The 72,089-nt window shown below is 42.7% G+C and overlaps 1 pseudogene across 1 annotated transcript; it reads right to left on the reverse strand.

The window, feature by feature from the left end:
• Nucleotides 1-13,290: 13,290 nt before the first annotated feature.
• On the reverse strand, nt 13,291-32,960 carry LOC147463269 (uncharacterized; annotated as a pseudogene). The gene is made up of 5 exons (XR_015185022.1): nt 32,457-32,960; nt 15,960-15,990; nt 15,316-15,812; nt 13,479-15,048; nt 13,291-13,385 (listed from the first exon to the last, which is right to left on the reverse strand). The product of XR_015185022.1 is annotated as an uncharacterized LOC147463269 (transcript).
• Nucleotides 32,961-72,089: the final 39,129 nt, after the last annotated feature.

The raw sequence follows: 72,089 nt of genomic DNA on the forward strand, positions 1-72,089 counted from the left end.
AAAATAAATTTCAGCTTTGCAAAACACCGTGTGTGTAGTTTTATAGAACACAAAAAAGATTGTCACACATTAAATCTCCTGATAGCCAAATATTCCCTTGTGTTTAAGAAGAAAAATATATTTCATTAAGAAGAATTTATGTTGGAAGTCCTTTTAAGTCTTTGTGTGGTTAATTGCATGTCCCGAGAAAAAATAATTGTTTAGAACTGATCTTTTTGTGGTTCTACCATTGAGAGACTATGACACGCTATACCTTTGAGGATATCCCAATTTTCTTTTGGGGATTTAGAAGAAGATGTTGATGATATTTTTGATGATCTTAGAATAATTTCCCATCTCTTTTGGCAAAAAGAGATGGGAAAAAAGATGACATTGAGAAAGGGGAATTGCTATTGTTATATTATAGAGGTAATCCTGAGCAATAGTTTTGGACTATGTCTTCTCAAATTGAAGAAGGCTATACTCAAATTTATAAAGCTTTGAAGACTAGATTCTCCAAAGTGTCAACAACAAAGCAACATGGGCTTCATGGAGGAGGCTTTAACAAAATGTTGAAGATTACTATGCTTATGAGGAAGAGTTTTCTTGTTAATGGACAAGATGTGGATTTATTTCTACCTTTCCAGGTTATGTCAAGATTGTTCAATTTATCTTGGGATTGTCTCCTTTTCTAAAGACAAGAGTAGCTTGTAGTGGATCCTCTACCTTTAAAGAAGCAATCTCTATCTCGCAAGTAAATTTTTGCAAATACTTATATATCCTAAATGGAGTCACACATGATGTCAATAAGACATATCAACAAGAAGATGTTTCAATCAAAGAGTCTTATCCTTTGCAATGCTACAACAAATAGGGTGCCTTTTAGAAGAGCAACCCCTAAAACGTGTAGAAGGCCACCACCCAATTTGACCCTTAGTGATAGGAGCATGTGTTCCAACCTTTGATATATGCTAATTAAGTCCAAGTAACAACGTTCTACAAGACAACACTAACAAAATAGGTGATCAACACATAGGTAACTAAGTCCAAGTAGTGGCGTTCTATAAGACAAGCTAACAAAATGGGCGATCGCAGCTTGGCTTATATTGAGTATTTTGCCACTGAGGTTGATATAGCATGCCCTCCACCAGTAAATAGCGCATACCACCCCTCAGGTTATGAATCCAACTTTGCTTTTACTGAATACTTTAACACTAAGTTGATACAACATGCCCTCCACCAGTAGTCAACGCATAGTGTAATACTTTGTCATCGAGGCTGTTGCTGTTGGGTGATGACTCCTGTATGCAGATGATCATTTTCTACAATGAGAGAAATTAGTGAGTGGTTTCATGCATAGCTATAAACAATGTATCCAAAGTGCTTGGCGAGTGAAAAAATGAAGGTTCAACATGTAATTTGAGCCCAAGGGAATGTTTCCACAACTTTTGGAAAATTTTTCCAACTTGTTTGGGGTTTTTAGGGACAAAAAGGGCATTTACGGGCTAAAAGTAGTAAAAAATAACGTAAAAATTTAAAAAATGGATCAAAATGCCACATCAATAGTGGTGGGCGTGGTTGCTCAAGCTAGGAAGAGTGCTTATAGTGAAAAATATCAGCATTTGAGGCCTCTTGGAGAAGGAATACAGAGGGTTCTTCTATTGTGTGCAAAAGGTGTGTGGGCTTGTGTATGGAAGTGCCCAAGCTTCTTCCATGAAATGGCCTCGACCAAGAATTGAAGGAGGAAGATAGGGTTTTCTACGAGGCAAACAAGCATTGTATCTATGTAATTGGGGTGGAGGCTACATGAAATCATCACACACACAAGGGTTTTGAGTTGTTCTTGGCTTTGTGTATGAGTGGAGCTTCCATGGATGAACTGAAGTTTTTTTTCTTTGCTTTAATATTTTGAATAAGAAGTTTTTGTTATCGATTAAGCCGCAAACTCTCATATTTAGAGGCCGCATTGCAAACTTTTCGACAACGTATACGCATCCGCTCCATAACCATCAAAGCTCCTCCCACGATAGGAAGTCCCCCCCCCTCCCGCTCAACCTTTGGGAAAAGAGAATGAGTACCACCAAAAAGAAATCTGAGACAACCTGGAGTAAAACTGCTTCATTTGTAACGGAATAGCCAAACCTGAACTCGAGACTCGAAGAAAATCACACCATTAGTAAACTCGGGCTGCGAAGAATAGGAAGACCTAAAAGGTCGTTACTTGAGGATCATGTTTGCCAACGAATCCGTCGGGGTCCAACAAAAACCTAGCTACTCACAAACTCCTTGAGATCAAACCAAATGTTCGCCACCTGTCTGCATCTGCCAAGATCAAACCTATAGGTGCAATCCACTACAATATGCCAAACTGCATATAAACTCTGAAGAGCACATATACTCCTATTGTAACTTGCTTCCTTAAAATCTTTACCAAAATTGTCCTTTATATCTGTGTTGAGAAGAATATACCCACAACTAAATTGTGCAATCAATCTCCAATACAAAACATGACACCAATACTTAAAGGAAGAGTAAAGCAACCGGCTCAAAGAACAAACTCGTAAAGAATGCTGGGGCTGATCTGTGACATGCCAGAAATGTGGGTAAAAGTCTGCAAGAAAAGAACCTGCTATACTAGCAAATTGTGGCTAGATCTGCACTCGAAGGACGGGGCCCCCCAAGGTTGGAGCTCTCCAAAGGGATGTATGGAAGAAGCATTCAAATGTTGTTGACTGCGAGAGTAGGAACTAGATGTCCCCACTAGCTGTTGACACTACATGCAAACCTATCATCCAAAGGATCTCAACAAATCTGGTGTCGAGCAGTAAGAAAACTTCCCATAAAAGGTTGCAAACCTGTCCAACAACTGGTACTAACAAGCTCACAGAAGGGCAAAGGAATGACCCCACACTACCATCGGGGGAGAGAACATGGAGATAGGAGAAGTCCACACTCCAAAAAAACCTTCTCATATTGTTTTCATTGTCGGCTAAGGGTCTGGCATCACATGCTCCACCTCTAGACCTAATCCAAGGAAGTCGGATGATCAAACAAGAAGTGGTTCTGGAGATAAAAGTATCCCAATTTTCCTGTCAAAGCCAACTCCAACACATGGACTGAAAATATGCACCAATTGGATAAACAGGAGACTATTAAAGCCGAAACTGGAACTTCCATCCTTAGATGGACAAGGGAAAATCAAAGAGCATCCTCGGCTTCAAGAAGGAAAGAGATCCCCCTTTGTCATCCATAATCCAAAATCTGGTACAAAAATGCAACCGAATCATCAACTTTCTACCCATCGGATGCATAGCTCTGTCAAAAATTCCAAGAAAGACATGCATTTGCAAAAGGCACAACAAAGTTTCCAATCCATCTCCTCGAAGTAAATACAGCCATACAAAATTGCTCCATAAGTGATAAAGAAGATCCTACCGCTGTACAAACACTTCTTCTCTAAAGAAGAAGCTCGAAATGAATAGCTCCCCCTCTGGATCCAACAACCGCATGCTTGCTCTCCTTGAGGGAAGGAACGGTAACATGACTCCATTTGGGAAAACCAAAGCAGACCAGCATTGTTACTCATCCTGCAACCTCCATCGGGTTCCCCTCGGTGAAGAGAGGTCGGGGTAAACAAGGGTAAAAATGGGGGAGCGTAGACGGGGATCCAAGGCCTCCATATATCCAAATTTGCCCCAAACTTGGGAGAAAACCAGGAAAAAAGCAGCAAGCTTCTTCTTTCTCAATCATGCCCAAAGCTGCACTGGATCAACCAAATACAAGCATCCAAGGTGGTCGTATCACCATAGGGCTCTGATACCATGTCAAAGGTGGCAGTGGAAGATGCAATGAAGACAAGAATTGGCTCGTTGTTGACACCTCGACTCCGATCTAGAAGACCTACAATGCCAAACACATGAAGAAGGAACCTGTGGAGAGGATAGATCACTGAGGTAGAAAGAGAGGACATTTGAGAATGAGAGAGAGAGAGAGAGAGAGAGAGAGAGAGAGAGAGAGAGAGAGAGAGAGAGAGAGAGAGAGAGAGAGAGAGAGAGAGAGAGAGAGAGAGAGAGAGAGAGATGTGGGAAAGGATCTCAATGTTGAAAACAAGCTGCTCATACAAGTGACCAAGGGTGGTCCGACATAGAACTGGCATGCCAACTAGATAGACCCAAGGTACACACAACTGCGACTACTACTGACACTGCCAGCTGCTCCTGCACATGAGAGCACTGACATAGTCTCCACTTGGGAATACAACCCTAAGGTGCTCCTCCTCCTAACACCGACCCAGATTTGGAGAGAGAGATCGACATCCCTCAAGGCTAGCCACTACACAGCCGCCCTCTAGATGGTTGAATATCTCTACTCTCATAAGCCTGCATTGTCGTGGAGATGCTCTGCCTAAGCCTGGGATCAGACAAATGAGGGTGCCCTAAGAAGTAAATGCAAGGAAGGATCTGCTGCCCACGCCTGCATGCTGCCCATGTTATATGCCAAAAATGATAGGCTTCTGCCTGCCAAAAACACTAGATTGGACCTACTGAAAATGCTAGATGACCTGGTCTCCTCAAGGCTGGCTGTGCATGGCAAAGGGCCACAAGGGAGCCTTACTGGGGTGCTAAGCAATGCCTCAAGGTGCTTCTCCAGAGGCCTATATATAGGCCTCTCTTGGCTGCTTCTGCAGACCCAACATCTGTCACCCCACGACAGAGGAAAAAAAACCCTCATAGGGAGAACTGCCAGAAAACAGGCCTGGGAAGGCAGGAAGCAACTCGAAAAAGAAACCTAGGGCTGCAGGAAGATATATAAATTGAAAACTGAGCCAAAACCCTGAGCTAAATATGACTGGAGGATCCTGACATGAGAAAATCTACCTCACACTGGCTGGGCACAGCCACATAACAAACCTCACTCCCTACCACCTGTCCCTGGGACCGACTATACGAATCCAAAGAGATGTCTGAAATCTAATAGTTGATGCCCCACAATAATCAGGATGATGTGCGGGAGATTATGCAGGCATTGGATACATTTGGTCTGGCAGCAAGCCTTAAGATTAATATCTAGAAATCCAAACTCATGCCTCTTAGTGCATGTGGCTGGCATCATCTTTTGTGGCCTGGCAAAATTCTTGATCCGCATGTGGTTATCAGACACTTGGGATATCCTATTGGCTGGCAGGTACTAATACTCAGCAAGTGGATTGGGTCATGCAACGCCGAGAGAGAGAGAGAGAGAGAGAGAGAGAGAGAGAGAGAGAGAGAGAGAGAGAGAGAGAGAGAGAGAGAGAGAGAGAGAGAGAGAGTATGTAAGTGATTGAGTGAGTGGGTGGGTAAAGTTTGGGAGTGTGTGCGCGCGCGTGTGTGTGTGTGTGTTTAAAATTTTAAATTTGGTGTTTTGTTTTATTTTTGTCCTTTTTTTGGGAGTATTTTTCTTTATTTTCTTACAATGCAAAGGTTCTTCTTTGTTATTGTGTATCTTATTATGTTGTGTTTTTTTTCATTCTCAGCCTTTTATGCTTTTCTAATGGACCTCCCATAATCTTACTTGGACAAAAGAATTGAATTTTTTGGCATTGGTCTGTAACTTATGCTTATGCAATGGAGGGAAGTGAAGATATTTGCCCCTTGCAACATACCTAAACTCTTTCTTCAAAGAACCTTTCTTGAAAAGTTCTTCTGGACTCACCATATAGGGAGGTTGATTTCCGAGAAGACGATCAATAGTGGATTTTTTGGTTAGAAAATAATGCAAATCCCTATCAGACAGAGAAAGTTAACTTAGGTCATTAGAAGGTTTTTAACCACTTATTCTTTACTTGAATTTGATTTAATTGAGTCATTAGAAGAAAAGTGCTTTTTGTATTTGATTCAATGGAGTCTGTTTTCTATACAGTTTTGCTTAGGTCTAGTCCTTCATGCTTCATTTGGAGTTCATGAACTTCAGTTTGCTCTCAAAGCCTTCTTGAACTCTTCTCGGTCGTGTCTGAATATTTCTACAAACATGAGAGGCACGTTATGAACGATTTTATCTTCATTCAAAAGAGGTTATTTCCCCGAAATTGGGAATCTCTTTGCCAAAAGTTCCTCTCTTGTATCTTGTTGTGACAAAGTGGTGACATGGCATGACCTAAAGGACAGACTCCGGGCAGATAGAGGTCAAAGCCCCGCGAAAGATACAAAAGAATTTGTGACAACTTGTAGAACCAATCCGAGAGGCCAAATGTAAAACGACACTCAATTGCATAAGTTGTACCAACTTATGGGGTATTGTGCGATGGGGCCCAAAAGGGACAAAGACCATAAAAACTGGTGTAAAGGACTGATGATGTGGCAATCGGACGGACCTCTATGATTTGTGCTGGCAAGCTTTTGGTACCCGGATTCTTTTAGACTTGAACTTTTCATGTACACTGCTTCCGGGAAGGCCTAGGGCCTATAAATAAATTGTCTCAGCCTCAGTCTCAGGCAGATTATCTTGGGAGCACTGTTGAGATAAGGACCCTCAGACATTGTACTTGTGAAGCATTAATAACAAGGTTGTCTACAGTAGACGAGGGCACTGCCTTAAAGTAAAAATTGAAATTGTTGGTTCAAAATATTATAGAACTATGCTCAGCGATTCATAGTAGCAAATGATATAAGTTGTGCTCTAAAAAAATAGTAAATTCTAGTTTATGAAAGAGAATAGGTGATCAGGAATATTGGCATGTATATATTCTAAGTAAGAATAGGTCTCAAAAAATACTAAATTCTGGTAAGTGAAAGTGAACAGGTCAGGAATATTGGCAGCATATTCTAAGCAAGAATAGGTCTTGCTTGAATTGGTAGCTTAATATTTATTAAAAAGGACCTCTGAGATAGCATACAACACTGGGCAAGTGTTATTGATATCATTAAATGCTTGTCAATGCATGCCAATTACCGTTATATTTTGTCAATTTTGAGAAGTGATGCAATTCTATGATCTTCGATTATAGCATGATGGATATATTGCTTTTGAGATATCATCACAATGTGATAATTCAAAACATGCATGGTATAGAACAAAGGTTTGATGGGTATTCTTGAACAGTTAATGTGATTTACACTAGTAACTTATTGAAAAGTGCACCGCAAGAGAGAAAGTATTCAAAGATCTGTACCAATATTTGTGAATGCTAAGGAGATATTAGAGAAGGACAGCTACAGGCTTGAGTATATTACAAGCACGGGATCGGTTGGTGTATCTAGGAGAGGTCAATATGAAGGTTGTACTTCATAGAATATGTGGCGTAAGATACATGTACCTCCAATATTGTGGGAAATTAGGCGTGCACAGATTCCGACATAGTCAAATTGTAACATCGAACCATGAGGGGTGACCTATCTCAGGTGGCTATATTGAAGAACTCCTCAGAAGCATATCCCATTTGCTCTCTGTATATCGCCAAAGATTCCGGGAAGATAAAGCTCCACAGAGCTGAAGTCCATTCCATTACCATTCATCCTGCATTTTATTACAATCACTGGATATGGAGCAACCTTGACTTTAAAATTGATGTCGTGACTACCATAAGATCTGGATTCGTCTCTCCCCAGTGACTTCCATAACTTAGATTGAACTGATTTTTTGTGAATAATGGTGGTTGCTTAAGGGATTCCTCAAAATCATATGATGATGATGCCAAGGCCATGGAACACTGGTCATTGTTGAGGAGTGGGTCAGGAGAAACGTGACAAAGCTGGGATGGTGAATGCACAAAGAAGCAAATAGGGCGCTTACAAGTTTTTCCATTTTTGCAAAGCTGGGTGCAGTAGCGATCCGGGTGTAGACAACACTCAAAAAACCCATGTGAGAGTCACCTTTCCTACATGTTCCCCTTCAAAAGTCAGGACATGTTGTTGCTAAGTAGTTAAAACAGTGAGGGCCTTTATGACTGACTTTCTCGCCAGGATGAGTAAACAGGTACGCAGCCCAATCATGGCTTTTTTCGTGCATGCACCTGCGCACTTTGAGGCATGGGGTCCTTTTTGTACACTCATTGAATGTTTTGAAGATCATAAATATTTGGTTTAGCAAGCCTTTACAACAATTAACTCTCTTCGATGTGTCTCTCTTATGAATAAGAAATGTATGGGGTGCTTGTGTCGCACAAAGATATCTACTTCTTCAATCCTTCCCTTGCCAACCAGCTATCATGCTTGTCTTTGGTGAGGTCTGTGCATGGACTACTGGGTCCATCAACACTAGTCTCAATGGATGTCATGATGTCTCCCCAATGGGTGATGCAAACCTCCCATGAGCTCAACCATGAGTCCATTAATGGATGGTTCTTGCCCCTGTTACATCCATCTTGCCACCACTGTTGTATTGGATGAGCTTCAAATGTTGTAGCTTCTTTAGATGGTATGTCTATCTACTTATGTATCTCTTGGAAGGAAGCGACTCTACTTCGTGGTGTAGTGAATCATGCTTTGTTTCTAGTGGAATGGGCAAGATTGCCTCTATCCATCCATCATCACTTGTGACCATTAAAAACATGTCATACTATTTTTTAGTTGATTGAGCTTTGTCCAAAATGAAGCCAAAAAGAATTCTCTCTTGTATCAAATCTTGGACATCACTTCGTTCAGGCACTCTTAGAATAAGCATTTTGATTCCATGTCTTCCTCCTCCATGATTCAATACTTATTGTTGTACTGGATCATGCTCTATTTCTAGGGGAATGGGCAATATTTCTCCTATCCATCCATCACATAGCACTTGTGACCATTAAAAGCATGTCATTTCATTCCACTTGCTTGAGGTTTGGTCAATTTTTCATTTCTTCTCTAAGTGTCAAGGCTCAAGAATATTTCCAACAATTTTTACTCTCTTTGACATCATGGCTGCCAAGCTCCTCTACAAGTTCAAATGTACTGGCTTTCATATATAGCAAACAAAAATCAAAGGTTATTTAATGCAAAAATCTTATGGATAATTAAAAATCCTCTTGTACTAGATGTTACATGTACATCTATTGTTGTTACATGAGCTTTATGTGCTAAAAAACAATGAAAGGAAGAACAAGATTTTGATATCATTTTAACTTCTCTTGAGGATGATTAAATACATTATTTGGATGACGTAGATTCTGTCAGAGACTTTATTTGGAGCTAAAGCCAAGCCAAAAATAAGTTTAAAGGTGGAGCTATGTTGTTTACACATGTAGTGAGAATATTGCATTTCTTGTCAAAGAGTATTGAAACTCAACTAGTGTATGTTGAAGCACTTATTCCTGATGGAGATCTTGTTGCAATCTTACGCAAAAGTTTGCTTCAAAAATTCAATCAAATTGTTATTGTACTCGAGGAAAACCAACTTGTGCATGGAAGGAATAGTCAATTCTTTTGCAAGGAGAAGAGCACAAATTATTGCGTGAAGGTCTACAACTCATGCTACAAATGTGACATTGGCAAATGTTTGTTCTATTTGAGGACAAATTAATCATCAATGGAAAGATAATTTGTCTAAGGACTCATGTGTACATTGTGGAAAGATCAACCAAACAAAATTTTCAAGAATGCTTAACTAAATTTTGCAAATGGTGGTGATACTAAAGAAATTGTAGTTTATATGGTTGCAGATCCAATTGATGATTGTTACAAGTTAGAGAAGCTAGTTGTTCTTCTTCAAGTTCAAGTCATTTTATTTGTGTCAATAAATGTAATGGGTTTAATACTACCATGACATTTTTTGTCAATGGTAAGCACACCCAGTTCCTTGTATGTCTTGTAGATTAAATTATGTTGTCCATCCCTCCTGATTTTTTTGGACACGAATCCCTCTTGTGGATTGAGTTTACAAGAATACACACACCCTGTTACAATATGGGGGGTCTTAGTCTATGTAGTTAGATGAATCGTATTTACTTTATTTTTATCATGATTAGTTATCAATTAGACTTAAATAGTAGATAGAATTGAAGGGAATTGCTAGCAATAAAGATACATGGTCTAGGCCTCCCAAACCATGCACGATATGCACCACTTGTTTAAGTGGTTGGAAGTTGGGAGGTAAAGGTCAATCAATGCATGAGCCTTCAATTCTTTATAAAGACATTGTCGTGTTTATTTATAATAGAGTGTTGTTATTGTTTCTCATATTTCTGTCTCTCTTGTTTAGGTTGTGGTCTCCTCCTCCATCTCCACTTCCGTCTCTACTCTCTATTCACCCATACGAAAGTGGAGCCATACCCATTTTACTCAACATTGTCTCTTGTTCTTCCACTTATGTGATAGAATAACCGATTTATAGAGCTTTATGGAATAGGGAATGGTCCTTCAAAGACCATTCCTTGTAATATGTGCAACCACATGGCAACCCCTCAACACCATCTCACATGGGCTTTTTTAGGAGGGGATCAATGGCCAATTTTAGATTGAGGCAACGAAGATGTCACGGGCCATCGATCTTGCAATGCCGCGCGAATTTACCAATCAGCCTGAATTTACTAAACTAACCAGAATTTATCGGGAACGTCTCCCAATGCTCTCAAGAAACACGCGCAAGCGCAGTGGTTAAGGCGATAAGCTCTCAACGGCGACACCGTGGGTTCGAGTTGGGGGGGAAGGAGAGGTGCAGACCACCCGAATTTACAAGCACCACCCGAGTTTGCAAACTTTGGTGCACCCGAATTTACCCGTTTTCTCGAATTTACGAGAAGTAGATTGGGCTGCTCAGATTGCACCTAATCCCTATGATAAACGTGAGCCATTGATCCCCTCCTAAAATGCTCATGTGAGATAGTGAGGAGGCATGGCGACCAACGGAGGCCGGGATCTATGGTGGGAGCACATATTACGGAGGAATTCAGGGACCATTCTCGACCGTCAAGAGTCGGGAGGGAGAGGGACCAATAATGAAGCGAACTTAGTGGTGATAGACATGTACAGGCAGTTCAGATTCCATTGTTGCGTGATTGAGTGGAAGAGACAATAGACATTACTAAGTGGAGGCGACAATAGAGCACAAGCCATTCTGCTGGCTGGCTGAGGTGGCACATCGTCGATGCATTCCGTGTGCTGATTGATGCACACCTTATTGGAGGGAAGGTGTTGATATTCCATGCACTAAGATGGCAATCATCCAACGCTGCATGGGAAAATTCTGCTCAGGAAAGTGTTGTAGATAGACGGCCAAGATCAGCAACCCCCTGACCCCCGACCTTGACAGGCATGGTGAGATTCTCCATGTCAATCCGTATGTGTAACCTCCCTTTAGCCCGTGTTCTCCCACTCTTAAGTGGGCCTACAGTGAGAGAATGGCATTTTTCAGTCATTTTGTTTCAAAAGAATCATGCTGAAAACAAAATGAAATTCACAAGCCTCCATGCATTTATATATGGCTTTTGCGTTTATTCCAACATCATTGTCACTGCCTCCCGAATATAACCATCATTATTCTAGCCATATACAACAATAAACACTCTCATAACCATAAAAATCATCATTATTCCAATCCTGCATTCCCATCTAGACAACACTCTCATAACCATAAAAACGTTTCACATGAAAAAAACAGAATGTTTGCACAATTACAGGAACTCCCTAGACTTTGGCTTGCATATTAGATACAAATAACCTCTCTTCCCAAACTCATGTCCAACACTAGAAGCCCAAATCGACACACTTAGGCCGAAACCAGTGGATTTGACCCCATAGACAACCCACATTTGTGCATTCACCCAATGCATTTCGATCAGGAATTGAATGAGTAGGGCACAAGTATGTAGTCTATTCCTCATCTACAAACTTCCAAAATTATGGTGTGCTTTTATATAGTTTGCAAACATTAAGCATGCAAGTTTGCCAAACCCCCTGTCCAGGACAGGACTCTCCAAAGAGCATTATAACATCGATACACTCGACATCTCCAGCTTTCTGAGATGATGATTACATGCTTCCTGGCAGGTGACACGAGAGACGTGCATATGCAAAAGACCGCCCGGTGTCCCCAGCATAGACTTGATGTCCTTTTCCATAATCTTGAGTGTTGAATGAGGAAGCTATGTAGGCATGCATTGCAAGACGGGAAAAAGTGTGTGTGCGCCAAAAACCCCTTCAAATTATGTGATGTGTGATTACCAGCTTCCTAGCACGCTTACTGTGGGGCAACTTGTCTAGAAAGAGCAGTAAAGGCAAAAAGGAGAAGAGCCATGTGTGTGCACATAACTCCTCCATTGTGAAAAGCCCACTCATTGTGACAGTGCCAGTTTCCTAGGGAGAGAACCAAGTGCAAGCACCTCCAGTGATAACAGGAGAGGACGTGTCTGCATTAGACCCTGGTTGTTATGACTCTTCCCAACAAGTTGTGCTTACCATGATTGTGTGGTCTTCTTGCTTGGAAAAGCAAGACAAACATCCCGATGAATGAGGCAAGATGCACACACACTGTAGAGCCATTCACCCAAGGACAATAGAGATCTCATTAACGGGGTATAGACGCCTCCATCAGACGTGTACGCCATTGCCGGAGAGCAACAGAGACGCTTGTAGCTGCCCCCTTAGCTCTGCAACTAGCACATCAGCTCATCAGTTGGATTGTGTGTAGCTGCGAATATGGCCGCTGAATATTTATGCCTCGAAAGCTCCAGAGATATGCCATCTACATCAAGTGCTTTTGATTGATACTTCTGTCCATTGGCCTGCAATAGAGATTCATGGCATGGTGAACTCCAACATGAAAATTCCCAACCATATTAGAAATAAATTTCTTGTATTCTTCAATTATGTTTCACAACAAGCACTCCCTTAAACTCATTTCACTCTTCATCTATTTGGATATGGGATTTGTTTATATATCTATATGTGTGTGCCCATTGTATTCGCTTGTTGAAACTTGCAGATGAAGCAACTTTTCCATTTGTTGACTCTGCATTTTTTAACAGGTTCTCCAATTCTTCATCTGCCGATTCATTGCTTAGGCACGAGGCAATACTTTCCATCCACAGCAGCAGTGCGGCCACCTGGCATTGGAGACTGTGCGATTCCTTGTGAACTTTTTCCGCATGTGGGTTTGCTTTGGCATCAGACTTAGCTTTCTCTAGAAGGCACTGCAGGCTTTCAACCTAATGCTGCAACATTGCAGAGATCAATGAAAGAGATAATTAACTACCAAGGGTTTCGAGAACAATGCACTACTAGAAAAGTGTATACTTGTGTGCCAAAGAGTTGATTGATAGTCCTTTCCATCTCTTCACTCCTTTAACAAAATCTGCTCTTGCAGCCCCTCCACAGTTGATTGCAAGCACATAAGTTCTGCTTGTCGTGTTCTATTTTCCACAGCTTGCAATTGATTTTCTTTTTCTAGCATCTTTTGCTCCAGCTGTTCCATTTGATCTTGCAGATGAGCAATAATTGAATTCTGGTCCACTCGGTTATCTGTAGAGGGAAACAAAAGACATCATCAAGGCCCTTTGCCTTATAAACAAGAATATCAAAGAAAACACAATGATCATCTCCCTTCAGCATTACCTTGAAAACGCTGGCCCTGCCCCTTTTTAGGCCCAAGTCCATATTCAGATGCCTGATGAGCAAGTGAATAAGTCCCAAAACATTCAGTATCTCATTGATCAAAAGACACATTCGCATTTGAATCACGAATCATAAACAGAAAGCAAAGAATGCTTAGACTTGTCGAGATATGATTATGAATTTTCAAGCTGCATCAAGTCGAAACTATACAGGAAATCTACCTTATGACTTTAGCACTCTTGAACAGACATGAAGCAAATGCAATAAGACAGTGCACAAAAATTTGGTACTAATTTAAGATTTGAAAGATCACGAAGCTTTCTGAAATTCCTATGTTTGCTCAATCGATCATGAATAGGTACATTTCTTTTATCTCATATGCAAACAGTGCATTCTCCAAAAGTGGCTAAAACCAGATCCCACGAGCTTGAGGGCCGCACAAATACCGGCAAACCATAACAAGATATAACAAGCTTGCACACAAAGTGACTATGCCCAATCACACATAGAAGGCCCATACATGCCTACACACCCAAACAACCCTTGTACCGTGCTAATATGTTACCGTGCATAGAAACTGCATCCAGTGACGCTAAAATACACAAAGGGCTTTCAGCATATTCTGGACTGGTGCAATGTTGATAGACAGGAGAGCATACGCCATGGTGGATTTGAGTTGATGCATTACTTGAATCCGAGGAGCTTCTCTACAGGAAGGTGGGAAATTTGCTGGACTTTGGCGGTCATTGTAAGATCAATCTGATGAGTTATTGCCCACTTAGTATCTTGAATGCTACTTTTGTTTCAAAAAATGGAATCTTGAGAGTAATTTCCTTTTGGTCAAGGTGTGCATAACAGCAGTTAGGCCCCCTGTTGTTGCAAGAGTGTAGTCTAGCTAGATAGAAGCCCCTGTTTTTTAGAGTAGTGCCGATGCAGACTGCAGTTGATCGTCGGCTTCAGTTCGTAAACTGTAAGGCGGAGAGCACCATGAGAAGCTCACGATCAAAGAAATGTATTCCCAGAAGGGTTCAAGCGTCAGTAGGTTTCAAATGAGTTTAAGGTTCTTCAGCTAGTTTGAGTCCAGAACTGGCAAAATTTGAGCTCTAAATAATGTATTCAACTTTGCTTGCCTTAGAGGGGAAGAAAGACATGGAAAGTAGAGTAAAGAGCCTCGAGCAGGATAAGTCTTGTACTAGTAACTACTATGGAGTATGCATCTTCTGTGGAGTTTCCATTGTTCATCTGCATTCGAGGTTTCCTCAATTAAAATTTTTCGTTTTTTGGTGCTCTGAGCGAATGTTATAGTGAGGTTTTCTTCGTCTGCATGCTTTGTGAGATGGACCTTCCATTGTTGATTTGCGTGTGAGATGATTAGGATGACGAGGTAAGGATGCTCACTATCTAGAACGGCTTCCTGCCTCCATCGCTGCTGGTATCTTCTTTTTGAGCTATGGATTCTTCTAGTTTGACGTGTTGATGCTGCACCTGTCAAATTAGATACACATGGTTCTGGCATGGCAAAGCTCTGTTCCGACAACAGCTGCTTTGCACACTGAAATTCCAAGGGACTCTGCACACAGTGAACAAAGCGCATCTCTTGAGATTGTTCTAATCGCCCATCATCCAGTACTACCTTATCTAAGTTATTTTGGAGCTGCTTTTCAATGCAATTATCACCATTTTGCACAAATGGCTTCAACGACCACAGAGAAGGGGGTAAGCAGGATGTTGAAAGTAAGGGTGTAGCATCTAGTATAGAGGTGGCATCAACACATTCATCACTTGATGAAGCACTATCCGTAACATTACCATGGTCTACGTAACTTTTGAGACTCACCCTGCAAAGTGGAGGAGGTCGTCACATGAGCTATAGCTGGACTGCAAGTTGTCCTGGATAATTTACATAACCGGATGATGTCTGATAGACTACCAATATAGGTAGAACCAAGATCGAAAGAATGCTTTAATTGGGAGTTAACATGTTTATCAAAAACCATAGCATTGTATCCAGAAGCAGGAAGTCCTCCATAAAAGGGGGTATGCGAATTGGATGATGGTGGCAAATCATCATATGCAGGAGTTCCCATCCGCAGTGACGTATGTAGGGGCTCTAAATAAGCTGTGTAGAGCAAAGGGTGATGTCTTACTGTTTGCATTTCATCAGAGAGGGTATCCACTTGAGATACCTGCTCTGATGAGGGCTGATGATGGTCTTTAACAGCTGTCCTTTGCTTCAAGATGAGGGGATACCGATGTTGCTCTGGGGATCTCCCCCAACAGTTTCTCTAGCTCTTCATCGTATTCTTCTTCCATGAAAGAAAACCAGTGCTGCGACTACCAGGAAAAGGAAACCAAATAATGAGAAAATCATAAAGAAGGGGAGAAATAAAGAAACAAACCCACCACATTAATCTAATCAATGGTGCAAGCTCGTTAAACATAGTGAACACAGCCCTACAAAGCAAAGTATCAGCCCTCCACCTTGAGATCTGCTGCTCTGCTCCCGCAGATGCTGCAAAAACAGAGATACTCAAAAAAACAAAACAAAACAAAATACGCCCGAACAGAAAAAACAGATGAAGCTGAGTTGCACTTGCAATCAAATTGTTGCTACTACTCAATCTAGCAGAAATAATGAACAATCAATAGACAGTTGCTGCTTCTCATGCTGATATTAAAACCCAGGCCAAAAGATGATAAACAAAATCGAGTTGCTGATCGACAGAAGCAAAAAAAGTTTGCAAAGGTGTGGTGGCAGTTTACCTGGTTGGACAGCTTCCTTGAAGTGATCGGAGACTTGCAAATATGCCAAAAATGGAAAAAAAATGACGGGGCGAGGAAAACCTTGAGAAGTGGATCAATAGAGGAAACCAGAGCTTCTCCGTGAAGCTTTAAAGAGAAAGACATGAGTGGCAGAGTATGTATTAACAGGGCTCCCAGGAGCTAAATCGAGTAAATCTACAGCAGATGTAGACTTCTGTGTACATACACAGCTAACCCTACAGATGCAAATAGCTGAAAGAGGCAACTATACACACAGTGCTTTCAAAGTGGCGCAAATGTATCTGAGATAGTGGAGCATCAGAAACAGAGCAAGCGAGTATGTTCATGGAATTTCAATGGCGATAGTGAGCCATCTGAAAACAGAGCATTCGAGCGCAATGGAGTGTAAAAGAATGAGAAGAGGAGTACTTACACCATGATGGGGGGCTGAGAGAGAGAGAAGAGGGAGAGAGGAGAAGCGTCAAGCAGCTGCGTAGACGTGGATCTTTTTCCCTATTTTTCCGAGAAATATTTCTGATCGCAGAGCTGCCCTTGCTAATTTACCCAATCCACCGAACAAAAATAGAAATCCCATGCATGCCCTCCACCCAAAAAACACACCCTTATCAGGCCACTCCCCATTGGCCTAATCCCCTATGGCCATGCTAGCAAATTTCCTCCCTATAGACCCTGCCTTACGGCAATGCCAATAAAAAGATACCAAAAGGGATGCCAGTCTTTGGGGCCAATCTCTCTAGGCGCGGAACTTCGTCGCGTCGTGCGTGCCGTGTCGTCTCTCTCTCAGTTTTGTTTGGTTCTTTCACTTTTCTCGCGTGTGTTGTGGTAGATTCTTGAATTGGGGTGTCCAAGTCTGTTACAATGGTATCCGAGCTCAGTCGCTTCTTCTTCTACGAAGGATCCGATCCCTTTACTCACAACACTCAAGGATTCAGTTGATGAATCCTGCCAGGAGGACACTGTGACGCTCGGCCAACCTGGCCTGGGCGAGAACAATGAAGACTCCAATGGACATCGTCCATCTTAGAAGATTTAGAACAGTATGGGCCATCTCCTCCTACTGAGTATGAAAGGATGGAAATGCAACAGCAGCAGTAGGTTGACGCTTATGCCCAACAGATGCTTCGGTACTCCAAAGATCCACGAAATGCGAAATTTTTGGCCAAGACCCGCTTGACGAGATGTATTCTAGATGGCGTTCAGTCATCAGATCACCTCTAAAGTCAGCAAATGAAGAAGTCAACTACACCTAGCTCTCCTGTCCAGAAGGTGTGTTTAGAGGATGAGTTGAAAGAAGCAGTAGAACGACGAGTTAGCAGACTCATGAAGACCAAGAAGTGGCCCGGAAAGCAGAGTCGAGCCCATCCAGGCTACTTGGGTCGGAAATCTACTTTTGAAGGCTAAGAAACGAGTTAGATTTGAGGATGATTCCAGTTCGTCCTCATCTTCTTTTGACGGCTCTGACATTTTTTCGACCTTCGAGTCTAGTGACGAGGGAAGAAAGAGCCAGAAGAGGAGAAAGATCTAGAGACACAGCAGAGGCAAGAAGAAGGCAAAGAAGAGTCGATCCCATAGAAGATCCAGAAAGCAGATTGGTGCTACTAGTTCCTGTCACGTGACACATCCCAACCCTATGTGTCCGTGGACAAGCTACACCACAGCAGCGTTCAGTCAGTCCGATCAAGTTAGATTAGCAGTGATCTAGCACTTTTGTGAGTCTATTCGTAGACCGTGCATGCCCAGTCACTTAGCATAGATGCATATCCTCCGGTTGCACACAGCATGATCATCGGAATTCCCATAAGAATCCATTCACATCAGTTAGGGGAATTTTCCAGTGCATTTAGCCTATTTTCCTATTTATTGGGATTTTCACTTATTATTTTTAAGTGACTTTCCTACAAAAGTAGGTAGGGCAATTTTGCTAAGTTAATATATAAGCAAACCAAAGTTCACACTTTCTAGCAGAAGAGGCAACAGGAGCTTCCCGCTCAACAGGCAACTTCTCAGCACTACCCCCCTCAGGACCCCCCATCGCCATACCTCCCTCATCCCTGGCGTTTTCATCATCAGTAGCCATCGCCATCATTCCCAAGTGCTTGGCGATTTCCCCCAGTTACCAGCAGTCCCTCAAGAGGTACTAACGCCAGCAACAGTCAGCATCAGCCAGCGTTTTCGGAGAGCAAATTCAGATCAGCCTTTGTAGCGTTTTCATCAACAAATAAATGCATTTCAGCCCTAGCGTTTCCTGTTTCTAGCCATCGGCAGCAGAAGCAAGGTACATCAGCGTTTTTGCTAAGCAACAGACCCAGCCAGCGTTAGTGCTTTTTCAGCCCTAATCTGCATCAGCAGCCAGCGTTTTGACCTGCAATGTCAGCGGTAAGAAAACGCAGTTTTCAGCCTAAGCACAATAGCAGATCATCCCCCAAGGAGGTTGCAGATGGTTCCCCATTTTCAGCCATTAAAACACAGCCCTAAAACAGTCCAAGAAATTCAGCATCAAGAAGATCCCAGATTTCAGCCCAAGTCGCCGTCGTCATCACCGTCGTCGTCATCGGCATAGTCCCATTGCATCAGTCCATTGCATTTGCATTGTACGCATTTGTGCAATCAAGTAGATCACTCTCGCCGACGAGAGTGGGGCCTTCGGAGGAGGGTTTTACAAACCTCTCGGTGTTGTATCTCTTCTCTATCTTTCTCTCAGTCTCATTCATTTGCACGCACAACATCCACTCACTTTGTTCGTGACCACAGCACTCTACAAGACGGAAAGCTCTCTCTTTCCCTAAAGAACTAAAAGGAACCTTGAGCAATTAAGACCACTAATCTTGAGAAAATACAACATTCATTCCGCTGCACCTAGCATTGGTATCATAGCTTTGGAAGTGTTGTGCATTACTCAAGGAAAGAACCACAAGAATTTTTTTTTACTTGTTGTGATCGCACAAACCCAAGTTTACTTGGGCGTGGCGATTCCTAATCGTGTTTTGTTGAAGAGTGACAGGAATCCCAAGAAAGAAGGGCTTGTCCAGCCTCCCCTTGTCTCTTTTCACTCATTGAGAGGGGACCGTGCACTTAGCGGCCGGCCAATCGACGTGAGGTGGGAAAAAGCAACCTTGGTGTGAGCGCAAAGCCACCAAGGGGTGCGCCCGCAGAAAGGAGTAGAACTCGGGTGAAGAGGAGATACTTCTTCAATGCGGTTTACAAGCGAAAGAAAACCTCAAGAACCCCAAGAACCCAAGACCCTCAAGAACCTCAAGAACCCAAGATTCTCACGAATCAAGGACCTCAAGAACCTCAAGACTCTCAAGAATCCAAGTTCCTCGTGAGCTTAAGACCCCAAGATCATAGTGCATGGTCGTCACCCGAAGCGGAATGGATACTTCGCATACAGGTGATGAGCATGAGAGAGGTGACGAAGACTCGTCCCCACCCGGAGATGATTTTTCCGACCCTCCCCCTTCGCAATCTACGCCACGAGTTGTCCTCACTCCTATGGAGATGATGGTCAAATCGATGTTGGACATGATGGCACAACAACAAGAAACGAATCGAGTTGCATTGGCACAACTCGCAAGCAAAGCAGAAGCACAAGAAGCCAAGGACTGCGAGCGCGATGAAAATCGCCTTGCTCAAGAGCGTGAGCGCATTGCTCTTGCCGCAAAACAAGAAGAAAATCAGCTTGCTTTCGAACGCGAGCGCGATGAACGAGAGGCTCAAAGGGAGATTCGTCATCAAGAATTTATTTCCCACATCCTAGCCTCGAAGACCGAACCATCCAAAGATCGTGGAAGTTCGTCAAGTGGCGCAAGCCACGACGCGGATTCCAACCATCCAGTTACAGAAAAGTTGACTTTCAGTAAGTACGACGGTAAGATGGATGCTACAGTGATTCATTCTTGGCTGCATCAATTTAATGCTTATTTTGCAACAACTAAGAAGACAAGCAACATCAAAGTTTTGACGGCAGCTATGTACCTTGCCGGTGATGCCATTAATTGGTACCACGCATGGCAAGAGGCACAGCTAGCCGCGCACCTAGAGGCAGCCGACGATTTCACGCCCCTCTCTTTTAGTTGGGCTGATTTCCAAGACAAGCTCAAGGCGCGGTTTATGCCACCTCAGTACCTCGGACGGTTGAAAGACGATTGGCACGCTCTCAAGCAAAATGGTATGCCGGTTATGTCTTTTTCTAATCGTGTTTTGCAGCTAGGTACTCAATTACGCATGTCGGATGATGAGCGCAAAGAGGCTTTTCTCTTTGGATTGGACGAGTATATCAAGTACGATGTCGAGGTATTCGATCCAATCGATCTCAACAAGGCGGTAGCGATTGCTCTCGCGCAGGAGATGAAGCACAACAAGGGAAAGCCTAAGGAGAACAAGACTTCCACAAGTACCTCGCAGACTCCTCAGAACGCTAAGAACGGTAAGAATGGTAAGAATGATAACTCTTCTAACCAATCTACCAACAGTATCTCATCAAAGAATTCTTCCAATGAATCTAAGGGTAAGGCTAACACAACTGCTAAACCTAAGCTTACTCCAGATGAAAAAGTAGCACAAGGAATTGTAGGAGGTTACATCACTTCGGAAGAACAAAGTACTTATTCTAAAGAAGGTCGTTGTTTTCATTGTCACATTAAGGGTCACATAAAACGAACATGTCCTAAGCTTGAATCGAATGAATCTAAAGAACCCACAGCACCCTCTACATCTGTCAATGCAATGAATGATAACACGATTGTGCCCAAAGTTTCTGAGGACCCTTCCATTGATGATTCTCTCATTAAATGTTATGGTCGTACGTCAGGGCACCGTTTTGTCATATTGTTTGACCCAAGTAGAATGCATGATGTGATCAGTTCCTCTCTTGTTGAGAGAGAGCCCGCCTCGAAGTTAGTCCAAGATCTCCTATCGAGGTCTCTGGCTTTCGTCCTGGTATGGACGCTCTCATCACCGAGGAATGCCTGGATGTGTTATTTGCAATTAAACAGACTGCCTTCACTAGAAGATTTGTTGTTTCTCCTCTCTCAGGATGTGATATGATTTTGGGCATTCGATGGTTTCGTAATAATGACGCTCTCATGGATTTTCTGACTAACACTGTAACTCTCAACGCCAAAAGTGATTCTCCTATTGTCATTCATGGAGAGGACATTGCTCCTTCTCCATCTCTCATTGCTAATATGTAGGAAAAGGTTGAAAGGATTCGAGATAAGGAGACTCTCTCAGTCTCTTTTTCTCCACAGCATGACACACAGGAATTGCATGATTATGAGAAGCATGATGATTTGCAGGATAATGATTTGGATGATAAAGACAAGCATGATGAATTGCATGAACAAGACGTGATTGTTCACAAGGATGATGTGTTAGTTAATGCTTTTTCTAGCGAAGCTAACCTCGTTGTAGATTCGATCAATCACCAAGAATCGATCTTGGCTTTCGAGTCAAGGTCCACAGATCCCCTACAAGAAGATTCGATAGATCCCGAAGCACCGATCTTGGCTCTCGAGCCTTGGTCCAAAGAACCATCACAGGAAGTATTATGTGTTCGCATGATTGATACGCACGCATTGTTCGAGTGTTTCATTCGTGAAGGTTTCCTGTATTTTAGTCAGCATCGTTATGTAATCTCTTTTCCTAGGCATGACATATTGTATGTTGAGCATGTTTCTCTCATGGATGAACACGAATGTATGCAGATTGTTCATGAAAAGCTGAAAAGTTTGTATGTCAGGAAGTCACATTCCATGTCTCTTCCGTGGCATGACTCAATTTCCGAAAGAGCACATGATAGTATGAGCACCAAGCATGGGCATTTCCATGGTGATTTGCCACAATTGATTGATTTTGATCAAACAGAAAAGATTCGACCTCATTGTTTGCATGTGTTTGATGAACGGGTTGTCACTCCGTCTCTATGTTCATCTACATTGCATACACAGTCTTTAGAGAAGACAATATTTTTTTCCTTCACTTTACATGGAATGGGTATGTTCATGGTTTTGTGTTCGAGATGGTTTCAGGAATTTTCAACCATGGAGATTCTTGAAGATGAAGGAAGCAGGACTCTCAACGAAGTTGAAGCATCGAAGGAGCCACAGAAGACTTTGAGTCGCTTTCGGCGCGGCCCCAAGAAGCAAGTGTTGTAGACTTTTATTAAGTTCAAGTACCGCACGACCCACACATCAGAGTGGGCCAGCGAAGAGTCCCTTCTAGGATTCCGGATGCTGTTGGCGATCTCCCTCGACGCCATACAGTTCGGTACCAATACCTTACTTTGAAAAGGAGGAGATGTCACGTGACACATCCCAACCCTATGTGGCATGCACGGTCTCCGAACATACTCACAAAAGTGTCAGAACTGACTGGACTGACGGAACCCTTGTTATGAAGTAGCTTGTCCATGGACACATAGGGTTGGATGTGTCACGTGACATCCCCTCCTTTTCAAAGTGAGGTACTGGTACCGAACTGTATGGCGTCGAGGGAGATCGCCAATAGCATCCGGAATCCTGGAAGGGACTCTTCGCCGGTCCACTCTAATGTGTGGGTCGTGCGGTACTTAAACTTCATAAAGGTCTACAACACTTGCTTCTATGGGCCGCGCCGAAAGCGACACAAAGTCTTCTGTGGCTCCTTCAATGCTTCAACTTCATCTAGAGTCATACTTCTTTCTCCTTTAAGAATCTCCATGGCTGAAAATTCCTAAAACCATTTCCAACACAAAACCATGAACATACCTATTCCATGTAAAGTGACTGGAAAAAATCTTGTCTTCTTAAAAGACTGTGCATGCAATGTAGATGAACGGAGTGCCTTCACCACACACACGCAAACTATGAGATCGAATCTTGTCTTGCTGAACTAAATCAATCAACTGTGGCAATTCACAATGGAAATACCCATGCTTGGTGCTCATACTGTCATGTGCTCTTTCTACAACTGTGTCGTGCCAAGGAAGAGACATGGAATGTGACTTCCTTGAATGCATACTTTTCAGCTTTTCATGAACAATCCGCATACATTCGTGCTCATTCATGAGTGAAATGTGCTCAACGTACAATATGTCATGCCTAGGAAAAGGGATCACATAAAGACGCTGACGAAATAACAAGAAACAATCACGAATGAAACACTCGTACAATGCGTGCTGACAAATCATTCGAACACAGACTACTTCCTGTAAGGGTTCTTTGGACCGAGGCTCGAGAGCCAAGATCTGTTCTTCGTGTTTGATCGAATCTGCAATGAGGTTAGCTTCACTAGAAAAAGTATCCACTAACACAGCATCCTTGTGAACAATCACATCATCTTCATGCAAATCATCATGCTTGTGAGAAATCACATCTTGATCATGCAAATTAGCATGCTTGTCAGTGTCATCCAAATCATCATGCTCATCGGTATCATTCAAATCATCATGTGTATCATCATGCAAATCTTGTGTGTCATGCTTTGGAGAAGAAGAGACTAAGAGAGTCTCCTTTTCTTGAATCCGTTCAATCTTCGCCTGCACATTAGCAATGAGAGAGGTAAAATGAACAACTTGCTCTCCACGAATGACAATGGGTGAGTCACTTTTGGCATTAAAAGTGAACGTATTTTCCGTCCAATCAATGAGAGGGTTATGCTCACGAAACCATCGAATGCCCAAAATCATATCACATCCTGAGAGAGGAGAGACAAAAATTTCTAAGGAAAGCAGCTTGTTAAAAAACACATCAAGGCACTCTTTCATGATGAGAGAGTCCATACCGGGAGCAAAGCCAGAAACCTCGAGAGGAGATTTCTGACTAACCTCTAGGCGGGCTCTCAACAAGAGAGGGACTGATCACATCATGCATACTGCCTGGGTCAAACAATATGACAAAACGCTGCCCCGTCATATGACAATAACATTTAATGAGAGACTCAATGGGAGGGTCAGGAGAAACTTGGGGCACACTCGTGTTGTCATTGATTGCATTGACAGAGAAAGTGGGTTCTGTGGATTCTTTAGATTCATTAGAGTCAAGCTTAGGACAGGTTCTTTTTATGTGACCCTTAATGTGACAATGAAAACAACGACCTTCCTTAGAATAAGTGATTTGCTCTTCCGACGTGATGTATCCTCCTAAAATTCCTTGTGCTACCTTTTCATGTGGAGTGAGCTTAGGTTTAGCAATTGTGTTAGCCTTACCCTTAGGTTCATTTTGAGAGTTCTTTTCTAAGAGACTATTGGAAGATTGGTTAGAAGAGTTACCGTTCTTGCCATTCTTACCGTTCTAAGGGTTTTGAGAAGTCTGAGAGGTACTTGTGGAAGTCTTGTTCTCCTTAGGCCATAGTTACCGGGGAACGCCCCCTAGCCCCCGTTCCGGGGGGCAGTTCCCTTCCCGAACGTTCCGGAACGTCCCGGAATGTCTGACGTTCCGGGTGGCCAATGCAAACCGGAACGGCCGTTCCGAAACGTTCCAAAACGCCCCCGGACCGTTCCGGAATGCCCCTGGAACGGCCAATGGCTACAAACAAATTTGGCAAAAATTGAAAAAATTGAAGTAAATGTTTGGGCTTCTTTTGAAAGTGTGCAAGGCCTCAAGGACTCATAAAATGCACCCCCCTCCCCCTTTCTCTTCACAAGCTAATCCTCAAGGCTCAAGCTCTCTCCCTCTCACTCTCAAGATCTCTCCCTCTCAAGACTCACTCTCTCAAGGCTCAAGGCTTCAAGCCTTCAAGCTCTCTTCCTCTCCCTCCCACTCTCTCAAATCTCTCCCTCTCTCTCTCTCTCTCTCTCTCTCTCTCTCTCATCATCTAGTCATAGCAAGGGTTAATGGTCTTCAAAACGAGTTTTTTGTGAGTATTAGAGTGAAAGCACTCTAATACTCCTTGTATTTAAACACAAGGAGCTAAAAATTGCACTAGTTGGGTGTTTTTTATACCTCCCGTTCCGCGACGTTCCCGTTCCGGACCCCTAGCCGTTCCCCCGTTCCGCGGGGATCCCGTTGCCGTTCCCGTTCCGCGTTCCGGGTAACTATGCCTTAGGCTTTCCCTTGTTGTGCTTCATCTCCTGTGCGAAAGCAATCGCTACCGCCTTGTTGAGATCCATTGGATCGAAGACTGCTACATCAAACTTGATATATTCGTCTAACCCAAAAAGGAAAGCCTCTTTGCACTCATCATCCGATTTGCGTAATTGAGTACCGAGCTGCAAAACACGGTTAGAAAAAGATATGATTGGCATACCATGTTGCTTGAGATTGCGCCAAACTTCTTTCAATCGTGCTAGATACTGAGGAGGCATAAACCGCGCCTTGAGCTTGTCTTGAAAGTCAGCCCAATTGAAGGAAAGGGGCGCGTCTCCGTCGGCTTCCTCTAGGTGCGCGGCTAGCTGTGCCTCTTGCCATGCATGGTACCAATTGATGGCATCACCGGCAAGGTACATAGCTGCCGTCAAAACCTTGCTATTTCCTGTCTTATTAGTTGTCGCAAAATAAGCATTAAATTGACGCAACTAAGAATGAATAACACTAGCATTCATCTTGCCATCATACTTATTGAACGCCAACTTCTCGGCCGGCAAGGTACATAGCTGCCGTCAAAACCTTGCTATTTCCTGTCTTCTTAGTTGTCGCAAAATAAGCATTATATTGATGCAACCAAGAATGAATAACACTAGCATCCATCTTACCATCATACTTACTGAACGTCAACTTCTCAGTGACAGGGTTGTTGGAGTCCGAATCTCGGCTTGCACCACTTGATGAACCACCAACTTCTTTGGCCGGTTCGGGTTTCGAGGTGAGGACATGTAGTACCAAGTCGTTCATGCGTTGTTCTCTCTGGGTCTCACGCTCTAATTCCAAAGTAGCCCTTCTTTCTTCGGCCGCTTCCCTTCTTGCATCAGCCGCCAAGCACACTTGCACAAGCTCACGCTCAATAGTAGCCTTTCTTTCTTCGGCCGCCAAGCAAGCTTGCTCCAAGTCGGCCTTTCTTGCCGCTTTTTTTTCTTTCCGTTCCTCGGCCACCAAGCGATCGTGATCATGTTTGTCTTGGCGGTCACGCTCCGCGGCAATGCGAGTCGCCTCTTGCTTTGCCATCATGTCCATCATTGTCTTAAGCAAAGCTTCCATGGGGTTTGGTGCAATTCCTGGCGTAGATGGCGAAGGGGGAGGATCAAGAAAACCTCCCTGTTGCTGAAATTCTTCTTTACTACTTTCTTGCCCATCACTCTCATGCCTGGTATCCATTCCGCTTCGGGTGATGACCATGCACTAAGTTGTGGATTCTTAAGTTCACGAGGAACTTCGGTTCTTGTGGGTCTTGGGTTCTTGAGGGTCTTGAGTTCTTGAGGATCTTGAGGTTCTTCTTTTGCTTGCAATCTGTGTTAGAGAACGATCTTTTCTTCACCCGAGTTCTGCTCTTTTCCGCGGGCGCACCCCTTGGCGGCCTTGCACTCACACCAAGGTTGCTTTTTCCCACCTCACGTCGATTGGCTGGCCGCTAAGTGCACGGTCCGCTCTCAATGCGTGAAAAGAGGCACAAGGGGAGGCTGAACAAGCCCTTCTTTCCTGGGATTCCCGTCGCTCTTCAAAAACACGATTAGGAATCGACACGCCTAAGCAAACTTTGGTTCGTGCGACCGCAACAAGAAAAAAAATGTGGTTCTTGTGGTTCTTTCCTTGAGTGATACAGAACACTGCCAAAGCTCTGATACCGATGTTAGGTGCAACGGAGTGAATGTTTGAACTTTGCTCAAGATGAGTGCTCCGATCTGTGCTCAAGGTTCCTTTTATTCTTATGGAAGGGAGAGCCTTCCGTTCTTAATGAGGGAGTGCAATGGACACAAACAAAGTGAATGGACACTGTGCGTGAAAGTGTATGAGACTGAGAGATAGAGAGAGAAGAGAATACGACACCAGAGACGTTGTAAAACCTTCCTCCGAAGGCCCCACTCTCGTTGGCGAGAGTAGTCTACTATTGATGGCACAAACTCGTACAAGTGGATGAATGAGACTGATGCAACTCTAGGCTATGTCGATGTCGACGACGGGGATGACGAGACCGACTCTAGGGCTGAAAACTGATGCACTTTATCTGCTGTCCAAAAACGCCATTGGCTGAAATCTGTTGTTGCCAAAAACGCAAGGAAATATGATGTTTTGCTACAGGTTCTTCGTGTCTTCAGTTGCCCTAAAAAACGCAGATTTGCGGCCTTGAAAGTGCTCCAGAAACGCTGATTGGGCTGATTCTTAATGGCTGAATTCCTAAGGCTGTGGCGATGCTGAAAACGCTAGGGTCTGGGAGTCTAGGGCAATGAGGATCTTGCTGAAAAACGCCAGCAAAGGGGGAAACTGTGGCGATGAGGCTGTGGATGAAAAACGCCAGCAGATTGGTGGTCTATGGTGAGGATGCTTGGCTGAAAAAACGCTAGGTGCTGAGGGTTCTTGCTTGGACGAAAAACGCCACCAAGGGGGGGGGATCTTGCCGAGAGAGAGAGGGGGAACCTGCTGCCTGTGGCCTATGTTCTCCTTGCTCTTCTGCCAAATAGTGCTAGCCTTGGTTTGCCTATAGATTATCTTACCCAATTTGCCCTACTCAGTTCCCAACAAAAGTCACTTAAAATAATAAGTGAAAATTGTCAAAAATAGGAAAAATAGTAAAATACACTGGAAAACTCCCTTGAAGGATTCTAATGGATTCTGATGGGAATGCTTATGATCATGCTGTGTGCAACCACAGGATATGCATCTACACTAAGTGCCTGGGCATGCACGGTCTGTGAACAGACTCACAAAAGTGCCAGAACACTTGCTAATCTAGACTGACTGGACTAACGGAACCCTTGTTATGAAGTAGCTTGTCCACGGACACAGGGTTGGATGTGTCACGTGACATCAGCGTGCTATAATTTCTCGCCGGGTTTTGTAAAGTGCTCTAAAGTGCGAGGAAAGTCATCGTGTACTTGGATTTTTGTTTGTGGAGACTTCTACTGTGGTTATGTTGCTGAAATCAGGTTAGAGTAGAGGAATTTCAGCCCGATAAAAGTGGGACAGCTTGTAGAGTTTTACAAGTTTTTCTAAAGTTTAATACAAATAAAGAAATATCGAAAGGGACACCAGTCTTTGGAGCCTATAGGGTGTCGTTGTCTGCTTGGTAGCACTCTAGCTACCAAGTCGTGAAATGTCTTGAAGTGTTGAATCCGAGTCACAGGTGTATTCGTGAAATTCCTTTGTGTCCTAAAGTCTAAAGTAAAGTTTTGGGTGAAAGCCAAAGTCTACTGCCCTACGTGCCGGTTTCAATGTATATCAATTGTTTTTTAGCGAGGATTCAGGTGAGGCATGGCGACTCTTCCATGGGCGCATTCTCCCCCATCAGCCATCACTTCTACGGAGGGATGGGGTCAATATGCATCATCTCTCTACACAGTCTCAAGGCAGCCACCTCTTCTAGATCCGCCAGAGCCATGCCCACACACGTGCTCTCTTTACAGCCGAGATGGTAAAGGAAGCCATTGACAGGATGAGGACAAGGAGAGCATATGATCACGATGGCCTAGTAGCAGAGCATTTTATACATGCCAGAGATCTGCTTGAAGAGCTTCTAGCAGTGATGTTTAATCGTGCCATGTGCGAGGGCCTACCTGATACTTGGATTTTGTCTAGTATCGTACCTATCTTCAAGTCAGGGGACCCTATGGAGCCTGGGAACTACTGCACTATCATGATTAGACACACATTGGCACAGTTGTACTCAGCCATCCTTGAACAGCAGCTGAATAGATAGGAAGAGAGAGAGGGTGTACAGGCGGGTTTCAGGAGAGGTTTCTCTACTCTTAACCATATTCTGACACTCAGAGCCATTATTGAGTAGGGGAGATCACCTGAGAGACGGCTCTATTGTTGCTTTGTGGATTTCCACAAAGCCTTCAATACAATGCCTAGAGCTAGATTGATGCGCAAACAGCAGGAGATGGGGGTACCCACAGAGTTGATTTGGGGGATCATGGCTCTATATAGGTCAGTAGTGGGGCATGTATGTACGCACTCCAGAGGGGATTTGTGGGTTGGTTCACTCCACTATTAAAGTGAAACACGGCTGCCTATTATCTCCTACATTATTCGGCATGTGTGTGGATGAGATTGTTGACTACACTGAGAGGGATGGTGATAGAGGAGCACAGTTGACAGAGACATGGATCCCACTATTTCTATATGCTGATAATATTGTGTTGATTTATGACTCCTCGGAGGGAGGGGATGCAGCGTCATTTAGATGCTTTGTACACATTTGCCCAAGATAGTGGGTTGTCATATTTGGGGACCCTCAGTGGACCACCATGCCAGATCTGGTAGCACTGATAAAGGAGGTGTATGGAGAGGCCTCTAGTCTCTATGATCTCTCAGATGATTCGGGCTAAGGCCTCAGTGCCACATGAGATTATTCAAGCCAAGCTAGCTGCCCCCCTTCTCGTAATCGAGGCCCTTACTAGGTCAGTTTCCTTCATGCATAATCTATGGGACTTCCCTAGAGACAAACATGCTCGGCTAGCCCTTGAGTCATCCCAAGGGCTAGCGCTACAGGGGGACACATTGGTATGGGCAGATGACATTAGACTGCCTCTGTTCCAATACTCCTTGGATGCACCCTCCCTATCTCTCACACGGATAGAGATCACTAGACTCATACATCAGATTTGATACCAGAAGCACATGGATACAACCGATACAAGAGTTGGGCATGAAGATGGCTTTCTATAGAGAGCATCTTCTCCAACTAACAGAGGATGGATATGTGACCAGACCAGCCTATATGGACACTCATTTATCCTATTAGATACAATGTGCTATTGGTCAGATGCGCACATCATCGCATTAGCTAGAGATTGAGACTGACACATTTAGGAGAGTACCAGTAGAGGCCACGATATGCCAGTTGTGTTATATAGAACAAAAGATAGAGTTACATACATTTGTCATTGTCCGGTATACTATGAGACATGAGGCCCCTTTCACTATCTATTCAAAGAAAGCTTTAATCCATTGGATAGAGTCATGAGATATCGGGATCCGAGATGCCCCGGGTTGTTTTTGCTAGAGCTACGCAGACACGGGGAGAGTCTCTTGAGGAGATCAGGCAGTGGGAGACATTCATAGAGGGAGATCACTAACTTCTTTAGAGCAGGGACTCAGCAACCAGATGAGCATGCTTTACAACAGATTTTAGCGCCCACTTATACCAGAGGTATATTAGTTGATATAGCCATTGAGCTCGGGAGAGCAAGATGCCCATGTCTACGAGGGCGACCACGACATCGACAGAGGCTCCATCAGAGAATCAGGACTATTCTAGCACGACATGAGACACACCCAGTACGACTATTTACAAAGGCGGACATTGACGAAGCTCTTCAGTGACCGATGCAATACTTTCTCGGACAACGCCCGATGCCGGGCATCCTCAGACATTGATGATGATGATTTTAGTCTCACTTTACTTCATTTTTATTTGTGTACCCAGACATTGGATTAGATCCACAAGGATTGAGTCTAACAGGTCATTTTGGCCTTTTGAAGACGTTTAATATAACATTTCATCTCATCTCTCTCTCTCTCTTCTCAATGTCCTCTCTTTCTACCTCAGTACTCTCTCTTCTCCATAGTTGCCTTATGTGGCTTTGCAAGTGTTCTCTAGTGTCAGTGGATCTTTGCAAAGTCAAGGTGTCCACCGGATTGGAGGCCAGTTCATGTCTTCATTGCATCTTCTGCTGCGTATTCATGTCTTCATTGCATCCGCTGCCTATTCTGCCTCACCCGCCTCCTCTGCCTCTTCAATCTGTCTTATCAACCCTGTTTCTATCCCTTAGCCTCGGTGAGCCTTCCCCCCCCCCCCCCCCCCCCCCCCCCCCCCCCCCCAATTTTCTCTCTCTCCTCTGTCAGCACTTCCTTGGCATATCCATGTAACTCATCCCTAGTTGTGTAGTGATCTGCACAGAGGCCTTTGGTCAGGGCATCCCTACATTTCATACTTTCACCTTTGTCAGCGACCCCTTGTGGGTTGGTCAGCTTTGATACCATCCATCAAGGCAAGTCTTTTGATTACTCCTTTACCCCGCCTGTTCTGAGGCAACTAGCCAAGTGCCCTAGCTCAAATTCCAAACAACATTATACACTATTCTACTCTAGCACTCTAGTGTTAAAGTGTTTTCTTTCCTTTCTGGTTTTGCATTCTTGATATCCAAGAGCACACAATACTCGTTTTGTGATTTGTCTCATACAGTTTTAGTTCAGTCAACAGTTAGTACAGCCTTTGGTAGACATTAATACAATCTCTTTCAAAGAAAAGACAAGGCTATATTACTCAGTACTATGGGTCCTTAAGGACACTTCGTTTAGCTTGCCCTCAAGGACCCATACACATCAAAACATATGCACAAGGACTCCGAGCTCAAAGTGGCATATATGACTCATCTAGAATGAACCAGGGTAGTGGAGGATAATGCCTGGTAATCGGGTCCGGTGCCACTATAAGGAATCTATTGGTGCATGCCCAGACGACTCTCTGCCATTGCCTGCAAGAGCCTATTGATGTATCCCACTGACTGCGAAGAGTGTGAACTATCTCCTCTGCTTAAGTGGAAGGTTGACCATCAATAACATGAGAGCTAGCCTTCCAAATCATCCACAAATGTAGCTGGAATGACAGTGGCAGAAATGACCTCGTGAGGGTGTGGCTCAAAAGCATGTATAGTAGCTGGCAACATGTCCAGAGTGCTCCGTCGCTAACCAAGATCTATTACCAAGAAAATGGGATCCTCCCCTACCCCTCAAAAATAAGATGAGAACCCAGAAACTATAACAGCCAGCAAACCGCACCCAAGAGACAAAGCCTGTGCAAACAACCACACGGCAAAGCAGATCCTAAGCTACTATTTGAGCATGAAGGCAAACCTAAAGACAGTCGCTAGTGATCTCGTTTAGATGTAAGGTGTATCGTAAACAAGACCGATCATGGCAAGCACTGCCAACCCATGTCCCTATCAACAAACAGTAGACGACAGCTAATCCACATATCCCAAAGAAAGCTCGAATATCTGAACATGAAGGCATGAGATAGACCAACAGCCAGCTAGGTCTCCAATCGTGTAGACTGATAATCTGCCTTACAAGGATATGGCGAACAGTGCTAGCACAATACTCAAAAAATGGTACTTACACTGATCTTATCTGCTGCAAATGGCCAACACGGGCACATGCTAACGGTGAGAAAAAATTTCTCTCCCACATCCATAACCGCCACAAATGGATTGCATCATATCAGAATATTGGATCCACCATAAGGCGTTTCCCAGAGAAGCCCACCAGCCAAATAGGGTCCCAACCAGCCAAAGAGCATAAGTCCTCCCTCACATATAATAAAATAAACTCCAACCCTGTGACGACCAAATAGAGCACCAGTGGAAGTGTGAGAAGCATCAAAAAGGCCACACCAGCAATCATGGACACCTCTTGCCAATAAAGGGGATCGTATCATCAATCTCTGCAATCCAAGTATGTACCCTCTACACAGACCAAAGTTATCAGCTATGAATTGTGGATCCAAACAACAATGTATTGTTCCCACAATAGCGCTACATCTTTACGAAGACTGTTTCTTAGCAGCCATCAAGCTCAAATATTTTCTTTTCTATGTTTTGTCCTAATCAACCTTTAGGTTAATATTTACCTCCTGCTCCTTCATCATGGTGTAGGCATGCTTGTATGGCTAGTGTTTCAGAAGCTACGTGCGTTTCATTGAGATTTACCATTGAGTTTTTCCTTGAGGGGGTCATCTATACTTCTATTCTCTTTATAGTGCAGCTTAAAATTTTAAAGGAAGGAGAGAGCATCTACTTGTCACTCTCTGGTTCATTTCAAAAAACGCCTTACAATACATTAATTTAAAATACAAAATTAAAAAGTAAAATTGTAAGAAATGACAGCCTTTTCAAAACGTAAGAAGTGAGAAGCCTTTTCAAATGTGAAGTCAAGAGACTTTCCATTCCACATAAAATAAATGTTGAAGTTTGATTGCACATAACAAAAATGGGATAACTTTACTAAAGGTTTTGTTACTTAATGCGAATTTATTTTTTGAAGATATAACCAAAATAAAAAATTATTGATTTTTTTTTGTTTATTGAAAATATAATTTTTAAAGATATATGTGGTTTTATCTTTTCAAGGGGCTTTTTTCAAAACCAATATTGATATGTTTTATAAAAAATTGAAAGTATATATATTTTTAAAGAGCTGGAGAAAAAAAAAGCTCGTCTAACGTCGACTTGGAGTTGTCTCGCTTTGAGAACATACATGACATGCAAATGCGATGATCGTTATCTACATTATTGACCATAGAGAGAGAGAGAGAGAGAGAGAGAGAGAGAGAGAGAGAGAGAGACTACCACATTGCTTTTGTGTGTGTGTGTGTGTGTGTGTGTGTGTGTGAGAGTGAGAGAGAGAGAGAGAGAGAGAGGGGGAGAGACCGTCACATTGCATGTGTGCATACACATGTACATTTATGAGGGGGGGAGAGAGAAAGAAATATTTTACCGTTGAGCTCACGTACTTGTCAAAATTTTTAGATATTATTTTTTGGCATTAGTGTATTTTTTAAAGGATAGCTAAAGTTTTTTACCTGTAAAAAATGATTTAAATGCCCGACAAAGACAAACCCTCACATTAACACCTCAAATGGATAGAGAGATTTCCTATTGATGGACCTTTTACCAATTCTTGGATATTTTGCTCTCTTCATTTTTAAGAGTTAACATGTGAGCCATGCTTAAAAATCTATAAATTTCTTAAATTTTAGCAGATAAGGGTGCCCATCTAAAATCAACGAAAGAGAACACCCCAAATGGGTAGAGAGATTTCCCACTTGATGGATCTTTTACCAATCCTTGGATATTTTGTTCTTTTCATTTTTAAGAGTTAACATGTGGGCCATGCTTAAAAATCTATAAATTCCTTAAATTTTGGCAGGCAAGGGTGTCAATCTAAAATCAGAGAGAGAGAGAGAGAGAGAGAGAGAGAGAGAGAGAGAGAGGACAATTGTTAAGTGCCCTATTTAATGTGTTGAAATGTAAAGTCCAACAAATGACGCAAGAGGTGAGAGGAATACAGAACAAAATGCTCGTGTGTAGGAACAATCTAAAGTGACTTTAAAAGTTATAAGACAAGCATTCAACAAAAGTGAATATCTATGGGGAGGAGGAGGAGGAGGATAAAGAGAGAGAGAAGATAAACAAGAAGAAATTTTTTAATGCCATCGAAACAATCCCAAAAGATATATCTCACAACATGGGTAAGAATAAAGTTATTTTTGTTTCATGCTCTCTCTCTCTCTCTCTCTCTCTCTCTCTCTCTCTCTCTCTCTCACACACACACACACACACGTCTTGATAAAAGGAGAATTTGAAATGTTGTAGGAACATCTAATGAAATCTCAAAGATCTATCTGATGAGAGAGAGAGAGAGAGAGAGGCAGACCAATCATAGCCATCTATATTTTTCTTTTCAAAAAAATGAGAAAAAGCAGTTCGCTTCTCCTTTTTAAATGTCCACCTGGGATAGTCACTTCAACTAGAGAGTTTTTTTGCTTTTTTTTTGGGGGGGGGGGGGGATGAGGGGAGCATAGAAACTTTGAATGTCATAGTTATTGTATTAGAACAATAGCAAGATGCCTCTCTGTGACAAATGTGACAAACTCAAGATATATGTGACAATCTTTCCTTCAAGCATATATGTGTGTGTGCGCGCGCGCGTGTGCACACTATGTGTACACATAGACATAATTGGAACATATCATGATGTCTCAAGACCTATGTGACAAATCTTCGCTTCAATCATATATATATGTATGTGTGTGTGTGTGTGTATACATATAGATATATATATATGTAAATATACATCCATACATACGTACAAGGATAGAAACAAGTAAGAGAGGGGAGCAGAGATATTGAATCCAATTGCGTTCCTATCATTGAAACCAATTCTAGAACTCACTCCATTTATTAAAAAAAGTTTTATTATTACATTGAATTCTCTTAGATTTCATCTCTTTACACCATGCTAACTTATCTAATCTCTATAATCAAGCTTGGTAGCATTGCTAGATTAAGGTACACCAAATGAAGGAATCTCTCTCTCTCTCTCTCTCTCTCTCTCTCTCTATATATATATATATATATATATATATATATATATATATATATATATATATATATATATATATATATATATACACACACACACACACACACACACACACACACACACACACACCCCAATAGAATTAGAGCATTCCTAAGTTTGTTGAACAAGGGCTAACACCTCATGAAAAATAATGTCTATGAGAAGCTTCCAATCTTGGTATCAAAAGAATGCTTTGCAGCATCTATTAAGAGGTCGTGTCATGCATCACTTTTATAAATGCGATAGACTATACGTGTAAGAAAGAGTATTGACAGTGTTCCACTTGGAAGAGAAGATAACCCTATGAGAATAGAGGCATTATTTCCTTGACCGCAGCAACGCACGGGTCATATACTAGTCTCTATTGTTGAAACATCGAAAAAATTGTAGAGTTGTACGTCTTTGTGGCTAGAATAGTAGCATTCATTGATATTTCTCTCTCTCTCTCTCTCTCTCTCTCTCTCTCTCTCTCTCCACACACTTTTGCACTCTCAAATAAAAAATGTTGACATCATGCTAAGTCGTTATACATCAAGTTGTGCCTCCATTGTACCTTTTGGTTTATCCCCTACTACAAGACTATTTACAACTATAGTATCTCTCATTTCCTTAACTTCTCTTTTTATTTGGCAAGAAACATTGAATAATTTCTATTACTTGAGAAGCCTTTTATAATGCTCAAATGGTGTTGATTGTGAGGGCAAGTACAAGACTCTTTACAAGGCATGCTCAAAGATGACATATGAGGAACCCTATGAAACTAGCCGCATGAGAAAAGTGAAAATTAAAAGGCCAGGGAAAAGATTCCCTCCTACAAAGAGTAAAAAGTGCCTTGACAAGCCACGAAGAGAGAGGAGGAGAGTTGTCTCTAAGCAACAGGCACTCCCACCACAAACTCACTCTATAATTGCATACCAAAGACTGAGGCACCAAAGGTGACATAGAGTAAGAAACACGCTACCATGGTAGCTACTCGATGTTAGGCTAAATCTGTCAACTAGTACCCTCTAAAACCATAGATCTAAGACAAAATAGAGGGGAGGGAGCATTCGATGATGAAGAGATGAGAGAAACAATAGGCAGCATCGCCAAGTGATCCATCGAAGGAAGCCATACAGGATGGCCAACAGAGCGCTATAAGTCAAGCAATCAAGGAGTTGTCAACCAATGTAGAGAACAATTCAGTTGCTGAAGGTGGCCTATAGAATCCAAAGCTGGGGAAGAAAACAATTCCAAAAGACAGTAAAGAAATTGGTTACTTTTACTTTGAAGTGATCTCTCTCTTTCATTGGATTTGAGGTTCAAGGTCAACAACACAAATATCACGTATAGCTATTGCTTGGCAACATGAGCTACTCTAATCACTACCTCCCCTTGCTGCAACATTGCTAAGTCTTTTGTTCCTTCATGGGTATCTCTTTCTTTCATGGCCTTTGTGGTATTGGCAAACTATCCTAGTAGCATCAAAATTATCAAGCTCCTCTTGACAAAGAGTTGTACATTTTTTGCTTCTAGAGAAATTGTTCCTATTCTACATCTCCCCACACAACTTAATTTGCACTCTCCAAAAAGGAGATCCATTCTATGGTGCTCTCTAATCTAGGCCCTTAATTGACAATGTCATAGCTATGAGCATGCCCTCTCCCTTGAGGAAATATATTCCACAGTGCTCTCTAATCTAGGTCCCTGGCTATCAATGTCATGGCTGTTGACATGTCCTCTTCCATCTATAATAAGGCCTCTATGAAATAGTTTTGCATCTTGCATACTTGTTACCAATTTCCTTATTATCTATTGCATTTCATTTTGCACCTCTAAATCTTATCATGTATTTGAGAAATTTGTTTATTGTTGCGGAAGTACAACAATCCTCTCACCCTCCCATTGTATATGAGCGCCTTGAACAAACAACTACTCTGCACCCAAAATGGACCATGGCTTGCTTGGGATCCAATCCTAAAAATTGCTTTGTTTCATTTTCCTACAAAACTGAATTCCCACCTAGTAGATGATCCTACAATACTCTACTCTCGCAGGTGAAAGATTCTAGTATGTCCCTCTTGAGGAGAGTCAAATTCTATTGTAGATGCAACACAATTTGATGCTTTGACAAGTCTAAAGAAGCATTCTAGCATGTCACGATTTTGGATCATCAACCGTTACTACCTATTTTGACATATGAAACATCAAGCGACACTTCAACAATAGATTCTAATCATCTCTTATTCTCAGAATTCAATCAATGAATGTAGCTAACACACAAATACAAGCATTCAAACAAGCCATTCATTTGCTTCAAGCTAAGAATCCCAAAAGCCTTGAGCTCCCCAAGAAATTTTGGCTTTGCAATCACTTCATTAGTTTTCTTTTAAGAAATGTTTTCATATTTGAAACCTAATACAGAAAATGGCACGACACTTAAGCCATTCTTCTCTAGTGCATCCTTTGTGCATTCCAAATCATTGATTTTGCAATGATTAGCGTGAGAGTAGGAATCTATGAGTACGCACGCATCTTGAGGCCCTACAAAATCACTCAAAAGCAAAAAAATAAAATGTTGTGTTTAGGTGCTTGTGTTGGCATGTATACAAAATGTGGTGTGCAACAAGCTTTTATTAAGAATGAGGTCTCTTGGAATGCAAGATATGGCCCAGAAGGGTAGATGAGTAGGCCTTGGGCTCATACGAGTCAACATGAAGGGAGAGCGTCTCCCTCTAAATCCAATCACGTACGCTTATGTCTTACGATATCCAAGAAGTTGACAAGTCCATGGAAAACGTGATAGACAATTGACCATAGGAAAAAGCAAAATTACTTGGCAATATAAATTAATATCATGCAATAATGCTATGGATTAAAGATCTTAGCAAGGGAGCTGAATGCAAAACTTACCATGAAGTTCTTAGGGATATCATTATCACAAGCTTCGAAAAAGCCATACAATTGACTACCTTGCTTGCACACATATGAGTCCCCAAGCAAGTTGAGCTAGTCCAAACCGCAATGTGTACTCCAGTCCAAGGTAAGAACCATCCAAAGGCTTGAAATTTTTGCAGATTCTCCAAACAAGACCTTGCTCAAAGAAACGCCCCATAAAGTGACCCACCTCCTCTATACTCTTATTGCAAGGCTTGGGCACCTCGTGTGCAATATGGTCAATATATTCCTTTAGCAAGCTCCCTATAGTTGTGCATGTAATAGGGAGAAAAAATCCCAAACAGCAGTAGTAAGTAGCAAGAGAATAGAGAGGAAGCCTTAAAAAGTATTTTCCCATCATCCATTGCTGCATCATTTGCGATGAACTCCCTATGATGGATTTCGCTACTATGTGACTCTCTCCTTGGCTTGCTCTCGTTTTGCAACTTCTTCCGTCCTGCTGTATATCTAATGATCTCCTCAAATGCAGATGCGGGACATGTGCAATAAGAGACAACCGCTTGATGTCATCATTAATGTTTGTGTCATGTACTTGTTTCTAAATGCTTTCCATCACTTCCCATTCTACAATAATGGTCACGTCGTAATTGTGCACATATGCTCAACCCATAGGAAAGAAGCAATGAGAAATAATGCTGAGAGAACTGCAGATTTTAAAAATAAAAAATAGAGAGACAACTTCAAAAGGAAAGATAGAGAATTTTGTGGGTAGATTCTCATATCTTAGGGAAGGATAATAAGTGAGCTTGGTGAAGCGAGCTTTTCTCCCTCCTCCACCCTTGCCATTGACTACCACTAAATGCCGCCCATTGCCACCTCTACCACCGGTGGCAAGTGGCACTTTTTTTGAGCCACCACAACCCCTCTTGTTCCTCCATATTGCACCACCAACTTCTAACAACCCTCTTGTCTCAACTTCCAACCTCTCTCTCTCTCTCTCTCTCTCTCTCTCTCTCTCTCTCTCCACCCCCCTATTGCTCTCTATCTCTAACACAATCTCTCATGTTTTTTTTTCTCCCTCTCCTTTGTTTTTCTCTTCTTTCTCATATGCCTCTCTCTCTCTCTCTCTCTCTCTCTCTCACACACACACACACACACACACACACACACACACACACACACATACGTCTGCATAGAGTGAAATTCCGAGCTTGCCTTGAAGAAAATATATATATTGTCATGCGGTCCTCTCTCGACTTTAAGAATCCCTTGGCCTTAAGGTCAGGATTGGAGGACTTCCCTCACCATGGTGCACTAGCGAGGACACTCTGGAAGAAGCAATCGTCAAGTTTAATGAAATTATTCAACTTGTCCACATCAAGCTTGAGACCATTTCTTGGATCAATGACACACCTAAACAAGTGCCACACCCAAGCATTGAATTCTCACTTTCAAGGACAAAGAAGAACGCCTGCAACTTACTGGGTCAATTTCGCATCCTCAAGGGAAAATCATTTTGGATTACCAAAGAATTGACCACAAATCAACTCAAAGCTAAGGCAAGCAAGCTCAAGAAGGTACACGAAGCTCTCAAACAAGGTAAATGGGTAGTCTATCAAGGAGGAAAAGCAATCATCCTGGAGTTTCAAAATCCCAAATCATCCCTTCCATAGGTTTTGTTTTCCCCTTTTCCTTTTTCCCCTTTTGATGGACCCTCAGTCCTTAACTCATATGTATCACCATCTTCTTCTTAGACAAAACCGTCGTAGTGTTTGTTCTTGGTCCGGTGGGTCATATCTGACCTGCGTGGATGATAATGCAATCTCTCTCTCTCTCTCTCTCTCTCATACACACACACACACACACACACACATCAACATAGTATTTGCAAAAGACCAAGGTTGATGCATTTTTAATCGGTTAAAATTTCACAATCTTGCATAGATTCCAAACTTTCCTTGTAGAAAACCAACAAAATTTCACAAGTTTTAGTGCAATCACCGACGAATTTCAGTTTTAAACGTTCTCATATTTTTTTCAATTAGGATTTTTTAATTGTGGTAAACTATGCATTGGCACATTCAATGAACACACTCTCTCTCTCTCTCTCTCTCTCTCTCTCTCTCTCTCTCTCTCTCTCTCTCCACTTTACCAAATTGTTTTTCACTTTGGCCCCTCTAACCTTATATTCCTCTTGCCACCCTCCCCTCCCCCCCCCCCCCCCCCCCCCCCCCTCTCTCTCTCTCTCTCTCTCTCTCTCTCTCTCTCTCTCTCTCTCTCTCACCACACTCCCACCCCATATCACCCCCCTACTCTTCCTTCATCGGATTTCCACATTAGCGATATCACTAGTGGGAAGGTGGTGAATACACACACACACACACACACACACACACCGTTGTATATGTATAAATACATATATAATATATAAATATGTGTGTAGATACACATATATACATACATATATTTGTGTGTGTATTACCATATACATGTGGTAGTGATGTGTGTGAACACACTTAGGACCACCGGGGCATTTTTCCCCTCACTAGGAGGTTTTTTTCCCCTTGTATATACGCCCATCATTCTAGGGCTATCAATCTTTCTATTGCACACTAAGTAATACACTCTCTATTGTGTGCCTTGAGCTTCCTTCGTCTTCTTCAAGCTGTGTGTGTTTTTTTGCAAACCTAATTCCAACAATTAGTATCAGAGCAAGTGGCGTCCTTCCAGGCTTAGTCGCCAACAGCTCCAACACATGCCTGCTCACTTTCTCCGATTTCAGTGAACTTTGGCGAGTGTTGGCAGGTCGACAAAAATTTTAGGTAAGCTCAAAGAGCTTAGTCTGCTCAGATTTCTATTTGGGCTCATTTCAGCCTCTGTTTCCACTACAAGCAGTACTGCACAGGCTATTTTGTGATTTTGTGTAGAAATTATGTGAGTGCCGTCTTCTACATAACAGGTCCCTTACAATCTTCTACGGTTTGTGCTATATAGCACGTGTTGTTCCCGCTTTGTTTCTCCTCTTTTCGAGCAGTTTTCACATCAGGTGCAACATTTACCATGGTTGACAACAACACATATGCGTTATGTTTGTTGTTGAGGATAGATTGGAAGGGGACAATTACCCTATGTGGGCTTATATGATGCAAAATGTTTTTGTGTCGAAGGGCGTTTGGAATATTGTGCAGGGCATTGATGTACATCCTGGTTCTGAGGATGTAGGTAATGTTGAGGATGTTCTAGGTCTTGCTGCAAGGATTGCTGTTGTTAGAGTTGTTTTGCCTACAAGTGAGCAAGCTCGTTGGGATGTAAAAGATGAGTGGGCTCATGCATTGATTGCATTGTCTGTGAAGCGTACTATTACTCCCCAGTTTCATTCAGCAAAATCTACCAAACAGGCTTGGGATATTCTGGCTGGTCTTTTTGCAAGTTGTAATTAGACTAAAATTGCATTTCTGCATAAAGAGCTGGAATAAAAGATTATGCATGAGGAAGATGATATGGAAACTTTCCTTGCTAGTGTCAAGGATATCAATGAGCAACTTATTTCTGCAGGTGAAGTTGTTTCAGAAAGTTCCCTTGTGCAGACTGTTCATGATTCCCTTGCCAGATTCTTACCAGACTTTTGCTAGTACTTGGAGACTTATGACCCAAGGAAATCCTGAAGTTGTCAAGTTTGTTGCATTATGCACATTGTTGTTGCAAGAGTCACTTTCCAGAAAAAACAGGACTAGACAGCATGCAGTTGAATAGGCCTTTATTGATGCTCAAAGAAAAGGTGGTAACAGTAATGCAGCCACTTCTAATGGTTCTTCTGCGAGTGGAGATTCACATGTTCCTAATGCTTCTACTAGCATCAATTCGTCTGGAAATTCTGGTGATAAAGGCAAAAAGAAGATGCGTTGCCATTATTGTAAAGCTAATGATCACTTGATCAAGCAGTGTCCTAAGTTGAAGGCCAAAGAGGCAAAAAAGAAAGAGAGTGGTTCCACTGCAAATGATGGTTCCACTACAAATGCAGCTATTGTTGAGTCTTATGTGAAAGGAGATTGTGATGCTGATGTTGATGCAGAATGGGCTTTTAGTGCAGAGTGTACCTATAATCCTGTTGTCCATGATGCATGCATGTCAGTTGCTGCAAATTCACATGTGTGGTATTTTGACAGTGGTGCTACAGAGCACATTACCTCACACCATGATTTGTTCACCTCTCTTGATTCTGTCCCTCACGGGAATTCGGTTACTTGTGCCAACAATTTCTTTTATTCGGTTCAAGGAGTTGGAAAGATTGTGCTTATTATTGCAAATGGCAGTTCTTTCACACTTGTTGATGCACTCTATGTACCTAGGATCAAGAAGAATCTTTTGTCTATATCTGCACTTGCTAGACGTGGTCTTGTAGTCAAATTTGTGGATGAAGATGTACAGTACATGATCTCAATTTCGGTGATGAAATTGTTGCATTTGATATTTTATGCCGTGGATTGTATAAGCTCACTTTGTATGACAAGTGTGGGTAGAATTTTGCAAATGCAGTTGTGGGTTCAAAGGCTATTTTAGACGTAAAACTTTGGCATACACATTTTGGTCATCTGAATTTTGTCAGTTTGTTGCGTTTGCAAAAATTTGATATGGTTGCTTCTTTGCCGCCTCTTGAAGCACATGTCAAACATGTTTGTGAAGGCTGTATTTTGGGTAAGATGCAGCATTCGAACTTTCCAGAGAATGGTTCACTTAGGGCCACATGCAGATTTCAACTTATGCATAGTGATGTTTGTGGGCCCATGCGAACTCCGTCCTCAGGCAATTACCTTTACTTTGTGACTTTCATTGATGACTACTCCAGACATGCATGGGTATTTCTACTTAAAGCAAAGTCCGAAGTATTTATGTGCTTCAAACAATTTCTGGCTATGGCTGAAAATGTCTCAAAACGTACTATGGGCACCCTCCGTTCCAATCAAGGGGGGGAGTATATGTCTCATGAATTTAATGCATTTTTGGCTAGTCGTGGGATAAAACAACAATGTGCAGTGCCTTATACGCCTCAACAAAATGGTGTTGCTGAGAGGAAAAACAGGTCACTTACGAAAATGGCACGATGTATGGTCAAAAGTCAAGCTTTGCCGCATTCTTTTTGGCTTGAGGCCATCATGTGTGCCACTTATGTACTAAACAGGTGTCCTACAAAAGCTTTGCAGTCTATTACACCATATGAAGCATGGCATTATAGAAAAACTTATATTGAGTACTTGCGTGTTTTTGGTTGTTTGGCATATGCTTTGGTGCCACAAACACAATGCAGAAAATTGGATGATAAGGCTGTCAAATGTATTTTTGTTGGTTATAGTGCTCAAAGCAAAGGTTACCGGTTGTATCATCCACAAACAAAGTGTATTTTGGTTTCACGGGATGTTGTGTTTGTGGAAGATTCTGTTCATCCCTTGCTGTCATGTATATAGACAGTAATGTAAGCTCACATGATATTTATGACACTTTTTTGCCTCTTTTCAATGGTGGAAGTACAAATGTAAATTCCAATGAGGCAAATGTACAGCCTATAGGGGTTTCTGAAAATGTTACAAATCAGCCTATTACTGATGCATATGTACATGATGTACTTGATGAGGAAAGAACTGAGAATGAGCAAGCTAGAGGTATCCCTAAATGGATGGTGTGCATACTTTGCGTGACAGTAAATTGGATGCACCTTTGTCTAGTCGTACTCTTTCAGGTTCTTGCCATGCATCTTATGCATCATATTGTTATGCTTTGGCTATGTCTAGTTTACATGACATCGAGAAACCTTTGTCTTGTGATGAAGCACAAAATTCAAAAAATCCATGCAATTAGAATATGATACATTTACAGAAAATGACACATGGCCTTTATGTGATTTGCCTCTTGGCAAAAAGGCCATCAGTACGAAGTGGGTTTACAAGTTGAAACGCAAGCCGGATGGTGAGATTGATCGCTAAGGCTCGACTTGTTGCAAAGGGTTATGCACAACAAAAAGGCATAGATTATGAAGAGACTTTTGCTCCCACTTGTCATATGACTACTGTGCATTTTCTATGTGCATTGACATGTCATTTTGGTTGGGATGTACATCAATCAGACATTGTTACTGCTTTCTTGAATGGTGACATATTTGAGGAAGTTTATGTAACGCAACCTCACAATTTTGTCAAGAAAGGACAAGAGGATAAGGTGCACAAATGTAACAAAGCTTTGTATGTGTTGAAGCAATCTCCTTGTGCTTGGTATGAGAAGGCCAAGACTCATTTGGTCAAATGAGACTTTCGTAACAGTCCAACAGAAAGCACATTGTATGTCAAGCGTGAGGGTAATGTACTTCTCATTGTGGTTCTTTATGTAGATGATTTGTTGATCACTGGACCAAATGAGAGACATATTACTGAATTTAAGGCTGATTTTAATGCTACTTTCATGATGAAAGATTTGGGGTTGTTGCATCATTACTTGGGTATATAGTTTAAGCAGTGTGATGGTGGTATTGCCTTGTGTCAGAAAAGTTACATAGAGACATTGCTATGTAAATTTGGACTTGAGGATTGCAAACCTATTGCCACTCCCATGGAACCATGTTTGAAATTGAGTCTTCATGATGCTAGTGATCCTGCAGATGTCACTCTTTACCAAACTGCTATTGGATGACTCATTTATATATGCAGCACGAGGCCGGATATTCAATTTGCTCTGTAATAGGTTAGCAGATTTATGCACAACCCAGGGTCTAAGCATTGGAAGGCTGTCAAGAGGATTTTTCTCTACTTGAGTGTCACTTTACACCTTGGCTTGTTTTATTCCAAGGGGGGACCATTTCCGCTAGATTTACATGCTTTTTCGGACTCAGATTGGGTTGGTTGTTTTGACACGTGAGTGTCCACAAGTGGTTTTTGTTTCATGCTTGGTAGTTCATGTATATCATGGTTGAGCAAAAAGCAACCTACTGTGGCCACTTCTGGTTGTGAGGTTGAGTACAGGGTAGTCTTCACAGCTACGGTTGGGTGTGTATGACTCAAAAATCAAATGCCTTATGGTTGATTGGGTGTTGGACAAGACACTACCAACACTATCTACACTGACAGTCAGAGCGCATTGGTAGTTGCGAGGAGCCCAATTTTTCATGCTCGCACAAAGCACATTGAGGTGCATTAGCACTATGTCAGGGACAATGCAATGGGCTGGTTGAAAATTGCAATGGTCAAATTGTGAAGATGCTATCAAAGTATGCTAGAGAGCATCCTAAAGAGTGGGACTTTGACTTGGAAAAGTGTTTGTGGGCTTATAGAACTGCGTATAGAGTGTCAACACAATTTACACCATATGAACTTGTTTATGGAAAGGAAGCTCTTATGCCCATACAGGTGCAATTGGACGCCTTGAAGTTGTTGTGCAGAATGCAAGGTTCACATAATGACAAGCTGCAGAAAGACTTTTCTCTAGAGTTGTTGCGAATGAATAGAGAGAAAGCCAGTGATTATTATCTTCAACAAGCAGAGACAAGGATGGAGAAAATGAATAAGAGGCTGCCAGAGAAAGAGATCAAAGAGGGAGATCTGGTGATGAAGTATGATTCTTGCTTGGATTTTACTTTTCAAAAGAAGTTGAGGGACAAATGGTTGGGTCCATACAGAGTGAAGCATTGATAGCCAACTTTCAGAAATCAAGTTTAAAAAAAAAGAAGAAAAAAACTCATTCACACCCCCTCGGCCTCATTCCCCCCCTCTTTGGCCCGCAGATATATTCCCTTACACCCCCCCCCCCCCCCCCCTCTCCCTCTCACCCACACATCTCCCATACCCCGCCATTCCCCCTCTCCCCTCACTCTCCCTCACACACTCTCTCTATCTCTTATCCCCTCACCCCTCTCCCTCATTCTCCCTCTCACAGACACGCAAAGCTCTCTCTCTCTCTCTCTCTCTCTCTCTCTCTCTCTCTCTCTCTCTCTCTCTCTCTCTCTCTCTCTCTCTTGCGCGCGGGGAGCGCTGCAGTCCCACACTCACACACACTCCCTCTCACTCACATACACACCCCACAACCCCCCCCCCCCCCCCCCTCTCCTCTCTCTCCCCATGCGCTGTGCGCCGCGCGCTGCATTCGATACACACACACACACACACACACACACACGCGCCATGCGGGCAGTAGCAAATATGCCAACACAACACACACACACACACACACACACACACACACTCACCCGCCCACACACACTCACACCCCCTATCCTACCTCCCCCCCTCCCTTTCCGCCTTGCACAGAAGAGTAAGCCGCCGGCCATCCGCAGAAGAAGAAAAAAAAATAAAAAATTATATATATACATTATATATATATAGCCCCCCCTTCCCACGCACGCTTTCACACACACATACCTATACAAAACACACACACACCCGCCTCATGCACAAATACACACACACACGTATATACGCACCGCACCGCAATACGAAGGAAAAGGCTACGACATCAACAAACAAAAAAGAAGAAGGATCCAAAGCACGCGCCGCCAACAACAAAAAATAGAAATGCGCCGAAGGCATGCCCCGGCTGACTCTGAAAAGAAGTACGCTCGACACCGGCGCACCGGCAGCATGCCATTCGCCGACAACACGCAACCACGATGCCATCCGAGTAATTGTTAGGTTATTTTACCATTATCTTCAGTTTTTCACCCGAGCCATTGTAAATTTCCATTTTGTAAATATCCTCTCTCTAGGTGATGGTGACAAAGGCCCACCTAGAGATTCCCATCTTTTAATAACCTTCCCCAAAACAAAGCAAGGGTCAACCACACCGGGCCCACCACTTGCTTTGTCTCCCCGATTAAGATCACCCTAACCACACTGGGATTACCATAATCCAAGCAGCCAACACCTATAAATTGGCACTGAGAGGTCACTATCGCGGGGGGCAACTTATGTGGAACCAAGCATTGGGTAGAGTGTAGTAGGAGGGATTGACACCATCACCATCACCATCAGGGGGAGGGGGTCTTGTGTGTTGGGTTTGCCTTGGAAATTGCACCATGCGAAGGGAACCACATCCACCTCTCGACTCCAATGGTCGATGCACACACGTATGCACGCTCTTGGCAATGAGTATTCACTGTCATTGAGTCGCCCTAGAGAACGCACCAAGTAGGTTGCACCATCTCCTCTCCCTACCTCTCTACCATCATGGCATGCCACCTTGTAAATATTGTAGAAATAACTCACCCTCACACCCCCGAGGTTGTTTTCATCAATTGCAAGTATTCTCTCTCTCTCCCTCTCTCTCTCTCTCTCTCCTTTTCTCTCTGTCGGTGTGTAGGCTTGCGGTGTTCATATCACCGTGGGCTTTGCGTCCTAGCCGCTCAAAGGTAGGTGGTGCCCCCTGTTCGCTTTACCATGGCAGGCTTGAGGCGAGCCATTCGGCCCCCGGCGTTTTAGAGGCCGTCAGGGTTCGGGGTCCGCTTTGCGTCCGTCATTTGGTGCCCCCACGGAGGAGGGCTTTTCTAAGACCCTTCAGTTTACAATGCTGAAAGTGACACCCACTATCAATCATGGACGAGTGGCTAAAGGAATTTTTGAACTGAAGGACGGAAGAAGAAGAGACGAAGGAGGCCCTAGCCGCCTTCATTGAGGTGCTAGTACCAGGCTGCAGTGTCATCAACATTCAAGAGGTAAATTCTCCATCTCGTGTCGCTCGTTCTAACTATAAATCTAAAGCATCAGGTGGGAGATTGGTGAGGTGCCATCACTGTTGTCAACCAAGGCACACGGTCGATGAGTGCCAGCAACGAAGGCAGTGGAAGGGCTGAAGTCTTCTACATTGACATTCATCGCAAGGAGGTCATTCACGTCAAGGAAGGAAAGCAGACGGTGAGGCCTCTTTTCCCTAAAGAAACTGCAGTCAAAGATAAAACCCCAAAGTGGCCTAAAGGGGCTGCTCGAGCCAAGGGCAAGGAGAAGATAGGCTAGCCTGGAAACACATGACCCCGAAGGGAGAAGCATCTGGCCAAGCAAGTGCTTCAAGCTCAGAGAGCCGGGTTGTACCCACTTTGTCAAAGAAGAAGTCATCCGAAGCTAAGCGGCGGAAGGTCGCCTACCGATTTGCACGACGCATGCGAGTGCTACCAATCCACTTCGACAATCCAGAAGAAGAAGTGGTGAGAAGATTCCCATGTCCTAGAGAAGAGTGGTTCGGCTACTGCTCTCGCTGTTTTGGGAAGCGAGTGGAGGACCTTCCTCCCCTCCCTGTACAACTTATACTGAAGAAGTTCTCTACCACGGGAGAGACCCAGTGGGCTGGAGATGAGCTGCAGCTGAATGGAGTAGAATTCATGCAACACGCCGATTACGGAAATTACCTACAATTGCTGTTAGCCAAGAGACTGGGAGTGGTCAGACGCGTCGCCATCACCCCGTACGTGCTAAGCAACGAAGGAAGGGTAGAGCCCATGAAAGGTGACGACCTCTTGTGGATGTGCCGACTCATCAACACTGGCACGGTAAGAGTATAAGTAAGTATTTCACCCTTTGTGCATGATGGAAAACGGGCCGACGGCATTCCCGTTCATATTCGTGCAGCATATGCATGTGAATATCTATGTAGATAGGAAAGTCTTCTACCAACAGAAGATCGTTTACCTATTCGGTGTGGCAGTACTAGGAGAAATCCTCAATTCCCCGAACCCTATCATTCTCCCCATACTAGATTACCATCATTCCTTTAATGTCTCTATTTTTATCCTGTTTTAGCCTATCCGTTCGCCCCTGTAAAACCGCTATGAGCCGTTGCTGTTGATTTAAAAAAAAAAAAAAGGTTTGTAATTTCCAGAGTCACCACCATGGCAAGTGTTTCTTTCCCCACGTTTAGTGGAAAGAAGGGTGAGGATCTCACCACTGATTTTTTGGACGATTTTGACATTGCTTGTGTCGTCTCCAACAAAGATGACGACGCTTCACGACTCAGAATTTTTCCTCTATTGATGAAAGTAGAGGCCAAGTCCTGGTATAATGCATTGCCCCATGCTACCAAGAATGCATGGATGTGTTAAGGGCTGCTTTTGTAAAGAGGTTTGGTGGAGGCATAACCTCGGAGAAGCTATGGCAGCTATTGACAGAATTGAAGCAGGTAGGCCTGCTGGAGTACGCCACCTACGAGTCAAAGTTTGTGGACTTATGGGAGAGGTGGGTTGCCACACTGGAGGAAGGCGAAGGAGCGCCTAATTTACTGAAGAAGGACCGTTTCTTTGTTGGTCTATGGTCGCCGCTTAGAGAGAAGGTGAAGGGAAGGTTTCCTACAACATATGAGTTGGCAGTCGAAGTAGCCCGCCTTAAAGACAAGAAGCTGCGCATGCAAGCAAGAGTAAACGAGTCAAAGGAAACAAGCTCGGCCCGACCAACCCCAGTGGCTGCAACATCCAATCATAGAGTCCAACCACAGGAGACAGCAGAGGAACAACAAGACCTGCAGAGTCGCATCACCACCCAACTAGAGAGTTTATCTGTGCATCTGGTGCAGCAAGTGCATGCATCTGGTAGAAATCCAGAACAAGGAAGAGGACAATGAAGGCAGAACCCAGAATACCACTGTTACAACTGCGGGGAAGACGGCCATGGAATGTACTTCTGCCCACACCCAAGAAGGCAGAATTTCAATAGAGGGGGGAGACAGAATCAGATCTCTCCGCCAAGAGTAAGACCACCACCAAGGCAGCTAGGACCAATCCCTACAATCCAAATCCTGCGACCACCTATACAACAGCAACCACCACCCCAACCTCTCATTCCGCCACTACCCCCACCACCTGCGGTGAACCAAGCGGTGAGTGTCATTAGCTTAGAGGCTAAAGGGAAGGTGAAGGTAGAAGAGTCAGCTCGAGAGAAGCACAAAGGAAAAGCGAAGGTAGAAGAAGTGGATGCTATGGGAGTGAAGCGTGCGAGGCACGAGGAGGCATCTCAAAAAGAAGAGAAGATGAAAGGGAAAGCCGAGTCTAGCAAGCAAGCAGCTAAACCGCGGCGGAAGATATACATCGTAGACTTCTCACTAGGTGAGGAAGCACAACCCTATGACTTAGTTCAGGATGTGTTAATGCAGGGCCCGAAGATAACTTGGCCCCAATTACTCCACCTTGCACCCAGAATGAGGAGGTAATGGACGAAAATGGTAAGTACCAGGAAATCAAAACCACGGATAGCTGGGGCTATCTCTGGGAGGGATCTCGATGACATCTTGCCAACCATGGATGCTCACATCAAAGGGCAGTGGATTTCAAACGTCTACATAGATGGTGGCGTGCAAATATGCGTCATGAGTGAGAAGATGATGCACCACCTAGGTCTAGAGGTAAGTAGGCCGGCACCTGCCGAGCCAAGATGGCAAACAATGTAAGAGTGAAATGCGTAGGCATTGTAAATGCGGTCAAAGTAAAAGCATTCAATACGGAAGTGGAAGTAGACATCTTCGTCATGCCACACAAAGGGGAGGGCTACCCCATCATTCTTGGAAGGCCTTGGCTTATGGCCATGGAAGCCAAACAAGACTGGAGCACCGGGATGATCCAGATGAAGGATGCTAAAGGGAAGTCCATATTCTACGACATGAGGACTGGAAAGTAGCGTAATATGATCTTGGAGGCTTCAGAAGACGAGTCCACCAGCGACTCCTCGTCTACCTCAGGAGAAGACACAACCACCATTGACGGGAGTGAGAGTAGCATCGAAGTAATGGGGGTCATTCTTAAAGACCCAAACAGATTAACACAATCTGAAGCAACCTCTGCAAACCAAGAGGGACCATCAGGTAAGCAGTCATTGGAGGATGCAGGTAAGCTACAAAAAATTCTCTCAAATGAGTTAACCAATGAAGAAAGGAAGGAGTATGTCTCCATGTTAGGCAACTTCACTACTTTGTTCATTGATGGCTATGATAAGATCACAGGAATTACAGTAGTGCAACACCACATAAAGATCAAGGAAGGTAGTAAACCCGTAGTACAGAAGCTCATAAGACTTGGAGTAATCCAACAAGAGGCATGCTTAAAGAAGTAAGGAGTTTGCTACAAGCAGGTTTCATCTACCCTGTCGAAGACTTAGAATGGGTCTCCCGAGTAGTAGTCACACCAAAAAAAAATGGTAAATGGAGAGTCTGTGTGGATTATAAACCTCTCAATGTAGCCACAAAGAGGGACCATTTTCCCCTCCCATTCCAGGATGAAATACTCAATGAAGTGGCAGGTCACGAACGCTACATAGTATGCGATGACTACTCAGGATACTTCCAGATTAGCATTGCGGAGGAGGATCAGAAGAAGACAACCTTCATCACACCTTGGGGATGTTTTTCTTACAGAGTGATGCCATTTGGCCTCACCAACGCCCCAGCCACATTTCAACGCTATGTGACATTTGTTTTCCAACCCTACTTTGGAACATCAATACGGGTTTTCATAGATGATTTTTGCATCTATAGCTCACAAGCCCTTCATCTAAGCAAAGTCTATGACGGCTTAACCAGGCTACAAACCCTGGGTGGCCAACTCAACGTGGACAAATGTCACATTGGTGAGAGCAAGGTCACTCTCCTTGGTCATGTAATTTCAGCAAAAGGAATCGAGGCTGACCCTAGCAAAATTCAAGCTCTGGTATCTTTATCATCTCCCACCACCGCCAAGCAGTTGGTTTCTTTCCTTCAGAAGGTAAGATATTTAAGCAGGTTCATTCACCTGCTATCTCAAGTGGTCCTTCCCCTACAACAACTCACCCAAAGGGATGTTTTCTCATGGAGTCAAGAGAATGAGCAGCAGTTTACTGAGGTAAAGCAAGTCCTATCTAAGCTTCCCACCATTTCACCTCCTAAGTGGGACGAGCCATTCTATGTGAACCCTAGTGTGGAAAATGATACTCTGGGAGCAGTGCTAATGCAAAAGGATCCCAAAACTTCTTTCATGCGCCCTATTTACTTCTCTAGTCGAGTCATGACACCATTAGAAAAGGGATTCACCGAAGTAGAACACATGGTTCTGGCACTAATGTTTGCTACCACGAAATTCCGTTCCTATCTCTTGCCTAGACCATTTGTAATCCTGACAATGGAAGAGGTTTTCCCATATGTAATGCGACACATGGATGTCTCATCTAGGATCTCAAAGTGGTTAATTAGACTACAAGAGTTTGATTACACCATACAAGTAGAAAACTCCACCAAGGCTAGTCTAGCAGGAATTCTCACTCATCGCCACTACAAGAAGAAGCTGAAGGTCAACATGGAAGCAAAGGAAGGAATACCAGATAAAGAGAGCCCTAAGCTAGGGAGAGCTCACTCTCTTTTCTTTGACGGAGCATACAAGAGAACAATGGATCAGTCTGCAGCAGGCATGGTCATTTTCAATGAACAACAGGAAAGAGTATTCTCCATGGGGCAGTTATTACACTCCCACTCTAACAATGAGGCAGAGTATGCAGCCCTAATCCTTGGGCTGGAACAATGTATTTCACAAAAAATTCAGCGCTTGAATGTGTTCGGCGACGCTTTGCTTTTGATTAGGCAGATAAATGGCACCTGGGAGTGCAAAAATCAAGTTTTACTTGGTCAACTCCGCCAAGTTAAGGACCTTCTGAAGAAGTTTGAAGCAGTAAAACTCTTCCATATTCCCAGAGCAGACAATCAGGAGGCAGATGCACTAGCTAAAGAAAGAATACAAGATGTTACCATAGGAGCAATCAAATTAAAACTACCCCTCTTCCAAGGCAGTGACGCTATGCCTGATATCATCAGCTTTATGAATACAGGGGAATGTCCAACAGGACACACTAAAGGCCAAAAACAATGGCTGGTAAAGAAGGCTACTAGGTACCGCCTTATAGACGACCACTTGTATTGTAAGGGCAAGGATCAAATTCTCAGGCGGGTGCCAACCTCCAGAGAAATCACAGAGGTAATTTCAAGCTGCCATGATGGCGTCTGCGGTGGTCATTTTGCTATAGATATCACTAGTAGGAAGATTCTACAAGCAGGATACTTTTGGCCTAGTTTGAACAGAGATGTACACCATTGGTGTAAAACATGTAGGGCTTGTCAAGTGGCCAATGATCGTACGCTAACCTACGAGCCACAAACCCCTATCATTTCATATGGTCCGTTTGAGAAATGGGGAATAGATACAATTGGTCCCTTACCAAGGGACCAATCAGGTAAACTGTACATCATAGTGGGTGTAGACTACATGACGCGATGGGCAGAAGCAACGGCCACCACCCGCATTACAGCCCAAGAGGTGGCAAAATTCATTTTTGAGCATATCGTTTGCCGTTTTGGCACTCCTCTTGAGATAATATCAGATAGAGGACCAGGATTCAGAGGTGATGTGGTAGGAGAATTGATAAAGAAGTTAGGCATCACACGTCGGCATTCCACACCATACTATCCACAATGCAATGGTCTGGTAGAGAAGGTAAATGGAATGATTTGCAAGATCATCACAAAACAGGTGAACAACCATACAGGAGATTGGGATAAACATCTCATGGAAGCTCTTTGGGCCTACAGAACAACGTTCCGAACATCACTAGGTTTCACCCCTTTCCATCTAGTTTATGGGAAGGAGACAATTCTACCCATTGAGGTACAAATAGCCAGCTTACGAGTCTTGGCCAGCCAGACCCACTGTCCAATCGTAAACCTTCGAAACCACATCTTGGATCTAGAGAGACTCCAACTGGATAGGGAAGAAGTAATCAATCACTATGCAGCACAGACAGAACGACGCCGACTCACTTTCAATCAAGGGCTTAAAGATAAAGGACTGGAAAAAGGCATGCTAGTGCTGCGATACGACAACAGATTTGATACCAGGAAGGATAAGAAATTTCAACCCAGATGGGAAGGGCCATTCATCATCAAGAAGTGCTACGACAACGGCATCTATAAGCTGATGGAAGCAGATGGGAGAATTCACAAGACTAGAGTCAATGGATGGAGACTGAAGAGGTATTTCCTTAGGTTTGACCCAGAATTCGTTCCAGAAGAGGGAGAACCCTCTAACTCTACAACTGAAGAAACTGAAGAAGGGCTAGAAGCATGAATGCCTCTAGCCAAAAGAGAGAGGGCTAATGATAGCCGACTTTCGGAAATCAAGTAAAAAAAAAAAAAACTCATTCACACCCCCCCTCTGCTTCAGTCCCCCCCCTCTTTGGCCCGCAGATATATTCCCTTACACCCCCCCCCCCCCTTGACTTATTTCCCCTTCGTCCTCAAAGCCCATGCAAGACAACACCCCCCCCCACCCCCCCCTCTCCCTCTCACCCACACATCTCCCATACCCCGCCATTCCCCCTCTCCCCTCACACACTCTCTCTATCTCTTATCCCCTCACCCCTCTCCCTCATTCTCCCTCTCATAGCCACGCAAAGCTCTCTCTCTCTCTCTCTCTCTCTCTCTCTCTCTCTCTCTCTCTCTCTCTCTCTCTCTCTCTCTCTCTCTCTCTCTCTCTCTCTCACGGGCAACGCTGCAGTCCCACACTCACACACACTCCCTCTCACTCACACCCCCCCCCTCCTCTCTCTCCCCATGCGCTGTGCGCTGCATTCGATACACACACACACACGCCATGCGGGCAGCAGCAAATATGCCAACACAACACACACACACACACACACTCACCCACCCACACACACTCACACCCCCTATCCTACCCCCCCCCTCCCTTTCCGCCTTGCACAGATCAGTAAGCCGCCGGCCATCCGCAGAAGAAGAAAAAAAAATAAAAAAATATATATATACATTATATATATATATATAGCCCCCCCTTCCCACGCACGCTTTCGCACGCACATACCTATACAAAACACACACACACCCGCCTCATGCACAAATACATACACACACGTATATACGCACCGCACCGCAATACAAAGGAAAAGGCTACGACATCAACAAACAAAAAAGAAGAAGGATCCAAAGCATGCGCCGCCAACAACAAAAAATAGAAATGTGCCGAAGGCATACCCCGGTCGACTCTGAAAAGAAGTACGCTCGACACCGCCGCACCGGCAGCACGCCATTCGCCGACAACACGCAACCACGACGCCATCCCAGTAATTGTTAGGTTATTTTACCATTATCTTCAGTTTTTCACCCGAGCCATTGTAAATTTCCATTTTGTAAATATCCTCTCTCTAGGTGATGGTGACAAAGGCCCACCTAGAGATTCCCATCTTTTAATAACCTTCCCCAAAACAAAGCAAGGGTCAACCACACCCGGCCCACCACTTGCTTTGTCTCCCCGATTAAGATTACCCTAACCACACTGGGATTACCATAATCCAAGCAGCCAACACCTATAAATTGGCATTGAGAGGTCACTATCGCGGGGGGCAACTTATGTGGAACCAAGCATTGGGTAGAGTGTAGTAGGAGGGATTGACACCATCACCATCACCATCACGGGGAGGGGGTCTTGTGTGTTGGGTTTGCCTTGGAAATTGCACCATGCGAAGGGAACCACATCCACCTCTCGACTCCAATGGTCGATGCACACACGTATGCACGCTCTTGGCAATGAGTATTCACCGTCATTGAGTCGCCCTAGAGAACGCACCAAGTAGGTTGCACCATCTCCTCTCCCTACCTCTCTACCATCACGGCATGCCACCTTGTAAATATTGCAGAAATAACTCACCCTTACACCCCCGAGGTTGTTTTCATCAATTGCAAGTATTCTCTCTCTCTCTCTCTCTCTCTCTCTCTTTTTCTCTCTCTCGGTGTGTAGGCTTGCGGTGTTCATATCACCGTGGGCTTTGCGTCCTAGCCGCTCAAAGCTAGGTGGTGCCCCCTGTTCGCTTTACCGTGGTAGGCTCAAGGTGAGCCATTTGGCCCCCGGCGTTTTAGAGGCCGTCGGGGTTCGGAGTCCGCTTTGCGTCCATCAGCATGTATTTCCTAATGGCACCTATGAGTTGGAAAAATTGTCACAGGAACGTTTGCGCTATAGAATAAATGGTTATAGGTTGAAGAAATATTTTGCGAGGGATGTGGTTCCAGATGCACATAGTAGAGGCTCTCAGTAAGAGAGATCATATTGGCTTATGTGCCAACACAGGACAACCTTGCATATCTTTTCACAAAGGCATTGTCTCGTAAGAAGTTCTAAGCTTTCCGCAAAGCTTTGGGCTTACTCCCCTCCCCTTTTGGACTAATCATGACCTAAGGGCATCGCACTTCCCTTTACTCATGTACCATCTCTCGTTCACCGCATCACTCCACGGGGGATTTGTTACCATATACATGTGGTAGTGATGTGTGTGAACACACTTAGCACCGCCGGGCCATTTTTTCCCTCATTACTAGGAGGTTGTTTTCCCCGTGCATTGTATATACGCCCATCATTCTAGGGCTATCAATCTTCCCATTGCACACGAAGTAATACACTCTTTCTTGTGTGCCTTGAGCTTCATTTGTCTTCTCGAAGCAGTGTGTGGTTTCTTGCATCCCTAATTCCAATAGTGTGTGTATGTATCTATATACAGACACACTTTTTTTTTGTAATGTCAGATAGAATTACCAATGGGAAACCTCAAGACGAGGAAAACCCATAGAAAATATTACAAACAGAAAATAAAAAACAGCCAAAGTAGAGCTCATAATGACCAACGGGGAGCTCATCCAAGTCATAAGCAACTTGAAGAGATTGTCGAAGAGGTTTCTTGAAGAAGGGAACATACTCAACTTGAATCTACTGAAACATGAGGAAATTATGTGCTCTCCACACTGTCCATAGCACCCAGAATCTAACCCAGTCGAAAAAGTATGCATACGGCCAAAGCAGTGGTGAAGCACTCCAAAGATTAACGCTAGGGGTGATTGACCAAATGTTGCCAAAGATGAGATCTTTGTGCCGAGGTAGTATAAGCATACATACTAGCAATAGAATATTGCCTTGCACAAACATTGAACAACCATCCAATGGCCCGCCGGATCATTATGGGCCAAACCCGGCTGCAATTCATGACGCACCATCATTAAAACACCCAAAAAAGAACCTGTACCAGCATAAGAAATCCAAAATCCCGCATAATACAATGATTGACCAATGAAGTCGTGATGATTATGCTCCTGTAATACCACTATATCTTCCTTATTTGTATGTACATAATGCCAGATTAGCTTCCATTTATCGTGGTTGCACAATCCACGCACATTATACGTAAAACATCTAAGAGGAGAATGCATCTGTACAGTATTTACAAATCAAAAATGATAACCACAAGAGCTTCAAACTTGCAACACACCTGTTCATACAAAAAAGAGGCCACTCTCCCTACTGTTACATCTTTTACCGCTCTTGCCTCCACCCATTTTGGCAAATAGTCCGTAGACATAAGGATATATCTTTTGCCATTGTTGGTCCTTGGCATTGGCTCTACAACATCCACTCCCCATTTTGCAAATGCATCAAAAGACATTATAGCTTTTTGAGGCTCAACCAAAAGCTTTCAATTTGCAAACACTTGCATTCATGGCATGAATTGCACCAAAAATATGCATCTCTCATCATAGAGGGCCAACAATAACCAGCTCTCAAAATACAAACGACAACCTAATCCTTGCCTTGATGACCTGTTTCTTCATGGCAGTGCTCCAAAATCACGCCTATTTCTTCTTTGTATGGCACTTTTCTCAAAATGCTATCCTTGCCATAAAGCATGAGATCCTCACCTACCAATGTGTAGTTTCTTGCTTTTGCAACTATTCTCTTACGCCAAACCTTTGACATGCCCTCTGGATATTTCCCTTTACCAAGAAATAATTCTACATCTTGCAATGATTCCCTTCCTACATACAAGGCTTCCTTGACCTTTAAAGGAGCTACCAAGGCATCCAACTTGTCCCTAGCCAACTCATCAGCTTCTTTATTCTGCTCACAAGGAACATGCTTAAATTGTATCTTCTCAAACTCATGCAAAAGCTTCTTGATGCCATAGAACCACTTCTTCAAATTATCTTTCTTAACATTCCACAAACCAAGCAACTGATTCATGACTAGCAACGCATCCCCTTTTGCAATGACTCTCTTCAATCCAAACTCAACACACTGCTTTAACCCAAGAAAAAGCGTGAGATACTCAGCCTCATTGTTACTTTCAGCTTCATCAAGATCGTAAGCTCTAGAAAAGATTACATCGCCTTTTGGGTTCTTAAGGACTACCCCACCACTTGCCTTTTGAAGAAATTTCCTGTATGCACCATCAAACATCATTGTATATGCATCTATAATATCTACTTCCTCTTCATGATCATCCTTGTCAACCCTGGGGTAAGATGGAAGTTCCCCTCCCTTATGTACCACTATGTCTACCAAGTGAGCTTTAATAGAACGATCCACTTTAAACTCAAACTCATACTCTTGAAGCTCCAAAGTCCATTTTGAGATGTGCTTGCTAGGCTTCAAATGTTGTACTACATCCGGCAAAAGTTTTGATGTGGTGAGCACATAGAACTTTTGGGGCAATAGATAGGTTTTGAACTGCGGCAAGCAAGAACCAAGGCAAATACCCACTGTTCCATTTCCGTGTAGGAGAACTTGCTTACATTCTTCATCTTGCTCTCAAAATAAACTGGCTTGAAGTTCCTTCCTTGCTTTTGTAAGAGAACCGACCCAAAAGCTACTGACCCCACACTAATAGATACATAGAAAATTGATTGCAAGTCGGGAGGACTCACTGTTGGTTAAGCACACAATACCTCCTTGATACCATCAAAAGCCTGTTGCATGTCTTCATTCCACTCAAACCCTTGAACTCTTTGACTCAATTTCTAGAGAGGATACACACCGCTTGTATCACGTAGCAATCAACCAAGCACTCAATCCCAAGACTTTTATCTTCACATCTTCAGCTATTCCAAGACATCTTGCCTTTTTGTGGTTGGCCATCCTCATACGGATTGAAGCATTCACTAACACATTCTACTCCAACTTTCAGGACCGAACTAATTGCATCAAAGAAATGAGTGCATTTAGATTAAAAGAAGGTTCTTTTGTGAAAGATTTTGTACAGGTAATGGCAAAAGAGCAACTTGCATGGAAGTGGTGGATGATGAATGTTGGAGAGCATTACTCTACCTTACGTCCCCTTGCAATGAAAGTACTGGCACAATGTGCAACAAAATCAAGTTCAGAGAGAAACTGGAGTATATACAAGTATGTTCACAACACTATTTGCAAGAGACTATTAGCAGACAGAGCGAAAAAATTAGTGTATATGTTTTGCAACGAAAAGATATTGAATCACATTAAAAGTGTTGGCTACGAGGAGGAAATGCCAACCTGGTTATATGATTATCAAAATGAAGACGAAGAAGAGTTCAATGTTGGTATATCTCAATGCACTATAGACGAAATAGAAGAGAATTTGATAATAGATGTGGAGGTTGAATTACAAGGAGAACCACAACACTCAGACTTGGAACCAGATAACAACTTCACAGATTCAATATAGCTTGAGAGTAGAATGAAAATCGTGTCAAAAACCATTGTAAAAGACCTTGTATTCAAATGTGTTTTGATCATATACAATGCTTCATATTAGCGATTATACATAGTTTGTCGATCTCAATTGTGTTTCTCTGAAGCAACATCTTGTTCACTAAACAAATTTCTAATTGTGCTAGGGGTATCTTGGCCGGCTTGCTTGAATTTATACTCATTTGCCATGCCAAACATAATATATATTCCTTGTGGAATTTTCTTATGAATAGATTGCACGTCGGCTACTATTTTGCATTAAACGAATAAGACAAACGAAGTGATAATAATGACCAAATGTCAATGTATAATATCCACTCCATCCATCAAAATTCTTGTAGCAAACTGGACATTGAGAAGATGAGGATGCATCTAAAATAGACGAGGGGACCAAATCTGGATGGAGGACAAGGTGGCTGATATGTGTCCCTTGTATAGGTGTTGGATTCACTCGCTGTGTCAGATTTTGAACGTCTTGGCTTAAGCGGTGAATGCTTTTCTCCATCCGGACTTGTGAGGGTTAGGGTGTCTGGGTGGCAATAGAAATCCGTGTTGTTTCAACATCTTTCTCTGCCAACTGTGGCGTGTAAATATCCTTCTCTCTCTTTAACTGTAGGTCGGTGCCTTCCACTATCAATGCCAGCTCATCTTGGGTGAAAGTGACACGACTCTCCCTTAAATCATGAGTGGCAACAATTGTCTCCTTTGATGAAAAGTCTACTAGTCGTTGTTGCACAAAGTGAACATATAACATTTTTGCAAAATATAACGCACAATCTGCATTGTGGATGGGATGGCCATAAACTTCCAAGTAAATCCTCTCAGCGTTTTCTTTGATCGCATCATGGTTGCACTTCAAAACCTTCCACGTTCCTTTTTGATCTCTCCGTCCTCACATGGCCATATTGTTTTGATCATGTCCTTTGTCACTTCTTTATTGATCTCTTTCCATTGCATGTGGTTTGGATTTGCTCATTTTGAGAGTTGTCGAGTAGTGCGTGTCGCTTGCTGTGCCGACATACCGTGTGCTAGAGACTTCATGCGCTAAAATGCATTAACAGTCGCTTTTGCTGTTGATCATTAGGCACTGATTGGGTGCTAATATCTTGTTCTTTATCAGCCATTTTCTCTTGGAGCTGCAATTGACAGATAGACAACTATTCATTTTATTGGCAAATATATATTCTCACAATTCAACAGTCTCACAGATGCACAAGATATCAACTTCTTGTCCACTACATAAGATGTCAGAATCCACTAAATTAAACTAGAATTAATGCGACTAATTGAACCACAAGGCTAATTTGAAATACTGACACTTAACACGACAAATTTGAAATGACTAAAACTAATTGATTCAAAGAGGTGAACCACTTCAAACCAGATAATACACTTCAATAAAAACTAGAATACCTTGAACAAGACAGATGTATATCATAAAAATATTTAGATCGGATAAAATGATGGTGCAGGTTCAACAAGGGGATGTTGGACAAGGTTAGGGTCTATCTTTAAATGTTCTTTGAAAAATATCCATACGTCAGATGCATTTCTTCTTTGTTCCCACTCTTTTAACTTCATCCAATAATCTACTTTAATCCGAATAGCCCTCATAACATCTTCGTTCGAGTGGTGAAAAACTTCTTTTAGAAAATAAACTTTTCTGGCTGCACTCCAAAAATCTGTCAGCATGTCGAATAGATAACCCAATGCATAAATGTCGCTCGCTTTTGTGTATGCATCTGTGCACCATGGATCATATAGTTATGGAGCAATCCACGGTCGCTTAGCCATCTCTGCATCCCCTGCTCTCTGTGCCTCCAAAATTGTAGAGTCTGATTGTGCACTTGGATGCAGATAATTAATTGTTGCGCACTTAGCTGGCGTTCTGAGTATCATCCCCCAATCAATGATGCCGATGCGGAGTTTATTTGTGCGAGTAAAGTTCAACATTATGTTGAACAGGTGCAAGCCACTGTGCACTATCCCGGCCGAGTGGGCAGCCGTAACGCCATCGATTAAGGCGTGACAAATGACTGGCATCTGCTCAATCACTGCGTTGATTTGCGTCGTGTCTATCTCTTGTACATGAAGATTTGCTGCATGCAATGACCTCCAACCGTGTTGTAGCCTGTGCATGTGTCGTTTGAACAATCCGTGAGTGAATGGTAAGCGGCACATCATGTCGTCCACAGTACCCCCAATGTAGTATGGGAATATTGTGATCCAAGGAGCTTCGGTAGTAAAGTCAATGTACCTTGCAATGGAGGGGTGAAGCGTTTGCATTCCTTACTCTGTCTTAAAGCTGTCAAATTTTGCCTCACTTCCTCCTTTGTAGCATTTTTCCACATATGGAATGTGATCTAGAAAAAAAGAGATGCCTTTGATGGTGTACAATGTGCACACACCAAAGGAGCCTGCTCCAACCCCCATACCTTCAACCAAGGCTTTTTGAGGGATGCCGACAAGATGAGTGCACGTGGCATTCAAAGCCGTGCACATGATTGTGCCATTGCCGTTGGCATCGGATCGACCTCCCAAAGCTGCTTGCACATCTTGGGCCATTTTCAATCTCTTTGGTAAGGTTGCTTAGTCCTGCGCTTTCACACGCTTCATCTTTACCTTCTGTTCCTCCCACAATTTATCCCATAGCTCTAATTTTGACATGTCGCAGGTAGGAGGGATGTGTTCCTTTAAGTCTCTGTAACATACTTTCATATTGCTCAACACTGTCCTAGCCTTGTGGTGGGGTCAAATTCTTGAATCCCTGCTGGAATCAACAACTCGTATTGGCCTTCACCTCACAGCCTGCGCTCTGTGTTCTCCCATATAGCACTAGTGAGGTCTTTGATGAAGACATCGCTTTCACTAATCTGTTGTATGCGACCATCTGCACATGATGAGTTTGCCAAATGCATTCTTTACGATTGGTACGCATAATACTTTTCTTTTGATCTGGCGTTATATTTGCACTGGACAATAAAAAAGAGCATATCAAATACAAATTCATGGTTGCGAATGGCACTAACACTCTCACACTATTTCAGGCAAACCCTTAACCACGACTTGAAGACTTTAAGAAATGTGCAAGGAAATATTGATATAAATTGAAAACAATCTTCACTTAAAATTGCAATCTATTACACGTGTAAAATGCAGATCAAACAAGTGGTTTATAAGAATTTAATCTAGATCAAACAATACATGTGAACAATCTGGCACATTTCAACATATATTGAATTTTTAACTTATATTCTGTGCGCACATACTAGTTCAAACAAAGCACACCCCGACTTAAAGACTTCAAAAATATATAAAACATTGGAAGTATATAAATCAAGCTAGAAAATTGCAAAGAATGTCTTGCTCTTTAAAAAGATAGAAATAAACATTTAACATGCAAATTGTGTTCACACACTTTTTTACATAGAATTTATGTAAATGCAGCATTCAAAATAGTGATGATAATTGATGCTCTTTAAAAAGATACTAAAACATATTTAACATGTAAATTGTGTGTAATTTCTTTTTTACAGAGAATTTATGTAAATGAAGCATTAAAAATAGCGATAATACTTGAGGTCCTTTAAAAAGATAAAAATGAATATTTAACATGCAAATTGTGTGCAACTACTTTTTTGCATATAATTTATGTAAATGTAGCATTTCAAATAGCAATGATTGATGAATAAAGCATTCTTTGAATATGATTAGCTAGTATATAATTTCATATGGGAACTTAAAAACAACAAAATCAAACAATTCAAACATTTGTATATGAAATACTCTTCACTGTCGCGTTACCAACCAAGTCTTTCATTTACTTAATACTTAAAAAATTAACTACACATGCACATATAAATTATATGACGTTCGTACGGCCGGGTTAACGGCATGAACGCCACATTTATGCAAAAACAAATGCTTCTAACAAACAAAACTCTATTAGCCGCGTTATCGATCAAGTGCCGCCCGAATCTAAGGATAAATAATGGCTTGCATACGAACATCATATAGCTATGTTATCGATTGATGCCCATATGTTTTTTGGGAAAGGAAAAGGAAAATTGACTTACCATAAGGATACTAGATTCGCCGCGTTACCGACATAGTACCCAGACAGTAAGCCAATACTTACCACACGGACACCATCTTCCCCGCGTCACCGAAGTGATGCCCCCGTGGTAAGCATTGTTTCGTAGAATAGCTTATGCACACACTCCCATTGTGTGGTAAGGTACCTTATGACTACCGTGCAATACGACAAAAGGCACGCTACCACACAACGCATACACACACATGACACATATCCCGGATCGTGTGGTCAAGTACTCAGCTATACTGCCGCACACTACGATGCAGAGCACGCTCCCACACGACCCCCTCTCTCCCTCTCTCCTCTCTCCTCTTGACGTACCTGCAAAGGTGGTCTCTCTCTCTCTCTCTCTCTCTCTCTCTCACACACACACACACACACACACACACACACACACACAAAAGATGAAACAAAGAAATAATACCCAACGAGCCCGATCCGGCACGTATATAATGGAAATTGCCTATGAACTTTGGAAGTAGCGGAATTAGGAAATTAGGTGAAGCACTTTTAAGAGATTACTTTGTGAGCATAGCGGGTGAACTTAGTTGATGGTAGCAACATAAACATGGTACTTAGTTAACTTGGCATGAACAATACTTTTGCAAGAGAGAGAGAGATTTTAGAGAACATGACAATAGTTGAGGACCGGATTCATATGGAGCCGGTCCCCCCTCCAATAGGCATTTGTATTATAGTTTCTCCCATCAAGAGAGACTTGGTATAATAAAATCTTTGTGTTCCTTGTGACCTAGGTGATGCATTGAAGATGGAAAGCCTCATGCATCACAAACATAACATAAACTTGAAGAAATCATTAACTATCCCAAGCCTCAATCCCAAGGCCTCAAACACCTTTGAAGGTGGAGAGAGCTAGCGGGGAATGAGGATAAGGAAGAGGAAGAAGAAACATTCCATACGAGAAAGAAGTAGTTCCTCACTTATCATTACTCTTCTTGCTAGCATACATAATAGCATAGTATTGGAGATGGAGAAGATGGAAAGCTTAAGCATTGAAGCATGGCTCTTGGTTGGATTTGCATTCCATAGCCAAGAGTGTTGGTGTAGGCTTTCACTCTCACAAGCGTGGAGAAGGAGCTGGTGCTCCTCAACTTTCACCAAGTGAGAATGGTGTCTCAAATGAGTGTGTGTGATGGTGTATATCCCCCTAGCACCCCCCCTCCTTGCTTTGGGCGAGTGGAGACTTTTCCACATGCTGCAGGCTCATTGGACCCCTCTCCCTCTGGCCAATCACATGTAGCATGCAGTCAAGTACATGGGTAGACTTTTGACAAGTGTTCTCCTTACCCCTTAGAGAGAGAGAGCTTGAAAATATATAGATATTTGTTAGATGGAAGTAGAAGCTCATTGGACCTCTCTTTAGCCCAACCAATAGCATTCAAGCACACCATGTGGTTAAGCTTAGTGAGAGTCTGACATGTGTCCCATTTGCTCTTTTAGAATTCCCTTAACTTTGAGATTTTTATGCATAGGAATTTTCTCAAGCAACTTCCTCATTAAGTGAGTAGGTTCTCTTTTTGACTCAAGCATCTTACCCCCCATGCATAGGAAGCTTCTCAAGCAACTTCCTCATTAAATGTGACAAGTACCTCAAGTACCTTAGTCATCAAGCATGACAAGCACCTTAGGTGGAGTTCCCACCTCAAGCACAACCCTAGCTTGCCTAAGTTTAGGTCAGGTTCCCACCTCAAGCACAGCCCTAGCTTGCCTAAGTTTAGATCGGGTTCCCACCTCAAGCACAACCCTAGCTTGCTTAAGGTTCCCACCTCAAGCACATCCCTAGCTTGCCTAAGTTTAGGTCGGGTTCCCACCTCAAGCACATCCCTAGCTTGTTTAAGGTTCCCACCTCAAGCACAACCCTAGTTTGTTTAAGGTTCCCACCTCAAGCACAACCCTAGCTTGCTTAAGGTCAAAAGGACTTTTAACACTAACCATTGGAGGTCTTTAATGAAGCTAACCCTAAGGTCTTTTAAGCTTCATTAGTTAACCTTGCTGTTTGACAGACCATCTCTCATTTGGGCCCCTTTACCATTGTCCCCGTGTTGAGATAGATCCGTAAGCACATGTCTATATTCTAACCCTTGTTCCCGTTTATTATCCCATAACAAATTATCAGTTTAATATGAGAAAATCATTTGGGTGGATTAGATACTAGATATTTGATGACACCGTATATATATAATTTTGCGAGCCCGGCGGGCTTTGTTATTTTTCCGACGGGGAAGCAGGGAAAACGTACAAGCCCGTCGGGCCCGCAAGGAAAATGGAAAAGCCTGACGGGATTTTAGTGGGTTTTCAAGTCGCCCTAAACCGGATTCTTTGTGATCATGTTAAGTGTAATCATGTAAATGTGTCAATAAGACCTTGTGATCACATAAAATTTGTGGTAATTCCGTAAATATTAAATCCCTGCCGAAATAACCAATTCAATAGCAGGTTGCTGACCTTCCTAGGCATTTCAAGCATCTACAAAATCCTCCCACAAACACTCTTTTATGATATTTGCAGCATCCATCAAGGAAAGATCAACATGTTTCCTATGCTCATATATAGATTCTTCTGCCATGACCAACCAATAGCGCACTTCTACACACAAAGGTCTACTTTAATCAAACATAATTGCTTGAAACCCACTAGACGATCACTCACTTTTCTTGATTTGTTAGTCTTTCTCTGTACAAAACCACAAAACTATACATAAATGAGTCTCTGCTCTACAAAATTTTGAACAAAAGAGTGTACCACAAAGGCTAATGAAGATACTTATGAAACCCAAATCACTGCAACAAAATTTCACTGGAGAGCTGACCAAAGGTGGAGCAAAACTCTACACTGTCTAATTCCCAGCGCACTTAAATTGTAGCTAGAGTAGCAGATGACCAACACACACACACCCTAGCTGGTGCACAAAACTCTACACTGTCTAATTCCCAGCGCACTAAAATTGTAGCTAGAGTAGCAGATGACCAACACACACCCACACACCCTAGCTGGTGCACAAAACTTGTAACAGGAGTGCAAAATGTAGACTGGCAGATGAAAGCAAATATGTAGGTCATGCAAGGCATCAACAGATGGCAGCGCATGCAAAATCTAAAAATGGGCTGCTCCCAATGATAAGAGGCTCAGCAGAAGAGCGCCAGTATCTACACACACACACACACACTGTGGTACTTAAAGAAGTTTCTTGTTTATTTTTTAACTCTTGTAGCTTCACCTGCACACCATGGGACTCGGCCCGTCTCTAATACTTGCAAATACGGATTCTTTCCTAAGTAGTTTAGTACCCTATAGCTAAAACCTGTCGTGAAGGCGCAGGGGCTTTCTCTCTGCAAGCATAGGTGGCTTTGCTATAACGTAATGGAGTCGTTTCACTTATGTTGATTCTGCTCATTATTACGATTTGGCGGCCCACCTCCCTCCTCTATATAAAGAGGTGAGGGCACTTCTCGGGCCCTCACTTAGCTTTGTTTGTTGTTCTGCCTATAAAGATTTGTGTTGTGTTTGACATTGAAGCATGGAGCTCACTACAACTGACACACAGGTCGGCCACCTTGCCCATGTGTATTTCTTTGCAGGTTTTTAAAAAAGGGGGAGCATTGTTTACTTTGAAGTAACTGTTGTAGAGGGTGTTTAATATTAAGCATGGTGTTTTTGCTCTAAACCTAGTTGTGATCCTCCATGGTTGGGAGCATATATAGAAAATCATGCTATGTCATGGTGATTGTGGTAAGTCGTGGGTGCTGAAAGAGGTAAAGGTGTCATTCTTATTCACTGTTTGCCAATGGGATGAGGTTTACACAGGCCTTTTGAAAGAGGGCTCTTTTCTGCCGCTTTGTTGAACGTGACTCTATTTCCTGAGAGTAACTAAGCCTACCTTGGTGGCCTAATGGGCTTCAGCATACCGCGTGGATTAATTAATACTGTCGTTTTTTTAGCTACTGGTCGTAAACAATTTTTTTCTATCATCCGGGTATGGATTACCAACTGCTAAACCTCTTGATAAATTTTTGTCAACAACTGGTTTGAGTGTGTGACTACTCTACCTTAGCAATGGTTTGTCCTTTTGGGATTGCTGTTGCGTTGCCTTGCTTGGCAAAACTTTCTCGATGGTAATCTGACACAGTGAAGGGCCTACTGATGACCTGTTAGTAAATAAACTCTGTAATCATGCTGGGTATATGTATTTACTTAAGGGGGTCGAGTTTTCTAGATTACTATGCTCTAGTTTCTGGAATGTTTTGAGCTGGGTTGCACCATCCGGTTGGTCCTACTACCTTATGGACTAGGTTAAGCTATACATTGCATTGCCTAAAAACACATAGACTGTTGGCTAGCTTTGTTGTTCTCTATCCATCTGCGCTATAGTTCTAAATAATGTTGGGCCTTTTTGCTTACCATGGCTGCACTTAGACTATAATGTATTCATTTAGGATGTATTTACTTGGACAGATGGTACTCCTCTCATAAACTTTGAGTACTGACGTGATTTTAAAACACGGTAAATAACATGACATATGTTGGCTCATAAAATGGGGTATTTTTTGGATTCCATGAAAGAGAAAATATGGGTAGGTGATAGAGGATTTTTCAAAGTCCATTCTACCATAATGGACTCCTGACCTGGATTTTTTTGACTAAAGTTTGAGAACTTGAAAAAGTAAAATTATTTTGAGGAAAACTTATCATTTATACTACATTTGATTGGGTTTTTAGAACTAATAAAAATGACTTCAAAATAATGGTGGATTCAGACACTTGGATTAGAAGGGGTGATGGCCTTCTAATCAAAATGATGCTCTTTAAAACGTAGTGCTTTTTAAAAAAAAAGGGGATAATAATAACATTTTTTCCTAAAATTTATAAACTTAGCTTGGTAAGGTTGAAAAAGAAGTTTGTAAGATGGACATGGATAACAACTGGTATAGTCTTTTGATACCTGTAAAACACATCCAAAGCTAACTGAATTGTTGTCTTGTTTGGATGGATGCAGGTAAGGACTCTATCTTGTCTTGGAGGGTTTTTTTTAGCTTTGGCAAGCTGTCCTACACTGGATTACAGTTTCACTTACTACTTGGGAAGTTCTTGTGTTACTTTGTATACTGGAATGAGGCTTCATTCTTACAAACATTGTACAAAATAATTCTAAGACTGAATTGGTTTTGTACTTATCATTTCATTTCTTCCAAAGCCAGTTGTCTTTTGAATTTAAAAGTTCATTTATGTCATATTATTTATGGTAAAACAACTACACACACACACACACACATATGCTGTTGTTTATATGCAATCTAACTCATTTTGGTATATGGGAGTGGCTTGTTGCCACTTCCTAGGTATATATAGCTGGCGACTGGCTCAGTAACTAGTATTGGCCTGGGAAGGATCTTATGATTATGGTTTGAATTCACTAGGTGACTTTCTAATGTGGGAAATTAGTGGGTGGATTCTTAATGTACGGTACCTAACACTTTAGAGGGAGTTAAGTGGGATAGTGGGGTTTGAGTTGACTGGCCTGACTTTGTATAACCTTGTCTTCATCCGCTTGATGACGCGGTGGCACACTTTTGGCGGTGTCTGCTCTCTAGCTCTGTGTGTGTGTGTGTACAAGGCGGTGCCGATGGCTCTTCTCCCTCATGAAGATCGGACCCGCCATACTGTTGTGGAAGGAATTGGCTACTGGCACCGTCCCCTATAAAAGGTGAGCTTCTTAGCTCACTTAGAATTGGTACCTATGTGCTTCTGTGGTGTGTGTGTGTGTGTGTGTGTGTGTGTACTAGTGAAGGGTTGTTTGTACCTTTGGATTATGAGGCTTCGCCAGCAAGGGTTTGTATTGTTAGAGTGTTTGTCTTATGGAAAATGGCAAAGACAATCAACCTATTGTGGAGCTGGCTGCTCCGACTCAATCTCAGGTGACTTAAGATATTGCTATGGAACTACTGTCTGAGCTTCACGGATGTGTTGTCATTCACTTTTGATATAGGACTCATACATATCTTGGCTATACTAAGTCAAAGTATGAATGTTATATGGTTGGAAACTTCTACTGACCCTTTGGTATCACTGCTTATTACCTCTCCTTTCGAATTTAGGGAATTCTTTAATATATGTCTACTACTGACATGTCATAGGCATGTATATGAGCAGTGAAATACTTTGAAAGGTTTTATACTTTCTTCAATTCAGGTTAATGGTTGCCTTGAGATTTTTTTGGCTAAGAAAGTAATAGAAGTTTTTTCTTACAACTTGGTGGATGACCCTATATTATATGGTAGGTATTGGCTTACTTTTGAGAGGTTTAAGATAGGTAGGCCTGGTCTATTTTATTGGGGCAGCTACTGTGATTATTTTTCTAATGAGGTGCCTCTGGGGTTTGTTATTGAGCTTGTCTTTCTTGCTCAGATATGGTCATGAAACGAAGCTATCCTTGTTGATTGTTGTGTGATAGATCTTTGGCAAAGATCTTGCACAGAATATAAGCATGATGTTTTTTATGATAGTTGGAATATCGACTAACTTTGACATCTCTGTTAACTTAAACATGTACTTCTATCTAAGGATTGGGCTTGAACCTGGTACCTATAACTAGTCCTACCTTATAGCTACTCATGTGGCCGAATATGGTTGTGAATGGTTACCTTATAGTTGCTCATGTGGCCGAATATGGTTTCTTATTACATCAATTTTATGTTATTTAATGGGCCCTGGTGGCACACTCACATAGCCTCTGGGACAACTGAGCATTCATACTTACTACCCTTTATGTGGTTTTTTTATTCCATCTAGGAAGGTGTAGTACATACTTACTAACATCTCTTTGTGTTACAAGTGACTCCAAAGTATCGATTCACTGCATGTATGAGCACTATTATTGACTAGAAAAAATAGCAGCAATTAATGCCAAACTCTGTAAAGTTAAGAAACAGGCATATGTGGCCCACTTCCATGCTAAAAAGCCTCATAAAACTCGTATCCGGCCTTATCTGATGAGAGCTTGCAAAGCAAAAGGGGCTCCACATGGTTTCCCTGCAACCCCTTGTAAAAGAAACCATCTCTGAATATATGTTATGGTTAGCTTTACCTTTCTTACTATTTGTCTTTGAAAGCAATCTAGTTGGGTGACATCCATAACATGTGGGATACCTATGCATCACATGCATACGGTGCCAATGCTAACTATATGTTGTGTTGTTTCCATGGGTGCACGTGAGGGTTACCTTCTCAACTATGATTTTCAAAGTTCCTTGGCTTGAAGATGGTGGACTTATATATCTTCAGGCTCTTGATTCTCTTATACTTGTGTATAAAGACTGTTTTGTACTATGAATGGGAATTATACCACCTTTTCATTGACATAGTTTCTAGTGTCTTTTGTAATTTGTAAGGATTCTTTGGTGTATATGTTATATTGTTATTGGAACACACACACACACATATATCACCTCTAATATATTCTCTCTCTCTCTCTCTCTCTCTCTCTCTCTCTCTCTCTCCCCTTCTACCATCACCTTGCTTAACTGCATCCCTCTCCTACACCCTTCCTTCTTGTTTCTTCCTTCATCCCTTTCTTTAGAAAGATCTAACTCCCATGATGTCCCCTTCCTCCTTCCCTCTCTCTTTCTGTGTGTGTGTGTGTGTGTGTGTGTGTGTGTGTGTGTGTGTGTGTGTCCATGGCTAGAGAGAGAGAGAGAGAGAGAGAGAGAGAGAGAGAGAGAGATTTCATTATCATCCTCAGAGGTCAAATATGACATATGAGACCAAAGTTACATCTGATGTAGTATGTGTGGGGCTGATGAGTGATTCTCGATGCTCCAAGATTGTGGCAATGAGAGCCGCAATGGAGAGCCCACATTGTGGCTGAGGGAGGAAAGTGTGTAGGTCTAAGTCATGGCTAAAAATGTGAGGGAAGCAAGTTCGGATGTGACCAAAAGCTGAGCACTCTAGTAGTGTGTGGTACTCAGACTTTCAAACTTGCATTGAGCACAATGTGCACAATCAATTTGACTCTTCTTTATTTCCCCAACGCCCCGTCTCGCATCAAAATAAGTGGGAGCTAAGCCGAATGGCTGCGATAGTGCGTATTGCTG

The sequence above is a fragment of the Adiantum capillus-veneris genome, chromosome 2 (genome assembly GCF_014529385.1).
Source record: "Adiantum capillus-veneris isolate H3 chromosome 2, ASM1452938v2, whole genome shotgun sequence".
In the NCBI taxonomy this organism is placed as follows: domain Eukaryota; kingdom Viridiplantae; phylum Streptophyta; class Polypodiopsida; order Polypodiales; family Pteridaceae; genus Adiantum; species Adiantum capillus-veneris.